Consider the following 72,089-nt stretch of genomic DNA (forward strand, 5'->3'; position numbering starts at 1 on the left):
AAACTTTCTAGGATTTTTCTAAAATTTATTTTACTATAGGAAAGCATTAAATAGAATTGAAGAACATTTATTTATAAAATAAAAACATTATCTAAATTATTAGCAGATTAATTACTATTTTTCCAAAACTATTAGAATTATTTTTACTAATGAAAACATTTAAATAAACTATTTACACTGAATTTCGGAATTAACAGAATCAATCTAATATTGAAAACATTCTTTATTGCATCATCCCAAAACCTGTTATAATTAACGTTGGTTCATGATCAGACGACTGGGGTGCTTTCCTATTCGGTCTCGGCGATGGACACGGCGGCGGCGTCGCAGACGCGGCGGCGCACAGGCGTACGTCATCGCTTTCGTGCTATAGTGGTCTAAAGGCTCCGGTGAGCAGCGGAAGTAAATTCACTAGGGGCGATTTCAAGGCCGGGGAGGCGCTGTAGTGGCATGGCGACGGCGGAGTTTGTCCTCGTCGTGGCGCGCAGCCAGACTTCGTCGATTTTGGCGCTACACGCCACGGACGACAGCGGCAAACGGCGGAGCACGATCAGGTAGCGACGGCGATCCCTTTCTGTCAAGAGCTGGATGTCGTGATGGCTTGTAATGGCATACCGGGAAAAGCCTCGGCCGGCATTGGAGTGCTCCTTGGCGGTGTCTTCCTGGGCGCAAGAGCTCGGAAGTAGAGAGGTAGGGTCCTGGGGAGAGCTATAGGGCCTATTTATACATTGAGGGGATACAATCTAACCGGTTAGGATTGAAGCGAAAACCCGGTGGCGACAAGCTTACCTCCGATTAGACTCCATGGTTCAAATGAACGTAGATGGGAGACTCGAATTCGGTGGAGGAGATCTATTCTGTCCCGTTGAAAGCTTCTAGAAGCCGAGGCGAGTCGCGCGGATGGATTCGTTGTTGGCTCGCACTCGGTGGAGAAGAAAGATTCGTCTAGAGGTTGAAGGAGCTCCTGGTGCGTGGGCCCACTAGCAGAGAGAGAAGAGAGGAGATTGCGGGTTGGCTTCAAGGCGTGGGCTACGGCCGTGCTCGGCTGCCGCAGAAAGAGGTAAAAGGGTTTTCTTTTACTCCTTGTCTATTTCTTGTACTTCTCCATGTATACATATATATATACCTTATAAATATTAGGAAATATATACTATAAATCAAGCAATATATATTCAAGAAATTCAAACAAGTGTAAATCAAACATATGTAAACAAAATTAAAACCTTTTCCATATACATATATAGGTATATATATATACTTATTTAGGTTTTATTTATTCTATTTATTTATTTTCTTTATGAAAATAAATTTTTATTTATTCTGAATTCGGATTGTTACACCTATATAGCTATCTATTTTCCATACACTTTTGTGACCTGTGTTAACCTGATTGGAAACGTAGAAATTTCAAAGAGATTTTGCAGGAATTTCAAAGGTGCCAAGTCATAGGTGTACACCGGGAACAAATTATCCATGTCGCATTTCTCTTCAACCCTGGTGAACCTGAGCTGAGCATGAATCTCCCCTTAACAGGCTGATGGGTTGGTTTCGCTGTCTCAACAACAAACTTCCTCATCTCATATATCTTCTCTTCCTCAAGCCTGTCACAACGCCTTCAAGTCACCGGCTCTAATCTCACCGTACATCCTATTACCCTGCACACCAAGAATAGCAACGTCTGTGACTGACCTGGCACAGACAGGAGTTCATAAACCATGCAAACACGTAGCACAACTGTCTAGCACAGAAACTAAACTCCACGTCCAGAAGGACCATGTCTAAGTAAGCCAGATTTAAGGCAGAGAAACACTGTGTTGTACAGTGAAACGTCTTTGTGCTACAGTATTCTATATTAATTAATCATTTTTACTCTACATTTCTACCGTGGTTCAACTTACTGTACAGAGGCTTTCGTATTGTGGCACTTTTACTGCAGCAGTCAATCTGGAGCGTTCGCTACGGGTCGGACGGCTGAGATTTCTCATCATCCTTCACTGCACAGTATCCGGATCGATGTCTATGTGCATGATGGGTGAAGCATTGCTACTAGCTCGGTAGTCCCACAGTCGTTGGACCCATACACAGATGACAAGTGCCTGCTCTTAGGACTAATCCAGGAGAGTGAAGATTATATCATGCCATCCTCGAATGCTATGTACACTCACTACTACAGAAAGGGTCATCTATGCTCTATTACCATTGCCAATTCAATTATAATCGGCAGCGATAAACTATCACTGTTGTTTTATAAATTCAACATGCACATAAAAAACTAAGCTATCAAAAACCGACATTGATAATGATTATCACTGCATATTCTTGTTATAAACTAGCACTGATATATCATTGCCAGTTCTAGCTACAAACCGGCGATGATAAGTTGATTATCAGTGCCGGTTCATTTTTTGAACCAACAGTGATGTATCAGTGTTAGTTCGTAACAAGAACCGACAGTGATAAGAAAGTATCATTGTCAGTTCTTAAGCTCAATCGGCATATAAGAAGATGTACCACCAATAACCGACAGTGATAATAGCTTCACTATCAGTTGGAATTATGAACCGGTAGTGATAACCCACTGCCGCTACAGCTTACACGCTCCGCCGGTTCAACTTCCCCCAAAAGCATTATAAATTAACCTCCCCGGCCTCCAAACGCTCCCAAGCTCTCCCACTCTCTCTCTCTCTCTGTTCCACCCCCTCTTTCTCCATTGCCGTTGTTGCCGCCATGATGACGTCCGCCATGAAAACTCCACCACCATCTTCGGCCACTCCACTCACTCTGCGCCTTCATCCAACAATGAAGCTTCGACGTTGGAGAGTTTGGATGAGGCGCAGACAACCAACTCCTAATCGGCAGGGTCTGAGTCTACCAACAAAGTCTGGGACTTCTTCATTGATGAGCCGGTACCGAAGAGGCGTTGGTGCGAGGTGGAGGAGGAGGAGGACGACGACGATGACGCCGATGATGCAACAAGCACCATTGAAATAGATAACCCAAACACAAATGCCACACTAAAATTAGGAAACATAGAGAGAGCGAAAAGCACCTAGACAAGAGCTGTAGGTGTTGTTTGAGCAATCAAGCAGCCACACCAACCAAGTAGGGCAACAAGAACGGGAATCACTGAAAGCAGGATGCAACAGAGGCGGCCATTAAGAAAATAGAAGATGGAATACATGCAATATCCACGGAGAGCAAACAAAGAGGAGCAAGGTATGACAACTCACAAGAACAATAGTGAACCCAAGAAGAAGAACAAAAGATCACAGGCAGAAATGTGCCACATGGTAGGAGGGCTCTCACCAGAATAGAAACATCGAGAGAGCAAAGAGGGTTGAAGTTACGAACCCGCAGCGATATTCCACTGCCGGTATAGCTTCCACACTCCGTCAGTTCAGCTTCTCCCAAAAGCATTATAAGTAACCTCCCTGGCCTCCGATCGCTCCCAAGCACTCTCTCTCTCTCTCTCTCTCTCTCTCTCTCTCTCTCACCCTCTCTTTCTCCACCGCTGTCAATGCGACCACGTCAGCCATGGAAACTCCACCGCTATCTCTAGCCACTCCACTCACCCCTTCTCCTTCATCACGATGAAGCTCCAACGCCAAAGAGTTCGGATGAGGCGCAGACGACCAACTCCAGATTGACGAGGTTTGAGTCTACTGAAGAAGTTTGGGACTTCTTCATTGATGAGTTGGTACCAAAGAGGTGCCCACATGAAGAGGAGGAGGACAACAACGATAACACGGATGATAATGAAGTCGATGGCAACGCCGATGACTACTTCTTCACCGTGTTGTTTTTGTTGGTTGTATAATGACGATTGCTAGCTAGGGTTTAGTAATTAGTGTGATGAAGAACAGTGATTTTGGTTTAGTAATATAAAGCTTAAGTAATTATGGCATGCCGGTTTCAATTTCAATTTTTTTGTGGGGATTGTGTATCACTATCGGTTTATAGCTAGAACTAGCAGTGATAAGAGATATCAATCAGTAGATTGGGGCTAAGAACCGGTAGTGATACAAACTATAATTGCTGGTTGGATCTACGAATCGGCAGTGATAGTGAGTATCAGTGCCGGTTCTCGAGCTGATAGTGATAATCCATGATTATTACTGTCGTTTAATCACTACCGATTCAAGAACTGATAGTAAAGCAGTTTTTAAACTGACAATGATGAAGGGTTATGTAACCCCTGCAAAACAGAACAACAACAATGAAATTGAACCGAAGTCATCCTACACACAAGCGAAACACACATAACGGCAGACTGGACTACACTAGTTACACCAGAATATCCTCCTCACTACAACCCATGCCCACATAGAGCCACCACAACCCCAGCAAGGATAGTGCCACCATCCGCAACCTTAGACAGATACGACACATCAACCATCTCACAGTGAGACACTACCGCCTCAAGCAAACACATGCACATAAGAAATCACAGCCTCTGGCATTGACCCACAGACATGCACGCACACGAGTAGCCACATTTAGCACAAAACAATGCCAACAAACTCTCTAAAGAAAACACCAATTGGATCCAAAGTAAATGGAGAATACACAGTGTAGAACGTAAGGAAAAGAAGTATACCTAGCACCGTCGGAGGCATGGACAGTGACCGGCAAGCAGACGATGATGGGCAACCTACCAAACAAAGCAGCAACAAACAGATTAGCCCACGACGCCAAGGTGCCTAGCACCAAAAGTACATGTGTACACTTATGTGTGACGGGAAACACAAGCATGCCACAAAAACACCCATTGAAAAAACAGACAACAAACTGATAAGGAATCGAAAACACAACAAGCACCATCGAAATAGACAACCCAAACACAGATGCTGCTCTAAAATAAGGAAACATAGTGTAACACTCCAAGACCCACAAACGTCTGGGATGCCACCAACTACCCTTCTAAACTGAGCTATCATCCCAAAATACACAAACAACACAGGAAACTTTAAGTCTAGATTCCTATTATTACAGCACAACATATAGAGTTAGTGGCAAAAGAGTGCAATGCAGCTACTCCCAACTCTCAAGCCAAACACACCTCTCAAACACCTGAAAGAGAAATACAGAAAGAGGGGTGAGATATAAAATCTCAGCAAGCAAACTGTTTTAGCGAGCTATTCAATCTATAAGTTCTTTAAGCAACGATTTAAGCATGAGAGGTATTAAAATAGTAAATAAAGCAAATTGATAACAGGTTAATAGTCCAATTCCAAAAAAAAAATGCGAGCAATAAAATTTAGAGTAATGGAACCTCATATAAGGAAAGTTCAATCACCACTGCATAAAGCCATAGAAAAGCTTCACTTCTCTTGTTCCAAACCATAGCAGCATTCAACAACTGAGTGCCTCAATTCCAACAATATACATGATTGCTTATGCAATGCAAATGACATGTCCACTGCCTTCATACCCAGCAAAGTATGAAGTTGCATCGTATTACGGCAATATACGATACTGTACCGGTACGGTCACAACCATAGGTTCACGACATCACTTCAAGTGCAAATGCAATGCAATGCACATGCCATTATGCAATAGCAATAAGCACCTCATAGTACATGGTCTTCATATATTATATCACATATGATATTCTTTATGGGAGATAACATAAAGCCACACATAGAGAATACTTCAATCAAAAAAAGAACTTTATTCTAATACTTCAATTAAATTAGAACTTCATTTCAACGGATCATGTAGAGTGGGTTTAGGTACTAAAATTAAAGTGGAGGTAGAATAAATATCAAGTCAAAGCGTATAGCAAAATCACCGCTATGTTTACTTGCTTCCAATGAAGACAACAACCGCTCTAGGCATGATCTGGAGCACTACCACCTGCTTTAACAACACAAGCTCGAAATACAACTCAAACAAACATACACATACAGAAGATTAATCGCTCCTATGGCCCAACCCAACAATCAAGCAAATATGGCGAATGCTGCTCTCGGCTAACTGCAGAGATGCTGCTTCACTTTTTTGTATCTTTTAATCTACATAAAATATGATAGCAAAAATATACATTTCGAAATCTACAGAACAAGACCTACAACTTTCATAGAGAAACCATATTCATATACTGCCATTAAGGTGGCCTAAACTGCAATTGAAAATAGACTTTAGAATCAGTCTAGAATCTCAGGCAGCAAGCTTCACATTTTTATATTTGCCACACCATATGTCCAAAAAACCTCAAATTTCATCAGGACATGGAACTTTGCATCCTCTACATTCTTGGTATAATAAATGTTTGCAGGAAAGGTCATTAAGATCGCATAAAGCATAACTGAACCTCGACTGAATTTTCTATCAGCAAAACACAACAGTCAGCTTAAAAAAAAATCCATAACTCCTAATGCACTTGGGATAAAATCATGAATTTTCACAAGTATATAGATCTTTAAATCCCCTACAACTTTTCTCCATTTCACAAGGAAAAGATTCAGCCTCTAATATACCCTAATCTGCCACTAAACTAGGACTACCAGATCTGTGGTTTCAGCAACATGAGCAGCAACGAAAACGATGGATCGACTGCCTAATCCTTCATTTTCCCGGGCTAAACCTCATCTAAAATCATAAATAAACAAGGGAACTCAAACAAAAGGCATCTCACTTTGATTTTACCCAACCTAAGGATAGGAATCCACCTCCTTTCTTCTCTCTCCCTTCCCTCTCCTTCTCTTCTCCTCTCCTTGATGCACCTTGTCTTCCCCTCCCTCTCCTTCTCCTCTCCTTTGGACTACAGCAGGGGGAAGGGTGACCAGCAGCAACCACAGGCAGCAGCAAAAGGAGGGCCACGTCAACAACAGCAAGGGGATAAGGAGGTAGGGTGTGTGTGGGGTCAGCTGGGCCTTTTGGGCCGGGCCACAGATCCTTTATTTATTTTTTGGTATTACACATAGAGAGAGAGAGAGAGAGAAAGTATCTAGACAAGAGCAACAAATGTTGTTTGAGCAATCGAACAGCCACACCAACCAAGTAGGGCAACAAGAACGGGAATCAACCGAAAGCATGCAACAGAGGAAACCGTCAAGAAAATAGAAGATGGAACGCATGCAATATCCACATAGAGCAAACAAAGAAGGGGGCAAGGTACGACAACTCAGAAGAGCAACAGTGAACCCAAGAAGAACAACAAAAAACCACATACAAAAATGTGCCACATGGTATGAGAGTTCTCACCAAAACAGAAGCATCGAGAGAGCCAAAGAAAGAGTCAGGATTTACGCGAGAAGACGCCCGTAGAAGGGTGATCAACCCAAACCGTCCCTGAATAGATTAGTAGGCCCATATGGGCAGTATTATACGGCCTTGAAATGCACGCTGGCCTCTAACAATCGGCCTGGCAGACAACCTTACTAGGCATGGATAATGAGCCAGCTCGGTTTGGCTCGGCTCGTTAATAAAATAAGCAGAAAAGCTAGTTTCGCTCGGCTCGTTAGCAGCTCAAGTCAGCTTATTTGGCTCGCGAGCCAGATAATAACTTTGAGCAGTACAAGTGTATAATAATATTTGAGCAATTAATATATGTGTATAAGCTACAAGAAACGAACTATAAAAAAAAATCCATTATATCATCTGTGGTCATCTTTTCTTGGAGCGCAACCAAGTGAGAGCGTGATGAAAATAACCAAATCTCACTTAAGCTTTTTGGACTTGCAATTGCAACCAGTTTAAATAAAACTAATAAAATTTTCCTACATAGAGATCAACCTATACCAACAATAAACTTGTGTGATGTGACTATCCAGGTATAGTTGAGCTACTAACGTAATAAACAATCCACATACAAAAGGAATGGGTGATATTATTATGATAAAATCCTCCACCACTTATAATGAATCAACTTCATAAATCATAACAATAATAGCACAAGTTCCATGAAACGGGCTATGTGACATGAAGAATCTGGCAATTTGGAAGAGCAACGATCAGTGGCGACGGCTAGCGACAAAGAAGACGAGTGAGATGAGTAATCAAGTATATGTTGATACTAGATTTGGGCTATCTAAAGGAGTCGAGACGAGTTTATCTCGTCTGGATCTTAGCTTGGGCGGTTAGAACATTAGGGAGATTTGGGCTTCCTTGCCAGTGGCGGATCCAGAATTGTAGATAAAGGTAGTCTAACTTAACATAATTCAATAGGCTAACCATGCTACAATACCAAAGCTACAGTAAAATTCAAGAGCTAGTGCAAATCTTAGAGTGATCTATAGCCTAGGATGATCTATAGCCTACCGTGCCACCCTACTGAATACGCCACTACTCTTTGGCTCACTAACAACTCATGAGCTAACCAGCTTGGCTTGCTAAAAAACTAGAATGAGCCGAACCAAACTGAACCGAGCTAAACACAAACTAAACTAGTTCACGAGTAAACCTTACACAGCGAACTCCATCCAAACGCAGCATAATGCGCAACGACCAGCAGGGCCACTGCCAGTTGGGCCCCCTGCGTGAGCAGCCTAGCACCGTGGCGCCAGAGCAGACGCACGCCGGCTAACCGGCCGCGAACACCAGGTCCACGGATCGGTGGCCAGGAGGCAAGCCGTGTCGTGCCTTGAGCTGCCATCTGCGGGGCCCAGCGCAACAGAGCCATACACGAGCCTGTCTTGCGGCATCCGACGTGATCCGACGGCCCGCGCGGTGTTGTGCAGTAGATTGAGAGTCCGTGTGATGACGTCAGAAACGATAGGAGCAACAACACACAACTGACTGACGAGTGGGGCCGGCACGCCGCCAGCGAAGAAGAATACCGCTGAGATGATGCTGGTGGGCCCTGTTCGCAGTTGTCACGAATCAGCAAATTTATTTCGCGGCAATTTCTGAAAGCGTCTGGCTTTTCTTCCGAAATTTCTACGTGCTTGTGGGGCCCGCATGTCATTGAAAGCAGAGTCAAGGTCACCTAATAAAGTGGTCTTTAGTGTCCCCAACAGCCCAACTGTTTAATCTGCTTGCCCTCCACGGAATTGTTACGTGCACACAACAAACCATCCCAGCATTTCACTGCCATGGCTATGCCAGCATCCTTTTTCTTCCGAGGCCACGTCTTATCATAGAAATTAACTGTAATTATGGTGCATCTTACATAGCTATGAGAAGTTCGGTCGATATAATTAACTTGCATCATTCAGATGCTTTAGAAGAAATGATGCCTTTGGATCCTACTCCATGAGCAAATGCTATAGAATGCTAGATAACCAACTTAGCCACGGATGTTCGGTGAGCCAAATGCAAAGAAAACTAGCTAGTTTGTCTCAAAGTTACGGCGAGGCTCGATGCAAAGGATAGTTTCAACTCAAAAGATTTATTTATTTTATTGGAGGCAATCTATGCCGCGACATACTTTTCAATTTCCACCTTATACTAGGGCTAAAAATATCGTGATGAATTGTAGAGAATAAGATCGACTAAAGGAGTCAAATGCATGCACACGAATCAGGAGTAAATCGGTGCCCTATGAGGCTAGCGAAGTAACACATACAGAGCCAACCCTAGCGGGGGCAAGCGGGGCAACCGTCCCAAGGCCCCTAAACCCAGTGCCCCCTTCCATATAGTGATATATGTATACCATATATATGTAAGTCCTGATCTGCCTCCTACGCCGTTGAGAAGGCTTTTGAAGTTAATTACTTTTGGGTTATGGTTGATATGGTAATTTTTTTTTTTGAAAAATAGATTTGAAGAACTCAAGCATTCAAAAGTATTTGGGTTTTTACTGAGCTCAACATCCTTGAAGTCATTGGATATATTGAACTGAAAGATTATTGCACTAAATTTGCAAATTTCTTTCTCTCTAGATCGTTCATATGACGTTGAGTTAAATGATCTAATGTTTGAGTTAAAAGTTATGTAATTGACTTTGCTAGATAGGCCAATGTTTTCTATGAAGATTTTTGAGTATGTCAGAGAAGCAAATTGATATCCTAATATTTTTATTGCTTATCGAATCTTATTAGGCAACTTGCCAAAATACCACTAGTGAAACCCTAGTTTGCCAAAATGTCATTAAGCTATGCAATGACCAGTGGGGTCTGGCCCCACATATCATTAACACACTCAATGGTATTTTGGAAAAAATGTAATTTCATTAATGGTATGATGGCAATTGCTCCAATCTTATTTACTGTGCTTGTGACTATGGTATCAGTTGAAAGAAGTTTTTTAAAGTTAAAATTATTGAAGAATTGTTTGAGGTCCATAATGTCTCAAGAAAGATTTGTAAGAAACTATCCAAATTGTATCCGAATTAATCAAATCAGGCAATCGTCCTTTAAGATGAGAGCTAGCATACGCCTGCGTCTCGACATGCCACATGCTAACCCACATCTTAAAGCAACAATCGCAGCCATGAACAGATTAAGACAAATCCAATCATGATAATCGGTATGTATTGTATGCCCAAGATTGAAATACAAACATTTACAACAAGCTTCATCATATGAAGACGTAATAAAAAATAAGTAATGTAAATATATTACAAGTCTTTAAGTCAGTGCAAGTTCAACAATTTAAAACACTACTTACTGAAATTACAGGATGAGAGCTATTTAAATATATTACAAGTTTTTAAGTCATTACAAGTTCAACAATTTAAAACACTACTTGCTGAAACTACATGATGAAAGCCATTTAAACAAGTGCGGCTCTCAACATAACATTAACTAACGCTAGAAAACACAAAATAAAACAAATCCATTTCCTAGCATGTTAATGTTATTATACGGAGGAAATAACGTCTATAAACAATAAAAGATGTGGCACCATTTGTCCTAAGGCACCACTGAATCATCACGAGTAGTCAACCACTACTCTTGTCCGTCACGGACATTGACGGGCATGAAATAACCATACACTAATTCACCCTCACCTGCAAAAAAAACTCAACAATAGTAATATAAGTACGAAGGTTCTCACAAGACTTACTTATAGTGAGTACATATAATAACCCGACTTCAAGAATTATGTATTTGGAATAAGTAGTAAGGAGTCAGTCACAAGGTTAAATAAATTTATATGCAAAACAATTTTATTGACTCAAGAGTGTGAGCACTAACATATCTCAAAACCTTTGCTATCCTATTATAAGAATATAGCGTAAATATATCAACATAAGAACCTGCTCAACTCATCATAGACATACTCGAGTAACTTTCCAACATACCACCTTAACCCAACTTCAAAAACTCTATGATTGATACGAATGGACCTAAGCATGCTCATAACCGAGAGTGTGGCAATTCAAATTAATCTTACATCCTGCAGGAGGGTACATCTTTACCAACACAACTTAGGTACATCTACTTGGTCCCCGAGATAACCTTTCTCATACCTAGAACCACCCACTTACACTTGCATCTATAGCACTGGAGTTACCGCGAGCGTGTCCTGGACACCTCTGGACTCCCCGCCACATTACTTCTCCTTAATTCTTTTTCTCTTACGCATCATAGAGTCACAAGTAAAGTTTTAGCATGGTATATGATAATTGGCTCATTCGTACAATTATTAAATATGTCAAAGTATGAAAATTACTTAAGCCAACAGCAAACAATGGTAGGTGCTTAATCGATGTAAGCGGCCTATGGCATCTGGGTCCATCTCCCGACCTGCCCATAACACGACCCACATCTTGTCTCATTCTAATCAACTTTATATCCCAACACCATTTTCATTGTGGATAGTATTAAGCCCTATAGCTCGTGAACAATAGAATGCTCCACTGTCTGACTTCCACCGGTGACATAAGCTTGATAAGCACAACGTGTTTGTTTTAAGTTTGACAATTACATGGTGACACTCTAGGTTACAATGGATCAAGATATACACAATATCAATGCAGGGCAATGCAACAATTAGGATCTACCCTAAAACTCGACATTGACTCGCTAGCTAAAAATGCATGACATACATAAAGTAATAATTTATCAAAAATTAAACACACTTAGATCCAAAGTAGAGGTAAAATATGCATAGATGATTGCCTTGGTTTTTTTGGTGCTTCACTCACATACACTTCTGGTTCGATATCGGCCTCAACCTCTTGAACCGTTGACACGTTACTCTCTAAGCAATGGAATAACACATCGCATAAATAAAAAAATGAGCTATGAGATATGCTTATGATGCATCATCATAAACAAGATGCATTGTGCCATGCAATGAAACATGTTTTTAAAAGAATGCTTGATCGATTGGACTAAAAGAGGATTAAACATCGCATTAGACAATCTAAGCTTATTGGGTCCTAAGTAGCTAGCGATCAGACTAGGATGGGGTGGCGGTCAGACTATGGGGGTCAGACAGAGAAGAAAATGGTAGAGAATAGCCATGGCAGTCAGACTAGCCACAATGACGGTCTGACTCCTAACTATGGAGTATGATTCCAAACTAGCTGACCAAGTCCAACCTGAAGGTCAGACCACTGGGCCTGGCTAGCAGCACCTCGGTAAGGTCGTTGGTGAAGGCTCTGATGATGTCTTCGACCAAGGGTGATACCAAAACACTCTATAAGACTAAGAGAGTTCATATTTGATGGTTTGGGCAGCATGCACAGGGCCAAACTCAAGGATCCCATGGATGATGTCTATGGCTACGAGGAACGGTGCCGTCCTAAGAGGAGGTGAATTAGGACACTTAGAAACTAATAACTCCAAAAACTTTACAAGATAAATCTATCTCAAATTCTATTTAAATGTGCTCTAGGTTTATCTAATGTGTCTACTCTACCGCTCAAGAGAGTTACAACCTATTCTAACAAGGTAAATTGCAAGTATATAAATACGAAAAATGTAAATAAGGTAGATAGACAAACTTGACACGAGGGATTTTTATCCTGTAATATCGGTGGCACACAAGCCACCCCTAATCCACATTAGAGCTCCACAAAGGATATGCTTTTTGTCGCTAAGTCTCTTCCGGTCACTGCTCTTGAGTTACCAAGTTACCAAGATAAGGCCTCAAGCACGATAAGCCACCAAATCACTAAGGTGAGGTCTCACCACTAATCTGTCTTTCGGTCACTTGTACGTCGTCTTCATTTTAGAGCTTTAGTCATTAAGACATAAGCCTCCACGTCTCCACACAATCTTCTTGATATCGCTCCACACCAAGTCGGAGGGTCAACAAGTTACCGACGAGTCACAAAGACTTCAAGGTGCCGACGTACCTCTCGATACATGGTTGGATCACTCCTTGATCCACTCTCAAGGTTGCAGCACCTAGCAACACTTCTCTTTAGGCTTAATAGCATTAATCACTCTCTAATGATGTGCTAATTACCTTGGATGAACACTTTTATCACTTTGATGGCTTGGATGTCTTCTCAAGTGTATATGAGCTTCATTTAGACTCTAGCCCATTCAAATGGCCGAGTAGGTGGATATTTATAGCCTCAAACTCGCCAACTAGCTGTTGCTCCAATGACTCAACTTTACTGTGAACACCGGATGATCAGGTGACAACAGTAGTACAAGCACCGGACCATCCGATATGTACAATCTTAGAAACTAGCCGTTAGAACCCACTCAGAACCACTTATGAACACCGAATTGTCTAGTGTATACTTCATCTCTATTACTAGACTATTCGGTGTGTATACTTGAGTCTGACTGAGCCAACTTCTTCACTGTTTAACTATTTGATGTGTACATCTTTTGATCACTGGACCTTCTGGTGTGTTGATTTCCATCTCTTTGCAACTCTCCGAAAAACACTTTGGTGTGCACTGTCCTCTAGCCATCGAACCTTCTGATGTATTGATCTTCAGCCTTCGACAGTTGCAGAGCCTCTGTTAAATGTACCGGTGTAGAGCACACAGATCACCAGACTATCCGGTGAAATCATTTCTTTCCTCCTCTGAGTGAAAACACTTCGGTGTGTGCAAACTCCTAAGCACTGAACCTTCTGGTGAGAACAAACCAATTTCATATCAATTTTCCACTCTTCGGGAAAAATACTCCGGTGTGTATACCTTTTGTATTACCGGACTATCCGGTGTAGTCATCTTCGTATGACTTATCTAATTCAATCAAATTTAATATCGGCTTCGGTGGCTTCTTCATTTATTGCATTAATAAGACCTACTAATATATATTTTTGATAAACATGTTAGTCCCATTAACTATGTTGTCATTAATCACCAAAATTACAATCATGGACTAATAGTCATTTTCACTACAATGGCTAAGGGTGGAACTATGATCTAAGCTAATGGGGATTGATTTGAGCTTGGGGATTTCAGAGAAGTCTTACCTTGGTGTGGGAAGCTTCCTAGGGGTTTTGCCAGCTACAGGGAGGTTTCGGTTTGGAGATCAAGCTCTGGGGTGGTGCTTGGCCTTGAGGTGAAAGAAGACGTGTGGGAAGTTTCTCCAACGGAGATGACGGCGGGGAGGAGCTCGAGGAGGCTTGGTGAATCTTGGGGAAGGTTTTCTCTGTTGATCTTCGGCCAACGTGGTGGTCGAGGTGGAGAGTGAGTGTGTGAGAGAGTGAGTGAGGTGGTCGAGGGGTCTTTAAGTGGCGTTCTGAGCCCTAGCGGTCACACCGTGGGTAGGCCCGATCAGACAACGGGTTGAGCCCACATGCAAAAAGTTCTCCCTCATTTTCCCCTTTTCTACCAATTATTTTTCCTTCCTTTCTAAATAATTCTGGGCTATCTAAACTATCTAAGAGTGATTTATACTCATAAGTATATAGTGGAAATGCGAGTCGCTTATTGACGTATCATTTCAAAATGTTTTGAACACATAAAACAAAATCTGATATATTAAATATGATGCCATGATGCATATATGTGTTTTATGAATAAGTTAGGATTTTGGGGGTATGACAAGATTAAATGGTTTGTCAACTTTATGTAATGAGAAGAAATTGCTGGATGAGAATGATGTTGATAACATCATCAATAACTTTGTATCTATAAATATTAGAATAGATTGTTTAAGATAATCTTTAGAAAGTGTTTGAGGTGTGCATTGTTTTTTTTATATACTTGAAGTGTTTATCGGAAATAATTTTTTAATACATCAAATATTATATTTCTAATTTATATATTAATTATTTTTTGATATTTCAATTATTAGAGTCTATTTTTAGTTTTGCCTCAGGTCACTAAAATCTCAAAACCAATCCTAACACATCTGTACATGTCACATAAATTACATACAGTATAAATAAGGAGACAATACAAATGGATTGACTTTGTGGTCAAACCAGAGTGGCTCTAGCAATATACTCCTGGACGAGTAGGAGGCCCCGTCCGGTTAATGACCATCACGACTGGACACGACACGACTGAGGCCTGGGCGGCTCCGATCCCGTCTCCTCTCCTCTCCTCCGCTCCGCTCTTCATCCACTGCCGGCGCGGCGCGGCACGGCACGAGGCAGGGTTCCGCAGCTCAGTCCCTCACCTCGATGGACGCGCTCGCCGCCGCCTGCTTGTGCTCCCGCCGCCGCCGCGCCCGGCGCCTCCTCCTAGCTGCCGCGGCCGCCACCGCCGGATACGGCCTCTACCGTCTCTACCGCCACCATCGCCGCCGCCTCATCGCCGCCCTCACCCTCGCCGACGCCGTCTCCCTGGTCGGTTCCGACCTCGCCGACTTCCTCCGCTCCGACTCCGACCAAGTGCCCCGGAGCCTCCTCCAGCTCTCCAAGCTCGCCGCCTCCGAACCCATCTCCTCCGCCGCCTCGTCCCTCTCCGAGTCCGTCGCATCCGGGGTTCTCCGCGCCATCTCCACTCACCGCCAATTACAGCAACAGCAGCTGCAAAACCCCCAAACCCCGCTCCAAGATCGGATCTTGGACCGACTCCTCTCCCCCGCCGGGGCAGGATTCGCCTCCGCCGTTGTCGGAAGCTTCGCCAGGAACCTCGTCTTGTCCTCCTGCCACGCCCGCACCGCCGAGGCCGGAGCCCGCGAGGAGCCCGAGTGGCTGGCCGCGCTCTGCAGCGCCAGGGGCAAGGAGGCAGCGGCGGAGCTCGTCCGGGTCTTCGTTAGCACCGCCGTCGCAGCCTACCTCGACCGGACTGTCGCCGTGCGCAGCAGCGACCAGGTGTCCGCCGGCCTCTCCGACCCCAAGCACGAGGCCAAGGTCAAGGACCTCGCCGTCTCCGTCTGTAACGGCGCTGTCGAGACATTCCTCAGGACGTCGCGGCAGTTGGCCAAGGAGGCCTCCGTTGCTCGGACTGAGGCGGCGACCATGGAGCCTAAGGCGCCCAATTCAGACACCAACTACGTGATGCAGAGGGTGTCGAGCACACTGGCCATGCCGAGCAACAGGAGGTTCGTGCTGGATGTCACAGGCAGGGTGACTGCGGAGACGGTCCGGTCGTTCCTCGACTTCCTGGCGCAGAGGGTGTCTGATGGAGCCAGGAAGAGCATTGTCATCGCCCGTGATGAGGTCGCCGAGAGGGGACTCGTCGCCGTCAAGTACCTCGGCGCCAAATCCATGGCCGTGTTAACCATCTCCCTGGCATTGTGCATGCACATTTTGATGGGAACCAGGTTCCTATTGCCGGCCTAGCTTCTACCTAGCTGGGTGGGAGCTGGAATTCCATTTCCAGGTGATTGATTACTACTTGTCCTGGTTGTGGTTGCAGAGTAAATTATGTAGATTGCAAAATTGATCTTGTACTACTAAGTTGTTGTTTTTTTTTTGTGTGTTGGTGAAGAGTACGAAAGTGCAGCTAGAAATCAGTGGGATTTGTAGGTGGTGGTTTGTTGTTTGCGATTGTTTGGTTGGTTCAAGGAGGTATATATATGCAGCTAAAATGACCCTGGCCACTTTGGCAATGTCATTGTGAGGTTTGATACTGGTAGTGTTGTTGTTTGATAGCAGTTGTCACTAGCTTGTCGCAGCAGGTTATTTATGTTCCTAAACTGTCTTCTGGGTAAACCAACCAGCCTGAGCAGCAGGAGCAGGAAACTTGTTTGCTTGTGCTTGACGTTATCTCTCTGCTACGATTTGTTACAAAGTGGAGATGAAGTGAATAGAGTAATTGTGCGTGGATTTTGAATTTCCTGGCTTTTTAATATGCCCTTTGTCTTTTTCTTTTTTCCATTTCTTTTGTGAATGTAGTAGTGGTTCTTGATACGGTGGGAACTAATTGAAATCAATTGAATGATGAACCAATATTGCAGTTAGTAGATATGATCTTTGTTGATTAAGCAGCTCTTGGTTGGCCGTTAACCTTTGGTTCCTACTTAACGCTAATGGCTTTTGCGGTTATGTCACTGAGGCTATACATGCCATTTGCCTTTCATTTTCAGTTTGTAAAATTCACACAGGACACGTGTTTTTGTCTTAGATCCACTATTTAAGAATTTGCTTACTAGTTAGTACTATACCTATTCCATTATCTAAAAAAATGTTAGTAGTATACCATCTGTGATTGCTATCTTGCAAAAAGCAGGCAATGGAGATTCCAATGCTGATTTGGAGTATGCCCTTGACTACCATATTTATCCCTTTCATCCACGATGTGGAGAACATTTCGCACACCTGCAACTCAGCTCAATGCATGTGGTACAATGAGTTAAACAATTTAAATTCCTACCTTAGGAGTGCCTGTTGGGGTTGAATTGATTGCTGCAATAAGAGACAACAGTGTAAGGTTAGCGGGTCTGTAACTCTATATATTACCAGAGTACCAGACTTGTGCCATCCTGTCCTATCTAGTGCCAGCAGCATGAGCCATCTAGTATCCAAAGCAACTTGGGTTCGGAATGGGTGGTACTGGGAATGGTTGTGACTCTTGGTGCAGACAAGCCTCCACCTAGTGTATTCCTGAACTGTAGTATCACCATCCTTCCTCAGGGAACTGCAGAATCAGAAGCACCCATTGATCATGGGAAGAATAAAAAAAATATTTTCCTATAAGTTATGTCCTGAACACTGGATTATTTAAGATGCTTTTGGAGGGCCTATATATATTTTTTTGGTACGTACAAGTCATGTAATACATCTCCTGGGTAAGATACACTTTGGAGTCAATTTGTAAGGACAGGTGAAGCCAAAAGGGCTGTGTCTATGTTTTGCTTTGGTGACTTTTGTTGGTCTTTTTGATGTTGAGATGCCAAAAAAGTTCAGAGGTTAATTGTGTAATATGTTACGTTGAATCAATGGAGTGATAAATCAATACTCTCATGTCTACTCATTTCTATTGAAGACAAGTTAGTTTTGCAATGGACTGGAATATGGATAATACAAACCCAAATTGATATGAACCCACTATTCTAGCTATCTATTTTGTGCTGAGTTTGGTACAGAAATTGAAACTTCATTTTGATTCGTTTCCCGCATAGGGAGTTATACCATGTATGCATTTCATTTCTTTGGGATTGTCTAGTTCCCTGCATATTCGTAAAAGATCAGTATTTATTAATAAAAGGCGACTTGTCATACACTGTAATTGTATATCAGAAAATAAATGATCAATGTTGGACACCCCCAGTTTGATTCTTCTTGTTTCTGGTGTAAGGTCTGATATGTTATACTGTTTCTGTTTCATAGCAGGTCTGTCTTTGTTAATCATCTAATTTGAATGTTCTTTATCTGCCTGTGTAAGTCCGAGCAAGCTAGTTTGATTGTTCTTGAACTGCCTGCCTGTGCAAATCATCAACTAGCGTGAGCAGGGAGTTCTATTTGCTCCTGCTTGATAGTTATGGTATAGTCTTTGGTACATACAAAGGGAGGATGAAGTTACTATAAGAACTGAGTTTGTGTTTTTGCATCCCCCAACTTTTTGGTCCTTTATTTCTTGTTTTGTTTTGTGAATGTGTTGGAAGTCGGGAAACAATATCTAAACCGTCATGAATCAATTGAATGATGTATATAATCATGCGTTTTGTCGATGTGTGTCTCGTGTGTTGACCTTTGATCACACCTTAACACTACTAATGGCTGGTTTTGTAGCTGCTTGAATTTTTTCGGGAAGCCTTGTGCATTGCATCGCATGCCATCTGTTGTAGAAAGAATTAATGTTTACTCAATAGCTATGAAGTCAGGTGTCATGGTTCATCTACCATCGCTAAATTCATATGCACTCAGCTCCAGTATTTACTATAGGTACCACATGCCGTGCCCAATGACAGTACACTCCATGGTGCAAAGACAGTGATGCACACCAGCAGCAGCTACCCAGCTCCGTATATACAATCCACCCATGTCAGTTTGAAAAGCTTGTAAACATGGGATGGGAAACGCAACATGGATTGGATTGCGAATGGATGGCATCAGGAACAGACGTGAAACTCAGAAGTCCTTGTAGCATAGAGTACTGCTGCGTCGGAAAAAAACTCTAGCAGCGGGTATCTAGGTCAAAGCTTGAGTGCTGGGGATCAAGGTTATTCAGTTTTCGCCATGGGCTATACTTATGCTATGTCTAAGCACAAGCGCAGGGACTCACGGCCTGCATTCTTTAGCCATCAAAGTTTGAGTGAATAGAATGCTTATGATGTTTAACATAAAAGTGATTTTCAGGATTGTACGTATTAACAACACGTGACCTGTCATAGGCTATAATTACAGGAGTAGATACATGATCAGTTTGAGGTATAACTTATTTGTACACGGTTATAAATAGATGCCATATGCACAATTATTCGAGGTGCTTCGCATATTTCCCTAGCTTCATTTCCTTTTGTTTCTGGTGTAATGTTTTGATATGGCACGCTGTTTCTGTTTCCTAGCAGTTCTCGCCTGGTTGCAGCTAGATTGGATGTTCTTCAGCTGTCTGTCTGTGTAAATAATCTAACTAGCGTGAGCAGGAAATTCCTTTTTTTTTTTGTCTTTTGCTTGACAATTATGATATCCTCTTTGGTAAATACAAAGGAAAGTAGATTGTCGATGTAATGTGTCTCGGCTGTTGACCTTTAATTGATCGCATATTAATACTACGAATGGTTTAATTTGTAGCTTTTTGACCGCGTCTCGTCTGGTTTTATTCATAGAGACATATATAGTGCGTGCTTATTGTTTCATTGAGTTTCGGAAACATTGGGAAATTGAAAACTCCATCTGTATACGTATCGCTTGACCGGCCGCACCACTGTAATTCCGGTGCCAGCCTACATGCTCTTCCTTGAGATGCAATGTTAATTTTGCACCCATGTAGTTAACAAATAGATGCGCAAAGTGTGTAAGTATATATTAATTTGAAGAACAACATCTTGGTCGAAAAAGTGCCAAATACTAGTATAATTAAGCTAGTGAAGTAAGGCTAGTTCTCCCAATGAATTAAGGCTAGTTCTCCCAAATCAATGAATTTGAGCTTAATTATTGTTTAAATTATTTATCACATGCATGACTCCGAATATAAGATGGAGGGATTGGGCATACACTAGCTAGCTAGCTAGCGTATCAATTCCCAAATTCCTCTATCAGAGCTCCAAATTCCTCTATCAGAGCTGGCCTGCAGGGGATGTCCATCGATCCAGCATGGCCAGGCACTCCTTGGGTCTGTACTCCGGAGCAGTGTGTCCTCCCCCCTGTTTATTTTTTTATTTTTTGGGAGAATATATAGATAAATCAGTTACTAATAATTGTATAATATCCCAGTTCCCAACACAAAACATGATGGAGTAAACAAATTGCATCATTAAGTAGCTACCTTGACAGTGGCGAAAGTGAGGTTGTAGGCATAGGTCCTGGTGAAGCCTGCGACCTGTCGGTTGGCGAACCATGGCCGCCAGTCGCTGACGATGGGGTAGCCCAGCGATCGGATCCACGCTTGGGTGCCCACGAAGGTCATGTCCAGGTCATGGTCGCCGCTGCATATTTCGTTCGTTAATTAGTCCATAATTGCTTGATCAATTTGGTGGTAATTAAGTTGAAGCTAGCTTGTTGATGTGATAATTAAGGATGGATCGATCATTACGCACGTACTTGTACACTAGCGCCCTGTACCCTGCCTTGGTGAGGTTGACGTGGTAGGGGATGGCGGTGGCGATGTCGTGCCGGAAGTGCGTCAGCGACGTGCAGCGGCTCCAGGAGCCGATGGATCCGTCGTGGATGCCCAGCGCCTGCCTCACCTCCGGGTCGTCCGCCCAGATGTAGGACAGCCGGTACCCGTTGTCCCTGCACTCCACCGGGAGCTTCAGGTCGTCCAGCATCGACCGCCTGCCGCCATCGCCATCGCCATCGGGGAAGATGCTGTTGGCGCGCACCGCGGCGCCGCAGAAGGGCTCGAGGATGTGCACGGGGTTGACGGCGAAGGTGACCAGGTTGATGGCCAGCATCGCGTTGGCGCAGCGCGCGTTGGTGGGTTCCGGCCTCTTGTAGAAGTCCCCGCCGCAGCCCACCCTGGCGGCCTCGTAGAGCTCGTCGGAGATGAGCCCCATGCCATGCATGAACGGCACCTTGCCCCCCGTGTCGTACCGGTCGTCCGTCGCCGCGTTGCCCACCAGGTAGCCCACCAGGTTCAGCTTCGGCGCCTCCTCCTCCTCATGATCTGTGTCAGTGTTGTGGGTGGCGATGTCCAGCGCGGTGACAGGGACGGTGTAGCCGGAGTAGGAGTCGCCGCCGATGTAGAGCGGGTTGCTGGCGAACTCCGGGTGGTCGGCCAGCCACTTGCGGAGGAAGGTGTGGTGCTGCCGCCCGGACTCGGTGAGGCTGACGTTGAGGCCGGCCTCCTCCCGCGCGTAGGAGAAGCCCGTACCCACCGGCGCGTCCAGGAAGATGACGTTGCTCACCTTGGTCCACGAATCTTGGAAGTAGACCAAGCGTGGAAACCCTTCTGTGTACCCCGCGACATCGAACTTGAGAGGGCCTGGATTATTGGACCTTATCAATCACCATGATTATTAGGGTTTCCAAGAAAAGTTCTAGGAGCACATGCATAGTAATGCATGATAAGTAATTAATACTAAGCAATTAGCTAGTTTACTTAGAGCATAGTAGAATATATGATTTGGGATGTTGCACACACAGCATGCAATGGATATGGACCAAGCTAGAAATGGATGGTCGACATGATCTCAATGGAACTGATGAACAACAGAAGAGAAAAAGACATGGTTCACACGGAGTGTAGTGTAGGCTAGTGTCGTGGTTTGGCTGCTGTGGTGCTCGGGCAACAATCGTGTCTTCGTCATGCATCTTGTCACCACGCGCGTAGCACTGATGTAGTTGCTACAGACTAGAGACTATGACACTCATACTCTGCTCGGTAATACACATTACACAGTACTTTCAACTGTGGACATACATGCACACACGCATATATTCAGATTAAACTTAGTTAGTAACATAATTAGCTTGAATATTATATTAAGGATGATGCTATTTGTCAACCACCTCAAAACGGCCTTTTGTTTCACGTGATAGATTTCAGTCATCCAGTAAGATCTGAGTGTCCAGGCATAATCTTCTTCCTCCACCTACCGCCCGCCTCTCTGCTGCTCTCTACGCGCCCCGGCCTACCGCCCGCCTCCACTGTCTCCGGCTGCTCTTCCGGCGCCGAATATACACCTGCCTCTAAGCCCGGGGGTCGCCGGTGAACCCTGAACCTTAACCCTGGAGTCACCGGCGTTGTTCACACGGTCACGTGTTCAAACTGTCGACTAAACGCACGGCGATTTTCAGGCACATGATCGATCATTAGGAAGACTGTTATATTAAACAGAGACAGCAATACATTACCAAGGACCGACGACTGGATCGGATCATGTGCTGACCGCCGGCGAGCCAAATTAACTCAAAACATATATAATACTACTAGCAGAGCAGCAGCAGCAGCAGCAGCACGTACGTGTGTGCAGGCCGGCTGGCCATGACGACCATGAAGAAATTGACATGGCAGCCATATATGCATCCAACGATAATAGATACGTGGGCAGGCAAATAGTTATAAGGTACCGACCGATCTCGAAGAGGAGGCCGGAGAGGGCGGAGCATCCTGGGCCGCCGGTGATCCAGAGGATGAGGGGGTCCTCCGCCGGGTTCCTCTCCGACTCGATGAAGTAGTAGAAGAGACGCGCGCCGTGCTCCTCGTCCACCTCCACGTACCTAGCTTGTTGCCATACAAATAAATCCATGTATTATATTGGTTCCATCCATCACATCGCAGAACGGGGTAGTAATACTCCAGTATAGGGTTGAGCTCGATATCATACTGTACTTACCCTGTCTCGAGGTGGAAGGGCAGCGGGCCTTCGAACCCCTTGATGTGCGTGATCACATTCCGACGACGCGCCTCCGCCGCCGCACACCAGCAGCTGCTGCTTGCGATGAGCAGCAGCACCGCCACCACCAAGGGGAGGAGCAGCAGCGGCGAGCGGCGAGGGCCACCCAAGCCAATGGAAGACGAGGACGGTCCATTCTCCCTCGGCCGGCCCATTGTTTCTTTGTTTCTCGATGATCTGTCTGTCACTCTCTTTCCTAGCTAGCTATGCAATACTCCTACTTAATTTATATATAGACAAGGGACTTGGCATGGCCACAAACAAGCTAGCTTAGCAGCTTTACAGGACTTGTTCCTCCGGCCACACAAATCACAAATGCACAATTTTCTCGTTGGATCGGAGCTTCTAGCTAGTTTCCATAGAGTCAGTCAGTCACTCAGTTTGGTACCTACCTGTGCATGCAATGAGACCTTTTCAACTTAAACTGTGTATATATGGAGAGATCAGCTGCATCAATGCTGGAATAGTTTAATATGTGAAAAATTAATTATTGTATACATACTTAATTATTCCGAAAAAATATATTTGCATACTATTATAATTTTGCTATTTAATTGTTCCGTGGGGGAATGAACCTTTTGCTTCATTGTCCATGCAGCTCTAGAATTTTTGGGTTTTCCCTAGGAATTTTTGGGACCATGCAGCTCTAGAATCCAAACAGCTCGAGTACATAAGAAAAGTTGAACTGAAATTCCTATCGGGCAGGCAAATTGAGTTGTAGCTTCTAGAACGAGATTAAGCGGTCCGAAATGAAATCCCACATTTTCCTTTATGTCTTAGTAGAGAGGGGCAAATTATAGTAACTAGGCTATCTAGGTTGAATCGACGGGTGTTTAGTTGACGAGCGTGTATCGGTGACGAGGTGAGGTTGAATGGAGTATATCTCCATCTGTACAAAGTAAGTAATATATGCGACAAATTATATATCGATGAAGTACAAGCATGGAATGGCATGCAACTGATCGGTATATGATTTATATCGATCTGCGGTCACTGATTGCGTAAGCCAGTTGTTGGTTAGTTTTCGGAGAAACCGGCCAGAAGCTATCTAAGCGATTGATGATGGGTGTCGACGTCAACGAGAGCTACATGTACATGTCGTCTAGCTAGCTATATCGTCGCATCCAAGCTATATATTGGACAAGACCATCATTCATACATACATACATACATATATATATATAGTCCTTCTCTTGTCCCTTTAATTTGTTTTCCTCTTCTTGCATGGTTTCTCTTTGTTGTTGTTATTAGTTTAATTTATTACTGCTGTGCCTTTTGCATGATATATTATATACTGTATATTTGGTGTGAAGGAATTATATTACAGACAGATATATGGAGGAAATAATATAATCGGAACTGTCATGTAGAAGAAATTAAAACCAAAGATGGATCGAATAGGCAAAATTACAATTGAAATTGGGGGATGATGGCGACGTGCATGGACCAAGGATGCTCTGGATAGGATCTGTATGACTCTGCCTAGCTAATACAAGTCCTCAGCGAAGCTAGCTTTGCTTGGTCGCGCAAGCTAGCAGCAGCAGGAGAGAAAATTCTGAATGAATTCGTGTCCCAGACGGCAACAACTCTAGCTCCCAGCTCCGAAGAATCTATCCATTGTCCGCATCTGATATAGGGCTGTCAGCTGAGCCCATCGCCTAGAGATTGAGTTTGATGGAAACTCGAACTGAGCTAGATCCAGGCTAAAAATCTAACCGAGCCTACAATCATGTTTGAGCTTAGTTTGATTGGATCTCGAGTTTGATAACTACGGAGTAGTGGTGTAGTGGTTGCGAGGGTTCTTGATCTGTTCTGATCGGAGCCTTTGGATTATCAACGTTGAAACTCCATTTATCGTCTTATTATATTACCTTCGGAAGATCAGGCAAATGCGCATCAATGGCTCTCTATCACAGGCATTTGACCGCTCTGGATTGTCCTTACAGGCATTGCGACGGGTTCTCATCATGTTCGTGGCAAAAAGAGGAAAGGAGTGGAAGGTCAAATTCCAGCATAGCCAAATAGCATTAGCTGGATATCAATTGTTTGGATCCCATAATATCGTATATTTGGAAAAATGCATGCTATATGAGCAATAGGGAAAAAGATGGCATGCTCAATCCCTATCTATGCGTTTCTTTCTCGAACGCGACTCTCCGCAACAAACATCAAGATCACAGGCATTCATATACGCGATGGTTACCAATCGTCACCCTTCACGCAAAGAAAACAATAGGTAGCACGAATGGAGCTTGTGCATCTCACCGCACAAGCGACATTTCATACGTTGCTACCAATGTATTCACTTATCGTACCATCGCCTTACGGAATACCCCATGTAATCGTCACATGGGTAGACGACCATATCTACCATCGTATGGTGGATGTTCATACGTTATTGCTAATGTATTAACTTCCTGTACCATTGTCGTATGAGACACACCAAGCCTCTACCTCGCACTGGTTGAGCCATGGATATTCACTGCCATCGGGATGTGTTCCTTACCTTTTTCATCGATGCAACTGCCAAACATGCGGAACCCAAATGACCTAAGCGTTGCAAACAACAACGCATTACACTTAGGAACATAATATAGCAAGTTCACACATATTAATCAGAGGAGGTACAAAATAATTTTAGTGAGTTATTTCAGTGAAGTTGACACACTTACTAAACAATGCCCTAATTATGTTTAGGCTACTTCATTAAACCAAGCGAGTAGCTCGTGAGTCTCAAGTTTTTTTGATAGCTCTATCTATGAGCTACATATGTATATAGTCACGTAGCCTTGAGATTAGACGATTAAGCTTTGAGTTGAATGGTTTGGTTAAAAAAATGAACTTTTGATGAGCGCTTCTTCGACAGACAACAGTCGGGGTTAGTCGAGCTTTTGACGAGCTATTCGAGCTCGAGCTCGACAGACTCGCGAGCTTATGGCTAGGCTTGAGCTTGGCTTGTTAAAGTCTCGAGCCGAGCTCGAATCGAGGATATAGCGAGTTGAGTTTGAGTAGCTCGTGAGTCTCAAGCTTTTTTGACCGTCCTAAACTGATCATCCCCATATAATTCTCCTTCAATTCTCCACATCTCGTCCTGGAACTACAACTGGAACTAGGGATTGTATTGTTTTGTTTCGTTTCAAGGGATTAATATGGATGATCCTATTCTTCAGACGTCTAATTTTTTTAAAAAAAATTAGACGACAGCTGTGAGCCGTTGGATGGGCTCACAGCCGTCTTCAATCTCACGCCTCACATCCACGCCCGTCCCACCCTACCTCACAGCGTCCTCGCCTCCCGCCCTCCCACAGCTGTCTCCGGCGGCGTTTCCACCACCAGATCCGCGCCTGTCACCCCCGCCACGCTAACCGCTCCATTTTCACATTCCCGCACCACCTACCCCGCCCACTGCCATCCGCGGCACCGGCACCGCCATCATCGCCTCGCCGCATCGCCAAGCCGCCACCCATCGCCAGTCCAACTGCCGCCCCAACCTCCCTCTAAATCTAGCATGAAGAACCACCCACCTCGAAAACCCTCCTCCACTAATCCAGCAGCAACGTGTTTACATGGGTACCTGACATGCAGGAAGTGTGGATTAATATTATATCGATTCTCCTCTCAGGCAAGATTACAAGCCCATCCCTCGCTCCTAATTCTCATCCAGGCCCCAGGTCAGGGAGGGGTCCATGTGCAGCGTGGATGCTTGGAACACGGCCCAGCTTACCGCAACAAGTGGTCCGGCCCAATCAATGTCCATGCTTTTTTCTTTAACAAGGAATATCTTAACTCCAGCCTCTACATAAAACATACATCAAACTATCCATAGCCATTACATAGATAAAAAAGAAGAAAAAAAACTAAAACACAGTATTCCCAAAGCAATAATGTATTTCACACTATCTTTGTCTCCTAACGACAAAAAACAATAAAACTACAAAATGCTTTCTCACTCTAGTTCAAAATAAGTGTTATTTTGGGTTACGTGCAGTCAATCGTTTCAAACTTTAGTTACAAATTACTTTTTATATATTATGTTTAGTTATTTGAAAATGATACGGATATATTTAACTCCAAAAATACTTCATAATAGTGTATGTTTGCTATATTTTATCAATATATTAAAAAAACTAGTAGTTAAAGGTTATATTTTAGAAACTATATCGATATTCAAAACGACACTTATTTCGAACATAAAAGGAGTATTTCCTATCGGTACCACTTTGGAGCGGTGAAAGGAGTATTTCCTATCAGTACCACCGCTCCAAGGGAGTCCAAGTGGTACTTAGTTCGAAATAAGTATCATTTTGAATATCGGTACCACCTTGGAGCGGTGAAACAATAATAACTTGTAGCGGCGAGCTTCATCGATTAGATAGTTAGTTCAGTGACAATATTTTGGAATGAAGAAAACAATAATCCATGCTGTTAGAATAAATGGGGGCTTGGTCCATTATATTTATGTAATTCTAAATAAATTTCAAAAGCCTAACATGTGAAAGGAGGTTGTAGTTCTTTAGTCCCACTTTGCTAGTGAAGGTGGAAGGAGACCAACATAAAAGGAGTTGTCTCTTCTGCCCACTTAGCATGTATGGATAAGAGGACTAGCAGAACACGCGTGTGCTCATCTCATCGGGGCGAAGGGCGTGGGTGCATGACACCTGCGTGAATGGTCCATTGAAATCAGGTCCAATTGCTTGAGCAGATGTGGCTTTCTTTTGCAGTTTTAATCTTTTGTTGCATGGAAAAATGATCAACATGGTTATATATATATAAACCAATCGTGGTATGTCTATGCTGATCATTTCTATCTATATATACTTGTCAGCTGGCACCATCGCAATAGAATACAACATATTAGGGTTTTGTCTCTCTATCTGCCGTGCTTGCAGGTAGACTATCCCATCCTGCTACGTCGACGTGCACTAGTGATTAGGAGTGCATGTCTTCAGAACCCGTCGTCCTTGAGATCCTGCACCAGGAGAGGGTGAATAAAGTTTTTAGGACGCGCTCCACATGACTATTCATGATCTGCTTCACCATTGCCATCAACTACTCATGATCTGCTTCATGTTCGTCATCGCCTTCTACATCATCATCATGAGGGCTTCAGCGTCGCTCCCTATCAATCGGTATGTTCGCTATGATTAATATTTTCTTAATCATGTTGAGTAGTACTCTACCGTTCATGTTATGGAGTACATTATACATGTGTAGTTATGTTACATGCATGTCTAGGTTATACTCTTGTTGCATAATAATCATGGTATATCAGTTCTTGTTTATGATTTTTCTAGGAATTAAATTAAATCTAAAAATGCATTTATATCCAACAATCCAAAAACCTTATAGTAGGCACTTTGATTTAACAACAACCGGTTTTGCCGGGGCACCAAGACTGGATAAGTTTTCCAGTGTGCACTCTAAGAGATGACAGGTCAACGTCACTGTGACTTACAACTATGAAAGTCTATTATGTTGCGTTTGGCAAATCTGAAGGAACCCTTACTCCTGAAAAGGGAGAGACGTGAGAATGCCAACACATTCTTTATAGGATGGATTTGTAGTGTTCTTAATGATTGTCTTTGTGATGTGTACATGCACATAAAAGAAGCAAATGAGCTGCGGGATGCACTCAATACTAAATTTGATGCATCAGATATATGTACTGAACTATATATCATGGAGCAGTATCATGACTACAAGATGGATGATAATCGTTCTATAGTCAGTAGTCTCATGAGATGTAGTACATTGTAAAGAAACTCAATCCCCTTAAATGTACATTACCCGACCGATTTGTGGTTGGGGGAATCATTGCCAAATTACCTCTTTATGGAGGAATTTTTCCACTGCTCTAAAACACAAGATAAGAAATTTTTGTTGAGAGTCTGATCGCGTCTCTTGATATTGAGGAGAAAGCTTAGTCTAAGGATGTGCATGCAAAAGGGGGCTAGGACAATCTAGCGCCAATGTGGTGCAACAGCTCTCTCATGGCAAGTTCAAAGGGAAAATAGCACAAATTTCAAGAAGAAGATGAACACATATGATAAACCTTGCTTTGTGTATGGTAAGTTTGGACATTGGGCCAACAAATGTACAAACCGCAAAGGAAGAAAGGTTCATCAAGGACAAACTTCAAAGGCTGTCAACATGACCATCGGTAACATTGAAGATGGAACTACATAGTATGATAATTTATTGTTCTTTCAGTGAGCCAATCTACTGGTTGGTGGATTGATATTAGAGCCAATGTACACGTGTGCGTTGATTATCTCAATATTCTCTTCTTATCAGATCGCTAGGGATTTTTTCATCCTAATGGGGCATGAGTCACATACTTCTGTTCATGATGTTGGCAAGATAGATCTGAAGTTTATTTCAAGAAAGATCATGAAACTTAGAAACCATCACAGAGTGAAGGTGTACAGTCAGGATGAAAGGTCACTACCTGCATCTAGTTTGGTGCATCAGATGCAAGTAGTGAACTATATGTCGTTAGACGAAGGTGAGGGGTGGGTGGAGTGTCCACAGTCGGTGGTGGCGAGGGGGACCATGGAGTGGCTGGAGATGGTGGTGGCGAAGGAGTTTCCATAGCTGACCGACATGGGAGATGGGGTGTAGGGGCGGGCGAGCTCGGGAGTAAGGAGGGAGGGCTCTGGAGAGTGAAGGTGTATGGTCGGGAGAGTTGGAGAGTGAAGACTGAAGAATACAAAGCTTATAAAGGAAGAGAATGCCAAGGGTCGCGCGAGAACCGAATGGTCACGTATTTGTACAGACGACTTCAATGATGCGCTGGCGTCTATAATATTGGAACGCGAAGGGTCGGATCGACGCGCTAGTATTACAGACAGCTTGAACTATAAGCCATCTGTAATAATGTCGATAGTACAAATATTTTCTATTTGGATATGTCTGCAATATTGGTTTTAATACAGATAACTCTAATTGCAAGCTGTCTATATTAATTTTACAGATGGTTACTATTTAGAGTTGTCTATATTAAAGCGTCCCACCACCTCATGGTTGCTCCTCGTCTTTTTCTCAGACGGTCTGGTTTAGAGGCATCTGTGATAATCTTTTCACAGACGGTTCCAAGAAATCATATGTATATGGGTATCTCACTAAATTATTTACGTAGTAGTATATTGTCATGCTATTTCGTGGCAACTTAAAAAAAATATGATGAAATGAAAAATATGGCAAAAGCTTTACATCACGTTACTACATGCCACTCCTGGCAACGATTTTGAAATTGTTTTGATATTCACGCATTTCCACGATATTGACCCTAACGCAATGATTTTTGGCCTGGGAAAAAGCTCAATTTTCTTGTAAGGACACCTTCAACACCTCAACTTTTGTTTATACCCATGATTATAGTTTGTTTAAGTTAAAGCTATTGTTATTTTTCTGTAATTTCAAGTTGTGTTAGTGTAATATAAATACGGGTGTTGGTGTTCTCAAGAACACCTACGTTTTGACTACTACTGAGTCAGATCAAATCTAAGCCATTAATCTGTAGGGTAGAAAATTCGAGTGATTCTTTCAATTAAAAAAGAATATTAGGGTGTTTGCTTCCCCTGGAACAATCGAGTGTCCTGTGGGCACCTGTAATTTATCTATAAAAAATGGACCCGAAATTATATTATATGATGCATTTGATAGTGAATTTTCACTACTCAGAACTAGCCATCAGTGATGGTTCAAAATCGCTATCAGTGACGGGTATTCAACCGCCACTTCTTACTCTAATCGGCAGTGAAAAGGTTCCCGGGAGCCAAAAAAATCAACAAGCCAGTTCGGAAGAGCCGGCTCGGCTGCCACTCTTGTCGCCGCTCGACGCGGTGCTCCCGCCGCCGTATGCTTAAATCGACTATCTCATGTATACGAACACATCTCACAATCAAATCAACTCATCTCATCCATACAGATACATTTCACAATCAAATCGACTCATCTCATCTATACGAACACATCTCACAATCAAATCGACTCATCTTATGCTCAAATCGACTCATGTCATTCATACGAACAAATCAACTTAAGAACACAACACAAGAACAAATCAATTTCATGTTATTTTGAACATTTCAGTACTCATCTCATGCATCACGTGGTGAGTGCGTGAATTGGACGATGCTACCGGATGACACGGTGCTGTTGCTGTTCATGCGGCTCAATTACCGTGACCGCACGAGCATGGGGGCAGCATGTAGGACTTAGAGGGCAATGGGGTCGTCGTTGTGCCTGTGGAGCTCGTTGGACCTCCACGCACACTGGTGCGACCCTGAGGACCCTAAGGTCGCATCATCATTCTTCTCGCGGTGCGGGAGCCTGCGGCGTCTGCGTCTATATGGCCATGAGGCAGCCACGGCCACCTTCGGCCTTCGCGCGTGGGACCTCCTGGCAGACGGCTGGCGCGCACTCACAAACGCAACCCTCGCCATCCTCACAGAGCTGCACGAGGCCCTCGAGAGCCTCTAGATTGGGCCCGACCACCTCGAACGCGTCTCCAGTGTCGCCCTCCGCCACGTCGCGCTCTGTTGCTCGCGCCTCCGCTGCTTGTGCATGTGGAGAGAGATAAGGGAGAGAGCGAGGCACTTGCGGAGGAAAGAGATAAGGAAGAGAGAGCGCACCTAGAAGAGATAAGCCGAGCCGGACATGAGAACCAAAAGTTGTATTGGAAATAAAATTCAGATCTAGTATTATAGCAACTATCAGTACCGGTTCGTATTACAAACCAATATTGGTACATTAGTACCGGTTTGTAACACAAACCGACACTGATAGTCGATATCTATACCGATTTTTAGTTGCTCTATCATTATTCGGACGCGAGAGATTAATAACCGATACTAATACATTTGCACTGTCGGTTCTTACATAACCGGTTGTGATGAGTCGTTATGTATAATTAGTTCTGTAGTACTGTTTGCCCTCAAATTAAAAACAGAAACGACAACACGGGCCATTAATCTTGCCTACATTTCATCCATCATATTTTGGACTCACCTATCCCGCGTTGGAGGTTTTTGTCCGGGCATGCAGTATAATATATAGCCTGATTATTATTTATTGTGAACAATCCTCGCTCCAACGAGTATCGATCGTCAACAAACACGAACGAATTGGAGTAGCCAACATCATCTGCGGAAGGGAGGACGACATAGCGGCACTACTGGCCTGAGACGATCGACGCTAGGGAGCTTCGTTTAATATTATTCATTCATATATTCACGTTGACCAATGGCTATATAAAAAGCTCAATAAGCATGACCACCGGTAATTGATCGATAATATATAATCAATCTGGCCCTTGCGCGTGTACCAAATACGTAGCCGATGACATCATAATATTATCCATAGCGGGCACGCCCGTTGTGGCCGCTCCCGTCCGGGCTCGAACCCGAGCATCCCACCTGTGGAAGATGGCGAGCCTTGGCTCCTCATGCCTGCTCCCAGGCTACACCGCCCTCTGGAGGCCCCCTCTCCGGTCCCTGACCACGCTCCTCAACTTCTCCACTGCACCGTCGACGTATCTCCTGGCCGCTTGCCCCCGACGCGCCTCCAGTGCTCCGATATGATGGACGCCCGCACGCCCGATGCTCCTCCACTCCAAAGCCAGGACACTCCCTATCGCCATTCTGATTTACCACCACCAGGCATTCATCTCTCTAGCATCGATGTCGAAATCGGCAGAAATTGGATGCCACTAGGATTTGATTCACGAGCAATGGCGTCGATCTGCCCGCCTGCAACCTCCACCTCCTACCTTAATCGCCACAGTCCCGACCATCTCCTCTGCCGTCGTTGACACCAACATGGCGAAGAAGCCCAATTGGTTGGTAACCGATTTACTACTAAATCCAAAAAAGAGAGCGAGCTACTGCATCACTAGAAGCAGCTTACTGAATCTTGAAAATGAAAAATTACTCGCACGTATTTGCTATGGCTTGGAAGCCTAAGAATTCTGAATGACCAAATTGCAAATGGAACTAACGAAATACTGACACATGGTTTACTTAGAAAGGATGAATTACTGAACCACGAGGAAGCGTATTATAAGTCTAGAAATTTGCTATGACATGAAACTACTGGAAATTACTAAATTATGGAAGAAAGGTAACTACTAACACAATTTTACCATGACTAGGAAGTGTTGAAATTTGCTATAGCATAGAACTACTGAATCATTTTGCTACATCTTGGAACTACTAAAGCAAGAAGGAGGTTATTGAAGGATGAAATAATTTTGCTATGACTTGGAACAAATTACTGAAGAATGAAAGGATGAATCACTGACGTAATTTGCTATGGCTTGGATAAACTACTGAAGCACAAAAGGATGGAAGCATGATGGATCAACTACCAAACCATGAAGAACCAAGTAATGAAACATAAGACGACTACTGAATCCAAGTCATACCAATGTAAGAACGAACTACTGACATGTGCCGGTACAAAATTACTATGATTTGGAAGAAGACACTGACCAATAATAACGAAAACATGACTACTGAATCGTCAAAAGAAGAACTACCGAATTTGCAAATTTTCTATGATGACATTGTGTGTGCACGTTCATCGCTCATGATGCTGAAGCTAAAATGACGCTGAAGCCTCTGTTCATTGACCATCATACAGAATCTTAAATATTCTAGTAATGTATGACACATAAGCAGGTTACTAGAAAGCTCACATCAAACAGAACACATACAAAAGAATCTCACTAGCCAGGGGAACTGTACACCTGATCATGTGTCAGCATTGTCGATTCAAGATTCAACACCGCCGCAGGGGATGGCAGATAAACTGTACACCTGATCAATTACATTGCTACGCATCAGCCCATTTAACACGAAAAATTCTAACAAAAAAAAACCCACCAAATGAGGTCGGGGTTGGATTGAGAGCACGATGTTTTTGGGCAGCGCCTCATTGCCTTGTGCTGGGAGTTGCACAGCATTGGGCCCTCACTCCTCAAGTCCTTCGACGAATGGTCTTTCTACATCCTGTACAACCGCCGGGGAGGAGATCCATATCGCAGGTGCAGCACAGCGATTCCCCGCGTGGCTCCTCGATAGGCAGCATCATCTGCCGCGATGGAGCCGGAACGCGCAGGACGTGGGAGGCAGTACGGAGGGGGGCGTGGGAGCTGTCGCCAGCGCCGGGATCTCCTGCCGCCCATTGATGGAACTCGCAGCCGCATCTTGGCTCGCTCGGGGCGTGCCACTGGTCTCGTGGGGAAGGGAACGGGGTCGTTGGGGAGGGGAGCGTGGTCGGCCGCTGCTGCTCCGAATCGACCACCAGCCGCGCAATCGAGAGCTCACCGGCCGCAAGTGACCACATCAACCCGCCGCCCCGACCACCTCAACAAATCAGGCGAAATGGAGCCGGGGAGGTCTATCGCTGCCGCACCGCAGACCTGATCTCACCATCGCCGCGTTTGATGTAGAATATTATTTTACATCACAGGTGTTGAATAGCGTATATATATACACGCGCGTTATATTTCTTTTTAAGTTGGGTTCACTTTTTCCCTTTATAAATTCTTTCGAATAAAAACTATTAAAAATAAATAAAAATAAAAATAATAGAAATAGAGAGCGGAACCTGTTAAGATCATTTCTAAACGATTTCTTTCACGAGTCATATTCTTTTTGTGAGGATTTTTGTTTCTTTAGCGTTCCAATAATTCCTCTTCACAGTTTTTTTTTTCACAAAATGATTCTCTTTTCACTTTACGAATTACTTCAAAGGAAAGCTATTAAATATGAGAAAAAAATAAAAAGAATAGAAATAGAAATAAAAAAGCAATGAAATGAAAAGAATATAATAAAAAATAGTATAACAACATTAAAAACTATCATGGATAGCAACAATAGCAACAAAGCAGAGGATGGCCATGGCCAGAACCTCTTGCTGCTGCAAAGCCCAAATTTTAAGGTGTCGTTGCTGAGGCTGTACAGTAGGAGAATGTAGTAGGAATAAATTTTATAGGATTTTATTTAGAAAAATCCTTATAAAATCTATTTACATCATCTATTTTCTAATCTAACGGTTAAACTGAGGAAAAAAATATATATATCATCATAAACAAGAATGTTTTATAGAACAAGTCAAATAAAATTTGCTTTGGAATAAAACCGCTGCCGTCAAGGTCCACCCCGCCCGCTTCCGCCGCTTCGGCTAGAGGCGCACCTGCTTGCTGAACCACGTCCACATGCCGCCTCGACCACCTCGGCGACAGAGCTACTACTGCAACCACCAGCCGATGCATGCAGCAGCGCCGCGAGTGCTGCTGCTGCTGCTGCTGCTAATGGCGGCGATCATCTACCCACTGCATTACATGGCGTGGTGCTCCTCCAACGACATCCCGCTAAGCCCCGGAACCATGGCAGAATTATTATCCCCGATGCAACCCGATTGTACTACTACTACTACTACCTCTGCTCATCCTGTTGATCTCAATCTCATCAGGGGACCAGGAGATTATGGATATTAGCTTTCTCTCCGTCGAGGCAGCTAGATACCTATACTAGGTCGATCCCGATCGATGCTGTTGTAATAATGCACTCCCAAAAGTACTTCTTGTTTCTTAGGCTGTATTCGAAACATAAGACATATTCAACACTGATAATCAGTAACTATATATATATATAGTATTTCTTGTTTCTAGCCACAGACTGATACTGATAATCAGTATATATATAGTACTTTTTGTTTCTAGCCACAAACTGGCACTGATAATCAGTATCAGTGCTAGTTCTAGCTACGAACCAACACTGATAATCAGTATCGTTACCGGTTCTATTTAAGAACCACCACTCATGATTGCTACTTTCATAGCTCATCTTAAAAAAGTTATAATTTTTCACACGAAGTTGAATAGGGAAAAAAATTATATAAAAATTATAGCTCTCGATGAAATCTACAACTTTATAGTTGATTTGTTTTTAATTTGAAGTCATTTAAATGCTCAAATAATCATAATAAAATTGTAGGTGGCCGATAATAGCTTACATTAAAAAATTTATAACTTTTTTACATTAAGTCGAATGGGAAAAACTTTATATAAAAATTGTAGTTTTCGATAAGATCTATAACTTTGTAGTTGATCATTTTTTTATTTGAAATCATTTAGATATCCAAATAGCCATTCAAACGTTCGATCAGAAGATGTCAAAATGATTTATTTTGTTACTATACTCACAAACAAGGATGATAGCTGAGATGATTAGAACGGTAATACGTGCATACAGGCTATGAGGTCCCGAGTTCGAGTCTTGTTTGCCGTATGCGACCGAATATCATGTGACTTTACGAATATTAGGCACGGTTGGGTGGGCAGCCTCTGGTGCCTTTGGTCGCGAGAAAAAAAATTTAAACTTTTTTCAGCTCAAAAAACGTTGAATCAAGACCAACTATAAGTGTCGGTTGGTAATTCTAACCGGTACTAATAGTCAGTGACTATCAGTATTAAGTAATCAGTATCGGTTCAAAATCCGTCACTGACGACTATTTTGAACCGACACTGATAAGGTGTTTTGGTATAGTGATAAGTGTGAATATGTGATGATATAAATATATATGTGTATCTACGAGTTTGTATTAGTGTTTCTAAAAACACACCGGATGCATTGATCATGATGGGATACTTATACAAGTATACATACACTATTGAGCTGCTAACTAGCTCGGTCTAGTGGCATGGAAATAGCCAGGGACGTGGGAGATGTGCGAGTACGTGTTGTGCGTTACAAACATGTACACCATTTGCTAAACATGTCTCTAACTGTGTTTTCTTTCGTATATGCCTCTAATGTGATTCTCGTACTCGGCAATGCCACAAACGACATGTGTCGTGTAATGTTTTATTGTGCCAAACTTTTTTATGTATTCTAGAACGGACTCGCTAAATCTCACTCGAGTGTTTCATTGCCTGTCCTGACCCGATTTTTGGCACCTCGGATATATTTGTGTTAAGATTTATGCTTTAGGGATGATAAGCATATGAGACAAAAAAAAAAAAAAAAAAAATTCATGTGTCTTTAGGCCTCTCACCACCTGAGCTTTAGTTTATATATTTCAGTTATAGTTATTTTATATGTGAGTTATAATTAATTTATATTGGAGATACAGTCATTGGTTTTTTTAATTTTCTAGTAACATGGTGTAATTAAAAAATTAGGTGTTGGAGTCCTTGACAACACCCAAAACACCCGAGTGTGCCCTTCTAGAAATAAAGAAAAACTATTTTGTTATATTTTCAAGCGCTTCAAATCAATTTATGTTTCAATCATCATCCTAGGCCCTTGATCAAATACGAGAGAAGTGCCTGCCTGCCAGTGGGATGAGGGGCTTGGCCTGCGTGGATAGCCAAGAGTGCAAAACCGCCTGCTTCAGGGGTTATTTTGATGGCGTTACAAAGTTTGAAGACTTGTCCAGATGTTTCTAAAGTTAGGAGGGTTGAATATACCGCCCACAAAATTTTAAATGGATTTAACTTTTTCCAATATAAAGTAGGATTCAATTCTTGTTAATGAATATTAGAGAAATTCTCAATCTGTCATTGAAAAAGTGATTGCCTCTCCTACCAGACTAGATATTTCATTCCTTGTGATGGCAGTGGCATATAAGTGACAAAAATTTTCCTATTACAATAACTATTTTTTACACCTAGAGTACCTTTTTCATAAGTGATTCATATGACAAATCGCCTAAGCAGTTAACAGGACCCTCCTGCAATTTCGGCTGCATGTAGAAACAAATTTCCACAAGCAGCTGCTTACAACAACCGTCTGTCACATATGTGAAAAATACCACAAGTGGCAGATGGTAACCGTCATTAGTGACGATTCCCACACCTGTCATCCCGAACGTGTCACTGATGAGTCGCCATTGGTGACGGATTAAGACCCGTCACCAATAAGACCATAGGTAATGGGTGACAATTTGATCTGTCACTAATGAAGGTTATAGATGACGGGTCATAATAGTGATCCTATCACTAATGATTGAACATAAGTGACGGGTTGTAACAGTGATCTGTCACTTATGACTGATGAATTTTTTTCATGTTTTTTATAGAAAAAAATAAAAAAATTTCACCAAAGCCACAGAATAAATTTTTTTTTAATAGTCCGATTCAAAGTTTTGGAATAATATAGTGGAATTAAAGTTCAATTAAGCAATTCATTTTGACCCAAAGTAGCTGCAAAATTGAAATAAGTAATATAACGAATGTTTCAAATAGATGACTTAGAGGGCCTTTAGTAAAACGGGTATAAATTTTACATACGAACTACAATTTCATCCTTTTTTTTTATTCTACGAACATCAGCAGAAAAAGTTACATTGTTTCTCCCCCCACTTCATTAGGTTCGGCAAATTTTTTGACTCAAAAAAATGACTTGAAAGATTGAGTTCTCGCCCCTGAAGTTTCTGTACCATTTTTGAAACATGCGTTTGTGTCGACAGCCACCACTCCTTACACCAAATTTGAGCAGAAATGTACAATGGTTCCTATTCTAGTGCTACTAAGATGAGAAAAAATAAAAAAATAAAAAATAAAAAATATAGCATCATGCTTATTGTTCCTATTCATATATTGGCTCCACTTTTGAGTACTGTTGCACCAAAGTGAGGAGGCCGGACAAAAAGATGATAGGTTATGTCATGCTCTTAAGACTACAATCATGCATAATTTTGTCAAGCATGGGTGGTGTTTAGTAATAGCTAGGATATATGCCTCCTAAGTTTGTTCATTCAAAACTATGCTGACGTTTCATTTGGTTATTCCCCTTATGAGTTTATATGATGTTAACTGTAACTCTGTAATAGGTGACGGGTTGGTACTTCTATAGAGGCAGAGGCCGAGATAGCTTTTATTTCATTATAAAAAAACAAAGCTATCATTAGTGATAGGTCATAACTTGACCAGTCACCCATCATTAATGACTGGCTAGGATGACTTGTCACTGATGAGTCATTATAAGTGACGGATTATAACCGTAACCCGTCACCTATGACTGACATAGAATGACCTATCACTGATAGGTCGTTATTAGTGATGGGTCACAACTATGATCTGCCACTATTATTATATGTGACGGGTCATGTTACGACCCATCACTAACTTTATGTCTCCTATGTGTTTTTTCACGTAGTGTGTGGTAATGGTTGATTTCCAAAGGCAGGCAACATAAGAAGCCGCTTGTGTAAAAGGTCATGTCTAGAGGCGGCTACTTATGACAGCCATATGTGGTAATGGTATGATTTTCAAATATGGATGACATAAGAAGCCGCCTGTGTAAAAGGTCATTTCTAGAGACGGTTCCTTATGTGAACCGCATCAAGTAATAAGATAATTACCATAGGCGGGCCACATAATTCATAACATTTTCATATAAAATCGGGTGTGAATAAACTTTATATGAAAATTATAGCCCTCGATAAGATATACAACTTTGTAGTTAAAAACTTTTTTATTTGAAGTCCTTAAATATCCAAATAATTATTTTAAGTTTCAGACAGAAGATATCAAAAGATTACATATGCTATCAGTATCATTAGTACTTATTTGGTGGGATGGTAATGACATATCGCGTGAGCTGAATGATTCTGAGTTTGAGTGCCAAGAACCGCATGCGTGCGTATTTCGCATAAAAAATCACGTGACTTGTGACTTACGACAACGGGGTGCCTGGTCAGGCCAAATTTTTTTTTGGTTTTATCGGATCAAAAAACGTTGATCCAGGGATGACTACCAGAGGCGCTATGCTTAAAGCACCACATGTGAAAATACGAATTACCACATGCGATTCCTTAAGAGAACTGGCTCTAGTAATCGATTTTTACATGCGGTCTCTTTTGTGTTTGTGAAAATTTTTCATTTTATATGCCTTTAACCAGATGTGGGTGGCTAAATATCTTTGTAAATAAATTATCATCTACATCTAAAAACTGTTTTTTATAGTTTTTGACGACAATGAAAAATTCAGTCTGGTGGCCAGTGACAAACAAATTTTTTTTTTCAAATCAATAATATATTTCTCTAACTTGGACAGCGCAAAGGGAATTATCGCATAGAGTAAAGCGCAAAATAGTTTTTCTTTTTTACATATGCTCGGGTTTGAGTTGAGTTGGTGGCACATGTGAAATTGAAAGCATGGACACGCGAGCAGCGCCACATTATAGCCTGGCGTCTCAAGTTGCTCATCAGCTGACGTCCAACAATCGTCCATGCGTTACTCATTCGTCATTCCACTCTATCACGTACCACCTGGACCTACGAGGAGCAGCAGGAGAAGGAGCAGGTTTATTTATTTGACCACCCACACTCTATATGACTCCCTGTTGATGATGGCTACCGGGTGAGGAAGCTAATCAATCGCCACGATGGTACTGACGCCCATGCTGATGTCACCACCGAGGGCATGGCATGGGTCGCCGTCGCCATTTCTTACCTATAAATGGCCGCGCGCGCGCCGAATAACCCACCCGCCACTAGCTTCATCTCTTCTCTTCTCTCTCGGATCGGATAGCCAGCTAGCTGAGCTCCAGCTACAGCTCCAATCGAGTAGTAATTAAGATCCTCCAAGTCAACTAGCAACAGCAATTGTTGATGGAGAGCAGCAGCACCAAGCATGCCGCCGATGCAGCTTCCGGCGGCGGCAAGCCCGCGAGGACGCACTGGAGACGCCGGGACCCCGCGGCCACGGTGGTGTACGTCGTCCACCCCACCCAGTTCCGCACCGTGGTGCAGCAACTCACAGGCGCTCCATCTCCGCCGGCGACCCATGGCAATCACCAAGGCGGCAATGGCACCGGCACCGGCACCGCAACAACTGTTGCTGCTGCTGGTTCCAATGCTGCGGCGGCGGCGCAGCCTCGTCAGCATCATGCCGGTGGCGCCAGCTGGGGCGAGGAGAGCAGCAGCAGGCAGCGGACGCTGGGGCAGATGCACCAGGAGTGCATGGCCTGGGCCAATGCCGACGACTACTGATCGGACCGATCAGCCGGAGGCGTGGCGTCGCTGTTGGCGATGGAGCGCGGGAAGAATTTATAATGCATGGGTCTTATATGTAGATATCTTCGAAGCTTGCTAGTATACCAAATTTCCTATTTATGTTGTTTATGTCAGATTGGATTTCCATCAGGCTTTAACGTTCAAGTGTAGTTGTCGAGCTAGCTAGCTTACTGGAGCCGGGCTCAAGCCCATATCTAAGCTAGCAGGCCGACACAGGCTCAACCCGAGCTTGCAGCGAGGTCAAGCTTCGGCAGCCAAACCTCGGCTTTTGTTCATGACGACACTATTATAGAATATATTTTATATGTCCATTCATTACTATCAGTTCGTAAGAAAAATAACACCACTACCAGTTGTTAATAAGAACCGACAGTGATCCTTAAATATTACTGTTGGTTGTTATTTTGAACCGGCAGTGATACTTAGTGCTGGACCCGAAATTTTTATCCATTCAGCTTTTACTCTCACTATCACGTCCTTGCCAAAAAAATCACGAAGTGCTGCCGGCCTTCCTTATCCACACCCTCCCTCTCTCTCACGCGCACTACTATCCACTCATCTCTCTCTCTCTCTCTCTGCCCCCTGATCTTGGTGACCTCCTCCGTGCCTACCCCTCCTCCCGACTCACGCCGGCCCCCTCCGCACTAGCCCCTCCTCCCGTGCTGCGTCGCCGCACTCCACCTCCTTCAGGCCGACCCCCTCCTCTAGCACCGTCGCCGCTCCATGACATGATGGTGGCCTCCTCCGCGCCGGCCCCTCCTCCCGACAATGGCGTCCTCCTCCGCACTGGCCCCTCCTCCCGCGCCGCCGCACTCCACCTCCTCCAGGGTAGCCCCCTCCTCCTGTGCCACGCCATTGGGGCCTTCCTCTTTGAGCTCTCCCCCTCTGGTACGTAGCTCCCCTCTCTCTCTCAATGCGGAAGTGGAGGCGTGCGTTGTGGCCTTCGTGCTCGAATCATTGCCCCTTCAGCTGAATTCGTGGTTGGCTTACTATCTGATTTGTTTGTGATGCAGGTAAGTGACAAGGTGTGTCTGAATCCAGTGCTGCTCAAGTCTGAATACAAGTGTTGCACGAAACTGTGTCGTGCTGTTTTTTTTTCCTATCTTTCATTTGATTGTGAGATGCTATCATCCTAAAGTGTTGATTTGCACAGTTGTGCTATAATTATTCCTTGGATTGAATTCGCAATTGGGAATCAGATTGTCCTATCTTACATGTTCTTTGTTTTTGTAATTTTGGCTCTAGTGAATCGATTCTTCATGGCTCCCAGGAATCAGTTTGATGTTGAAGTTGAATTCGTTCATTGCTTTAGTGTCGAATCAGTTTGATGTTGAAGTTAGTTTGCATTAGTTCATAGCTCCAGTTGAATCAGTTCTGCATTTTGAGAGGAAGCCGAATCAGCTCCCGTGACGACACCAGTGATGGTAGCGTGTTATGTGGCAGCGGCCTTCGTGCCGCCGTGTTCCTTGTGCAGGGCAGAGCAAGGCCGAGCTGGTGCGGTAGCGGCGGTGAAGCATGTTGGTGCACGGTGGTAGCAGCTGGCTCATTTATTTATTTATTTTTGTTTCCTAAAAATACTACTACTACATAAATGCCCCTTACAGACAGTTTTAAACCTCTGTTACAGATGGGTTTTTGAGCCATCTATAAAAAAGTGTCTGTGGGTATCCATATACCACAGATGGGGAAAAATCCGTCTGTAACATGACGGGCCACAGATGGTTTTTAAGCAAAAACCGTTTGCAGGTATGCTTCAGGGTGTGTCTTCTATGCGCTAGGCACAGACGGTTTTGCAAGAACACCGTCTGTGGGCCTCAACTCCACAAACGGTTTTGTTTCAAAACCGTCTGTGGGCTTAAATACCACAGACGGTTTTGAAACAAAACTGTCTGTGTGTCTCAGACGGTTTTAGAGGCAGCCGTCTATGGGCCTCAACGCCATAGACGATTTTAAATTAAAACCGTATGTGACGTCCATCACAGACCACCATCCTGTGTAAATGCTGCAGACAGTTTCCATTAAAAACCGTTTGTGACTAGAGACCTTAGACAGTTCTTCACTAAAAACCGTCTGTGGATTTCATCCCCCCTAGGTCCAATTTTCTTGTTGGGGGTCGCCCTTAGGCAGAAACATCAAGTATATATCCGTATCATATACAACAGATATCACATATGTCTCAAATCCACATCACATACAATAGATATCACATACAGTAAGAAATCCATCATGTAAATATAAATGCACATGTAAACATCACAAACATCAAGTATATATCCATCACACACATGAAGTATCCATAGCACTTAGAATGTATAAACAACAAAATCATGTGTCTAGACCAACAACATTATGGAACTCCCCTTTCTTGTCTATTGCTTGAGTCGTCAAGAAAAGGGCGAGCCGTCCTCGAACTTCGCATAGCTGCTGTTTCCAAATGTCGGTATTAGGAAGGTTGAAGGTCTGGTAGTAAGGAAAAAAATGTGAGCAAATTGTATTGTGGTTGGAAATTGAAATGTGAGCAATAGATTTTCATTTTATCAACATATCATGGTATCTTTGAGGCATTGCTCTTGGAGGAGCAGCATGTGGTAGGCAACATAGACGCCGCATGTGTTGCTTGGGGGCTGCTGGTGGCACTGAGGGGTGTAGTAATACGAATTAAGTTGCACAAGTTGATTACAAATGTGAGATTATGTGATGAAAAATTGGTTTGAATAATGAAATTGGCAGAGCAAAGTGATTTAGCATAATGACATTAGGACGCGCTATTAGAAGTTGGGTATGCTTGTGTTAGCATGATGGTTTTGCTTGGAGTTTGCGTGGTGTTGCGTGATCTGATCTTGAGTCAAGTCAGGAAGGACTTGTGCTCGTACTGGTTTGATTCATGTGCAGGTGTTTCTCGAAGGCGAACTTGGTTGATAACGGATCGGCGAACTAAGTTCAGGGAGGAACTAAGGTTTGGCGACTAGGTTCAGGAGAAATTGAGGTCGTATTGATCGAGGATGTCATACTGGACGTTCGAGCTAGAGAACAATGTACGTGAAGACAAGGTTGCAGGTGTGCAACTAGGTGCGTTGCGGGAAGTGCAGACATACGCGAGGTCGTGGGAAACCAGATGATGTGTTTGAATGATGGAGTCATTGGAGTACATGGCTAGGCAAGGTTGCAGTCTGACAGGTTGGAAAGTCTAGTCTCATAAAGAATCGAGTGAGAGTCAGAGTCGGACTTGAGCACGAGTTGGATTCGGTTATGGGTGGACGTGTTTTGTTATGGTTTATGTCCAGGTAGGATACGATCAGATTGTTTCCAATCCAAGGACAGTTTGGAGGGCTATATATTGAGAGGGTCTCAGTCAGGTCAAGGAGGACCAAGAAAAGAACATACTCAGAGAACTTAGACTTTGATCTAGGGAGTAGGTCTGTCTAGGGTTTGGGATTTCGTGGAAATCCTTGTTGGATGCTTTGGAGAGTGATGAGGACATCACTCCCTCGGATACATACAATGATCCTCCATTAAACTTTCAAGGTCCAATCACAAGAGCTCGCGCACGACAATTAAATTTAGAGGTGAGCTCGTTCCTAAGCAACTCTTTATATAATTTTGAGAATAGATTACTACCTAATGATTATGTGTTGCTTAGGAATCATGGAGAGGACAAGGAGACACATAGAGGAAGGCTTGGAGGCGTGTAGGAGCAGCTAGGACGTCCAACAACAGCAGGAGGTCTAGTCCAACTCGAGTCCGAATCAGTCTCGACCTCCAGGACCAGCGAGCAGTAAAACGGACGCCCAGGACGCATCCGGACTCCGTTTTCGACGATTCACATATGGTTGGAAAGATAATTTCATAAGGAAACCAATGGAGTTGGTTTGAGGTCCAAATTCCTTCTGAGTCAACAGGAAACGTCGAAACAAGTCAGCATCCAGAATCTGTCCCGGTGCTGCGTCACCGTTTTTGGTCCGTTGGGCCGTGTATCGTCGTTGAGCCCATTAGGGGGGCGTGACCAGGGGGTGTGACGACCCTTAGACCCTTATTATCAGCCGCCGCCGCTCTCGTTAGGGCGGGTTTTGCTTAGATTATTCTGTCAAGAACAGTTTCGCTGTTTCGTCGGTTTGTGAGACCCCAACTCGTGAGATTAATCATTCATCTGCAATTTGGTTGCATTCTTCCTTGTTCTTGCTTGTGTTCTTCGATTCGCAGGCAAGGACTTTAGCCTTCTTGGCGAGGTCAACCGTGCAATGCCGGTTGATAACCAGAGGAGACGTGGTGCTGCGATTGCGGGGTTTCGGATCGTGTTGTTCGGAAGCCGGATCGACTTGTGTCTCGTTTCCACCAAATCGAGAGTTACCAGAACCTTTCGGAAGATCGGGAACCCTTGTTCATATTAGAGAGGCATTTTGTAAACTCATCTATGCAATGGAAATTAAGTTTCGTAAGTTGATGAGTTGCTGATTCGGTATTTCCTCTTTGTTTTATATTATGCGTGCTTGGTTTTCGTTTTCGATTAATTTCAAGTTTTTATCGAGTTTCATCTTGGTTCAATCCATCCAGAACCTTGCTAGAATATGTAGTGTTTGATCTGAGAAAATTTCGAGTGGTTTTGATTTGATTTCGAGTAGCTTTTGTTCTTTATCGACTAGGTTTCGATCTACTCGATTCTGTGTGATTTAGTCAGCTTCGACTAGGCATAATTTTTGATCCACATATCCGATTGACTCAATTCTAGTGTGGTTAGTTTCGTATTTAAATCTAGTTTCAGCTATCCAAATTTGAGGGCAATCAGATTAACAGATCTTTCTCTACATCATTTTTACTAGAGTATATATAGTCTGTTTTGAGTGGAATACCGTGTTTAAATAGATTTTCGATTTGGATGAATTAATCTTCAAATTTTGTTTCCACAATCATTCACCCCCCCTCTGATTGGGTATTTTGCGCATATTCAATCATACAATTGGTATCGGAGCCTTAATTCTTTTCTAATTGATCTTAATCGGTAATTAGAAATATGACTTCAAATAGGTATTCCACAAAACCTTGTTGTTTTCGATGGAGTTGATTTTCTGTTCTGGAAGGCGAAGATGGCAGCCTACACTCAAGCACAGGGCTTTGTAATTTAGGAAAAGGTCTAGAAGCCATACGTGGTTTCAAAGAATAATGAGGTGACATCGTAGAATATGCCGGCCGTCGAGGCGAACAAGGCAAGGAATTTGATCATCCAAGGCTTGGAAAGGAGTGACTTCGACCGCGTGATACATCTCAAATCGGCGTACGAGGTATGAAAAGCACTCTGTGATTGCTATGAATGTTCATCTACCATTAAAGAGGTACGTCAAGATTTATATAAGAAAGAATACATGAACTTTGAGATGAAGCCCGGTGAGTCTCTTGATGACTTCTTTGCTCGCTTTAATAAGATCCTTAGCAATCTACGTGCTGTTAATGTTGCATATACTGATGCTGAAAATGCACGACAACTACTAGGAGTTTTAATCATGTCGGTATGGGAGATGAAGGTGACATATATTAGAGAATCTAGTGTCAGGAGTACACTTACATTAGATGTTCTTTATTCTAAATTTAAAACTCATGAGCTAGATGTCTTTGCTAGGAACAACGCTAAAAAATCAATTGCTTTGGTCTCTCAACCTAGCATGTCTCAAGTTGAATCTTCTTCATCAAGCTTTTCTTTATCTTCTATATGTTCACTAACCGATGATCAGCTTGAGTTGATTCCTGAAGAAGATTTAGCACTAGTCTCAACTCGTTTCTCTAAAGCATTGTAAAATGTGCGTACGAGGAAGATAGGAAGTGGAGGTCCTCAAAGATGCTATGAATGTGGTGATCTCAACCATATTTGTTCCAATTATCCTAACCTTGCAGATAAAACATCAAAGGAGGAGAAGGAGAAAAAGAAGTGCTCATTCAATGACAAGAAGAAGAAGAAGAAGAAGAAGAAGAAGAAGAAGAAGAGTTTTCTCAACTGTAAGGTTGTGCATCGAGTTCTTTCGGCACTCGAACAAGTCAACTCGAGTGACGTTGATTCAGAGAGCAGCGAGGATGACACAACATCCAAGAGCAAGACATTGCGTGATTTGACTGGGTTGTGTCTCATGGCAAGCAACAAAGAAAGCTCAACCGAGGATGAACTTGACAGCGACCGTAACGAGTTATTACCTACTTATGATGACCTATCTAATGCTGTTATTCGTCTTAGTACACTCTTAGAGAAATGTAAGAAGAAAATTAAGAAACATGATATTTTAATTGAATCACTGAATTCTGAAATTGCAATACTTAAAACTTTAATTCCTGATGATGATGCTTGCAAGTTATATGACTTAATTTATTCCGAGCTTACTTCTCTTAGACATGTTCATGCTTCTACTCTTGAGAAACTCATAGAAGAAATTGAGAAGAATGAGAAACTTGTTGTGTTAAATTGCTGACAAGTTAAAAATACTAGTTGTTCAATGTCTGATTTGCTTGATTCAACTTACTGTTCTAATTGCTCGATTCTAGAATTGAAGTTGTATGATGCTAATGCTAGAGTTTCTTAAATAGCTAATGATATGATTACTCATGAGGTTCTTTCATGATATAATTGTTGTAAACAAAAGAAACCCATGAATATTGCTTGTAATAAGTGCCTAGTTCTATCTAAACAAGTTGATTACTTGAAAGAAACTTTAGAACTTTTTTCTAAAGGAAAGAAAAATCTGAACCTAATTTTAGATTCATCTAAGTCAAGAACATGTAAACAATGTTTAGGTTTTGATCCCTATGCTCTTTCTAAGGCAAATGCACGCACTGTTGTTAGGGCTTTTGGTAGTGGTAAATTTGAAACACTTCCTGAATCTAAACCTAAGAAGGTTGTTTCTAAGTCTGCTGGATTTTTATCTTCTACAATGAATGCAAATGTAGCTTCTTCTTCCAAATGCACACATCAGGTTAAGTATACTTGCACTCATTATGGTAGAGATGGATATTTAGTAGAGTTTTGCTTTAGACTAGCTAAACAATAAAAGAAATAAAAGTTTAAGGCTAGGTCTAATTTCTGAAAGGCACGTGTTATCCCTCGTGAGGCACCTCATTTTGTGCCTCGGGTGAAACAGTCATCACCTTTTGCTTCTCGAGTTGAGTCTACTCGGGCTGCTCGTGTTTCTCGAGTTGAACCTACTCGTGCTTCTCGAGTTGAGTCTACTCGGGTTACTCATGTTTTGCCTACTCGCATTTCTAGTCGGGTGACTCAGTACTGGATCCTTAAATGCTTTATTACTAACTCCAGTACTGAGGCCTCGACATCTTCTGTTGGTTTGTAGGCTTCTCGAGCAAGGAAGGAGAACATATGGATAGTCAATTTCGGATGCTCATGCCACATGTCCGGTGATAAGAATTGATTCTCTTCTCTTGTACGTGCATCTCGTGCTGAAAGTGTTACTTTTAGAGATGCTTCTTCTACATCAGTTGTTGCAAAAGGTACAGTGTAGGTAAATAACAAGTTTATGTTCAAGGATGTTGCTCTAGTCGAGAACTTGAAATTTAACTTGCTTTCTATCTCACAAATGATTGATGAAGACCTTGAGGTGTGTTTTAAGAAAAATGAATGCAAAGTATTAGATGCTTCAAGTGATCTTGTTTTTAGTATCTCACGTTTTGGAAGAGTTTTAAAGGTTGATTTTGATGCATCACCTTTTTCTAAATTTAGATGTCTCGTTGCACATGATTCTAAAGATTTATTGTTTTGACATCGTAGACTTGGTCATATTGGTATCATCTTACTCGAGTTAGTGGTTTAGATCTTATTCATAGCTTGCCTAAGTTTAAGGGTGATAGCGAGTTAGTTTGCTCTTCTTGTGGATTTGGCAAAATGCATTCAGGTTCACATCCACCTATTACCATGGTTATGACAAATGCACCCGGTCAACTTTGGTACCTTGATACTGTTGGTCCCTCAAGAGTACAATCTTTTGGAGGTAAATGGTATGTACTTGTTTATTGTTGATTATTTCTCTAGATACTCTTGGGTTTTCTTTATAGCATTTAAGGATGAAGCTTTTGATCATTAGGAATCTATTTCTAAGATTGTTTGTTGATCTTCCAGGTTCACTTAAAGCTATTAGAAGTGATAATGGAACTGAATTTAAAATTTTTTCTTTTGATCACTTTTGTGCTGAAAAAGGTATCGAACATCAATTTTCATCACCTAGAGTACCTCAACAAAATGGTGTAGTTGAAAGGAAGAATAGAACTTTGGTTGAGATGGCTAGAATCATGTTAGATGAATTTTCTACTCCTAGAAAATTTTGAGCTGAAGCTATATCTACTGTGTGTTATGTTTCAAACCATGTTTTCTTGAGATCTAAATTGGGTAAAATTTCATATGAGCTACGGTTTAGACATAGGCCTAGTGTATCTCATTTTAGAGTTTTTGGCTGTAAGTGCTTTGTACTGAAATTTTAAAATTTAGATAAGTTTGAGTCCATATCAGCTGATGGTATTTTTCTTGGATATCCCACTCATACTCGTGGCTATCGTGTGCTTGTTTTCGAGACTAACAAAATTATTGAAATCTCTGAGGTTACTTTCGATGAGACTAGTCCTGGAACTAGACCAAATGATACAGGTATAGGTACACATAATGAGGGAGAGTCCAAGAGCATATTTGTGGATGATGATGAGGAGGAGGATGAGATGTTAATTCCTATGACGCAATCCGCTATAGATCCCTTGACACCTTCGACTACTTTGGCTATAGTTGAATATCATTATGCTACGACATCATCTATGCATGTTGAAGGAGAATAAGAGATTGCTTCTGGAGTCAATGCTCCTTTGCACATTCAGCAGAGTCATCCACTTGATCAGATGATTGGAGATTTGCATGAGCGAGTCACATGGTCCAGATTTATTGATTCTAATTCTCATGCTCATTCAGCTTTTGTTGATTCTTTTGAACCCAAAGATGTTTTACATGTATTAACTGACAAATCTTGGATCAATGCCATGCATGAGGAACTTAAAATTTTTGAATGCAACAAAGTCTGGAAGCTTGTCACACCTCCTCCGGGTCATACACTTATCGGTACTAGATGGGTTTTCAAAAATAAACAAAGTGAGGATGATGTTGTTGTTAGAAACAAAGCTATACTTATAGCTCAGGGTTTTACACAGGTAGAAGGGCTAGATTTTGAGGAAACTTTTTCTCCGATTGCTAAACTAGAAGCCATTAGAATTCTTTTAGCTTTTGTTGCATCTAAAGGCTTTAGATTATATCAAATGGATTTCAAAAGCATTTTTCTGAATGGCTACATTAATGAGGAAATTTATGTTAAGCAACCACCTGGTTTTGAAAATCCTATATATCCAGATCATGTGTACAAGTTGTCTAAAGCTTTGTATGGTTTAAAATAAGCCCCTAGAGTATGGTATGATAGGCTTAAAACTTTCTTACTTAAAAAGAGTTTTGTAATAGGAAAAGTGGACAAGACGTTGTTTGTGCTCAAGCATGGTAATGATCAACTATTTGTTCAGATTTATGTAGATGATATCATCTTCGGTTGTTATTCTCATGCTTTGGTGTCCTAGTTTTCAGAAATGATGAGCAGGGAATTTGAGATGAGTATGATGGGTGAAGTAACATAGTGTTTGGATCTTCAAGTCAAACAAACCAAAGAAGATACTTTTGTTCATCAAAGTAAGTATACATAAGACATGCTACGACGTTTTGAGATGGAAAACAGCAAGCCGATCATGACACCTATTGGAGCAACAACGACGCTTGATCCTGACGAGGATGGTGAGCCAGTTGATCAAAAAGAATATAGAAGTATGATTAGATCACTTTTGTATCTCACCGCTTAGGTCAGACATACAATTTGTTGTATGCTTGTGTGCACGATTTCAAGCTTCTCCATGTTCTCCACATCGACAAGTTGTCAACCAGATTCTTAGGTATCTTCATGGCACTCAAGATTTTGGTATTTGACTTTCTATTTCTTCATCTATTAGCTTAAGAGTTTTTTTTGATGCTGATTTTGGAGGTTGTAGAATTGATAGAAAAATTACATCTGGTACATGTGATTTCTTGAGTAATTCTCTTGTTGCATGGTCATCTAGGAAACAATCATCTGTTGCACAATCTACTGTTGAATCTGAATATGTAGCTGTAGCTAGTTTTTGTTCACAAACTCTTTGGATAGTTGCTACACTTAAAGATTATGGGGTTAATTTAGAGAGTGTTTCACTTTTCTGTGATAACATTAGTGCTATAAGTATTGCTAAAAATCCCGTGCAACATTCTTGGACTAAACACATTGACATCAGATTTCATTTTCTTAGAGACAATGTAGAAAAGGGGAACATTGAACTTCTCCGTGTGGATACTGAATACCAATTGGCAGATATTTTCACAAAACCTTTGGATTCTTCTCGTTTTGCTTTTCTTTGGGGAGAACTTGGTGTTATTCATCCTATGTGATTATTTTGAGGAGGAGTTTTTATATCTTGGAGTTTGTCGGAGTTGAAAAATAAGAAAACAATGAAATATGATGAGCATTATATCTGATACATATGTGACTTTTGAAGCCAATGCTTATACTACAAGGTTTTTGCACTTTCATATCTATACGTGTAACTGTGCAGTTTTTGTCATGACTTTTTAATCGGAACGAAAACTCAAATTAAATCTTGTCATGATTAAACTTTCTTGACTACTTTGATCTCTTCAAAAAGTTATAAATGTGAAAGTATCAAAGTTATGTGCTAAAGTGCTGTGTAATAGTTGATAGGCAAAAGATTAAGGAAATATGCATTGTTGCACTTCTTCTTTTCGAAACTGCTTATCATTGCACTTTGATATGAACTTGGAAGAAGTTGTGTATGACCGTAACCATTGTCTTAAGCTTCTGATTGTCTTTGACATAGGTTTGTCATGGTTGGATAGAATAAGGATGATAGTGCATATAATTTCTCGCAAAATAAATTTTATCTTATATGCCGTCAAGCAATCAATCAATTTTTCAAGCACAAAAAGTGTTAAAGTTTCAATGTTTTATGAGATTGAAGTAGTTGAGATTGAGAGATCATGCCTTGCAAATAAATTATTAATTATACTTGATAAGTTATACTCACACTATATTTTTCCATGTGTTGACGGGTTGGTGCAGATATTCTTGATAGTATGGATCAAGTATATGTTATATATGTGGTTGATCTACGATGCTCATTATGACGAAAACAACAAAATGATTTGATTCTCTCTTTTGAATTTTTGATGAAATCATTGTCAAAGGGGGAGAGAGTTGCTCATTCCGGGAGAAATTTTTCTTTTTGTTTTTTCTCAAAATGGGAGAGATTTTTCGTGTCGGAAATTTTTGGTTTTTTTGTTGATCTTTAGATTTCACTTTGCGTTTGATTTTAAATTCAAATCATATTTGTTAAGAGGTTGCCAATATTCACATGAGGGTTGCAAAGTTTTCATCAAGGGGGAGATTGTGAGATCATGTGATGAAAATTGGTTTGAATAATGAAATTGGTAGAGCAAAGTGATTTAGCATAATGACATTAGGATGCGCTTTCAGAAGTTGGGTATGCTTATGTTAGTGTGATGGTTTTGCTTGGAGTTTGCGTGGTGTTGCGTGAACTGATCTTGAGTCAAGTCGGGAAGGACTTGTGCTCATACTTGTTTGATTCATGTGCAAGTGTTGCTCGAAGGCGAACGTGGTCGATGACGGATCGACGAACTAAGTTCAGGGAGGAACTGATGTTCGGTGACTAGGTTCAGGAGGAACTGAGGTCGTATTGATCGAGGATGTCATGCGGGACATTTGAGCTAGAGAACAGTGTACGTGAAGACAAAGTTGCAGGTGTGCGACTAGGTACGTTGCGGGAAGTGCAGACGTACGTGAGGTCGTGGGCAACCAGATGATGTGTTCGAATGATGGAGTCGTTCGAGTACATGGCTAGGTCAGGCTGCGGTCTGACAGGTTGGAAAGTCCAGTCCCACAAAGAATCGAGTGAGAGTCAGAGTCGGACTCGTGCACAACTTGGATTCAGTTATGGTGGACGTGTTTTGTTATGGTTTGTATCTAGGCAGGATACGATCAGATTGTTTCCAAACCAAGAATGGTTTGGAGGGCTATAAATTGAGAGGTCTCGGTCAGGTCAAGGAGGACCAAGAACGAGAACATACTCAGAGAACTTAGACTTTGATCTAAGGAGTAGGTCTGTCTAGGGGCTGGGATTCCATGGATTCTCTTATTGGATGCTTTGGAGAGGCATCTTGTAAACTAATCTATGCAATGGAAATCAAGTTTCGTAAGTTGATGAGTTGCTGATTCGGTATTTTCTCTCTGTTTTATATTCTGCGTGCAAGAATATCTAGTGTTTGATCTGAGAAAATTTCGAGTGGCTTTGATTTGATTTCGAGTAGCTTTTGTTCTTTATCGACTAGGTTTTGATCTACTCGATTCTGTGTAATTCAGTCAACTTCGATTAATTATAATTCTTGATCAGCATATTTGATTGACTCAATTCTTGTGTGGTTAGTTTCGTATTTGAATTTAGTTTCAGCTGTCAAAATTTGAGGGCAATCGGACCAACGGATCTTTCTCTACATCATTTTTATTAGAGCATGTACAATCTGTTTTGAGTGGAATACCGAGTTTAAATCGATTTTCGATTTGGGTGAATTAATCTTCAAATTTTGTTTCCGCAATCATTCACCCCCCTCTGATTGGTTATTTTGCGCATATTCGATCTTGCAACAAATGCGTAATGGAGAGTGTATTTGAATATTGCTTAATGTGGATGTCAAAAGCCCTACATGCATCATGCACCAATAATATCAATTAAAAGTGTGGAACTTAGGAACCGGTAAAAATTGAAGTAAGCATGGTTTAAAAGGACACTCACCTGTCGATAGTTGACTGCAACCTAGAATAGTCTCATGTGGTACTATTTATAGAATCCAATTACCACACCTGCTTGACCTTTGGAACCAGGACCACTAGAATCCTGTGATCACTCGGGTTGTAGGCAAACATAACATAGCTCTTGTTATAAGTGGTCCTTGCAATATAGTCCACCCCAAATTGCTTGTCAGAATTAATGCTATGTAGAGATAGAGGCCCAGGGTCCAGATATGCAATACACTTCTTCGCAGCCCGATTGTCTTGTATCATGTGTCTACATATAAGAAAAAAAGTTAGATGCAATATACATGGTCCTATGACAGTATAACTGTCGGGTTTTATCGAAACTTACAATGTGAAGCATCTTAGGAGAGACATGTCCAAACTATCAAGGTTGAAGAGGTCGTATAGATCATTGAACCCCACAAAGAAGTAGCCGACGTCAATGTGGAAATGCTTCGCCACAAATTTGACAAAAATGCTTGTCTGCTTGGCTTTGCATGCCTGTGTGTAGAAGTTATGTAGAGCAACACATGCATGTCCTACTTTGATTATGTCAATAGACGATAGCAAGGGCCGGCCATACTTGTATTTAGGGTTTTGAACTTCCCTGTACACTTTTTTCTTAGCCTCTTCCTTAGGCTGCTCCTGGGTGACCTCTTCATCCAAAATGGGCAACTTCTCCTTGGAGGATGATTTTGCCTTTGACTTCTTGCCTTGATTTGATAATGGCAGAGGGGGCGCATTGGACTGCCTTGATCTCGGCAAGCAGAGTGACGGAGGGTTGAGCTAAATTTCCCTCCTCCTCCACTGGATCCTCTGCACCACTTCATCCCCTAACAATGTGATCTCATCATTGGGGGGGGGGGGGGATTGCCAACTTGTGGGCCAAAAAGTTCGAATAAATGTGATCCACATGTACCACTGCGTAGCCTGGGGTTAGCTCAATAGAATGCAATGTCCTCTGCTGTAGGTGCACGACACCCCAAGCTACCTTAATGGTTAAGCCGCCTGGCCTAATAAGCAGCACGCATTGCGTGGGCTCCTCTGGTCCATCTACGGGATCTGGCTGGCTCGGGTCCACCATATTCTGGGATGCATTGCTACTCTTTCCTAGTGCTACATGGTTCTAAATGAATGGCACAATCCAGAGTCCCTGGGACTCTAAGATGCTAGGCAATGATGTGATGACATCCTGAGTGACCTACGTCCGAATTCTCTGTGGCAGCTGGTCAACATCCATGTGCTCACCCTTCCTCTTCTTATACATCTCTCGGTCCTCAGGCCACCCATGCAACCAACCGTTATAGCTAGAGATGCCTCAAATCTGCCCTAGATGCTCTGGGTTCCCCAAGGCAGTGGTGAGGATGTCATTCTCTCTGACAGGGTTGAATTCCCCTTAGCTGGCTTGTAGCTGCTTCTCTTTTATTCTTTTAGAGACATCCTGAGTCTCCTTGGAGTCGAAGGTGACCTCACCACTTTGGCCCTGCCTCGTAACCAATTGCGACAGCGCCCTTCAGGATACTCAGCAAATGGCACTGGGCAACCTTCCTTCTCTGCTTTCTCATCCTCCTACTACCACTGGAGGATTTTGCCCTCATACCCCGCTGTGTCTAACCTGTGGTTGTGCTTGTTCTTGGACCGAATCTCCCTGTGCTTCTCGCTTTATGCCTCAAATTAAGGAGTACTCTTGCTCCACACAAACGCCTCCCAATCCTCGTCATCAAAGGGCTCACGACCCTTTCCAATGTATTGCCTCACAAGGGCGCTCTTGTGTGTCCTCCATGTCTTCGCAATCAGAGCTAGAGAATTCTTCTTACATGCTTGTTCCATATTCTTTGGAATGTCCAAATAATTCTGCAGGGTCTCCCATAAGGCATCCGCTTTTGACAGGGGTAGGGACTTCCACTTCTCCAGGAGTAGCGACACCCTTTCTCTAGCAATGAGGCCACATACTTTCCTAAAATGGTTCCTTGCTGTACGAGGTACCATAGTCAGCCAACCCAAGTTGATTTGGGTGACGGCGATTTTGTTTGTTGGCCACCAGGTTGGGTTCCTGCACCGTTGGGATGCACTACCTTCTAAGGTGGTGTCTGTATCACCCCTATCCTCAGCTCCTGAGGGGTGAAGGTCCAAGGATGATCCTGAAGAAGATTCATGACTTGATGCCATTTCCTGGAAAAAATAGGGGAAATGAACTAGTTAGAATCAAAACCACGTTACAAAAATCCTCTTTGATATAGAATCAAAGGTATTTAACAGGTTCTTATTTCTTAAGCACATCACCTAATGAACATTGTGCATCAAAACTATAAGTGTAACAGCTACCAATTTTGCACCTAACTCAGTTGAAGAAAAATGAAGCGAAACAATAGTTAAATTCAGTAACTATTGCTTCATAAAGATGAGAAATATTATGACAATCACTGTTTTGCACCTATTAGAATTTTGCACAATTAAATATAAACAATCACCATTTTGCACCAACCATTTGAATGTTGTTTAAATCAAACCATTTGCAAATTTTGTGAAAGGATCTTCAGCAATTAATGATAGCTAGTACCTGCAGCAAAGGAGGGGCGCTGCTAAGGTGAGGGGCGCTGGCTGAGGAGGCACGCTGCCGAGGTGAGAGGCGGTGGAGGAGCGGCGCCGGCTGAGGATGGGCTGGGCCTGCGGTAGAGGAGGGGTGGCGGAAGAGGGGCCCCGGCTGAGGAGGCGCACCACCGAGGCGAGGGGTGGTGAAGGAGGGGTGCCGGCTAAGGAGGCACACCACCGAGGCGATGGGCGGTTGTCGGAGGATGAACACCTATCGCAGGGATCCCGAGAGACCCCTTTTTAAAGATTCGACCGGGGGGATGATCCTGAACGAGCTCGTCGGGGAAATAAATGGAAACGGAAAGAAATGCAACGGCCGGTGGTGGGGGATGATCGTCCTAGTGCAAAAAAGAGATAAATGCACCGGGGTTTAGACAGGTTCGGGCCGCACGGGGGCGTAATACCCTACTCCTGTGTGAGTGCAATATCTTTCCTTGAAGGGAATTCTTCAAGGATGTGTCTGGTTACAAGGGTGTATTGTCTACAGAGAGCTTGAGGCTCCCGTGCTCTAGCTCTGCTCGAGCTTGCTTGTGATGTTCTTCTTCTCTTGTGGTCTCTTCTCTTGATCTCGTCTTGTTTGGCTTAGTTGTTTCTTGGCTTCGCTGCCTTCATGTGTTCTCCATCCTTTCCTTTTATACACACGCCGACCTCGACTTATCCCGAATGGGAAAGAGGGGGCGCGAGTGCCAAGGCGCCACGGAGAAAGGCATCATCATTCCGTCTGGGCGAAGTGACAGGGGCGGTGGAAAAATGCGGCGCGCATCCGACCACCCGCCATTGTGGACGTCCTCCGGCGCCGTTGAGAGGGCCCACCGGGCGGCCACAGAGGCGCCCGATGCACCCACCCTGTCTTGTTCTTCTGTCAGGGCAAGGTGGCAGGCGGAAGAGGCGGCGGGAGGACTCCGGGCCGGCGCCGCCGGATCCGGACATCAGGCTCCCGGCAGCCAAATGGCAGTACCGGTAAGTTTCTTTCCTTGCTCTTTCTTGGGCGCTTCTTGCCCGAACTGAGCTTTGATTTTGATCTTCACCTATCTCCCGCAGGCCGACCGCAGGTGCCACCACGACTGAAGGGGCGCGGGCGCCGAGGCCAGAGCCGAGCCCGCCGGTCGCGTTGACGCAGGCGGACGCAGGGACGGCGGGGGTGCCAACAGTCGTGGCGGCCACTGGGAGAGCGGCGGAGGTGGCGGCCGAGAGGAGGATAGAGCAGCCGTCCGAGTCCTCGGCGCCGGCGGAACCTACCCCGGGCGTGCAGAGCCCGGGGCGGATGACGGTGGAGGCAGCGGCCTTGCCGGGGCCGGCGGACGCGGCGGCCGACTCGGGGATGCGGCCGCCGTCCGAGTCTTCGGCACCGGCGGAACCTACCCCGGGCAGACAGAGCCCAGGGCGGATGGTGGTGTGGTATCCCGTGGAGACCTCGGACCCCCCGGAGGTGATCTACGGGGAGGCCGACGCCCCACCGGCGCCCGGCCTGCCCGCCGACCCCTTCTTGGCTGCGATCGAAGGCGTCCAGGTGGCGGTCGGGCGGCTGGGCGCGGCAGTGGACGCAAAGGAGGAGCAGCTCGAAGCTGAGCTCGCCCGCCTGGCTTCGGAGAGGGCGCAGCTCGCGAGCGCCCAGGAGGAGGTCCGCGCGGCGGCCGCGCGGGAACAGAAGCTCCTGGAAGATACCGGCGCGGATGTCGCGCGGGAACAAGAAATTTTGAAGGCGCGCGGGCGGAAGCCGCGCGGGAGCGAGAAGACGCCGCCCGCCTGGCTGAGGCGTCGAGGCAGCAGGCTGCCGAGGCCCTTGCCAGGATGGGGTAGGCGCAGGAGAAGGAGGCGGTGGTCGCAGTTCGCGAGAAGGCAGCGGAGGAGCTGTGGGCCGAGCTGACCCGCCGGGAGGGTGTGGTCAAGCAGACGCGCGCCGACCTCCAACATTGGGAAGACGACCTCCGGAAGATCAGAGAAGACATCCGCCACTGGGAGGAGGACATCTCCCTTCGGGAGGTGGACAATGAGATCTCAGCGGCGGATCTTAGTGCCCGGGAGGATTCGGTGACCCAACAGGAGGACGCGCTGGCCCGGCGAGAGGGCGAGCTGAGTCGTCGAGAGGGCGAGGCTGCCGCGGTGGCCGCGGTCGCTGCTACCAGGGCGGAGGAGAACACGAAGCACGAGGCGGAATTAACCGCCCATGAGCGCGCCTTGTCTGAGCTGGTGGCGAAGACGAAGCAGGCTGCCAGTTCCGCAACCGTCGGCGGTTCTTCTGGCCCGGCTGGGGACCAGGGACTTGAGGCGCAGCTGCGGGCTGCCAAGGAGAAACTGGAGACAGCATTCGTCTCACGGGTCAACCTGCAGCATATGTTGGAGGATATACTCCGGCGGATGCGGCGGGCCGTGGAGAAGGGCGGCCTCGGACGGCTCGTTGAAGACCAGAAGAGCGACAGCCCCACACGACAAGTGTTAGGGCTTCAGCAGGTCTGCGAGCGCCTCGAGGCCCTGCCCTGGGCTGTCCAAGAACTCGCCGCTCGGGAGGGACGCGGCTTGGCCCACACGGTGGCCGAGCATGTCCTGGCCTGCTACCGAAGCAAAGACCTGAACTTCCCGCTGGAGCCGGCGCGGGAAGGAGTGGTTGAGGCCGAGGGAGAGGCTGCCCGGGAAGCGGTTTGGAGTACCGCTGCCGAAGTGGCGGCCGGCTTTAGGCGGGAAGTGCCGCCGCCGCCAGCCCCCGGGGACGACTCAGAAGACTCAGCTACCGCCTCCGCAGCCGACTAGACCATTTGTAGTCGTTTTTCTTTCTTTTGTTGTTGTCTTGACGGATGTAAATATGGGAGTGATCCCTCAGAAATGCTTGTATGTGCCTTGTGAATATAATGGCAGCTTTTCTTTGGGCTCGCAACTCCAGTGTTCTTGAATGCTTGATGTTCCTTCTGATGTTTTGCCTTGAAGCCCCGGGGAGTACTCAGTCGGACCGTTCCCGACCTTCCCATCCCCGAGAACGAAGTTGTCCCGATTGCTGTTGTTTGCGCATTCAGCCCTCGAGCTCTCGCGAGTCCGCATCGTCTAAGTTGAAAGACAAAGACAAGAACTTCCTTGCTCGGGAGATAGATCGATCCAGCACGGAACACGCCGTGACCGATGAACATTTTTTCACCTCACGACCACTCAGTTAGTAGACGGGAGACGCGTGCGGGCGGAAATGTGACCAAAAGTCCCCGTGGTCCGGTGGTGCCCGGGCTTAAGACGGACCGGACCGAGCACTGACAGCCCGCTCCTGAGGCCTGAGCTCCGGACTACTCGAGCAGCTCGAGTGATAGGATTACCCAGGGCACCCAAGGACTCGGTAGTGCTCGGGGTCCTTAAAAGCGGACCGAACACCACGACCACCACGAAGGGCTTCGGTCAGACATTACCGTACGCGCGGTACTCCTTTCTACGAACCGCTCTGTCGTTCCAGGAAAAAGTAGACACACGGTAGGGTTTTGTGTGCGAGGAGATCATCTCGCCGAGCAGATTAAAATGCGAGAGCCCCCGAGGATGACTCGGGAACATAAAATTATTGAACGCAGACTTGTCTGAATGTAACCACTCACTGGACAGATGTCGGCCTTCCGGCCAACCGATCCAGGAGGGGTGTGTGCTTCCGAGCTCGGGGTGCCCGGGGACTTGGTTCCTTCAGTGGAGTGCCCGAGCGCCCAGAGGCACGCGAGGATCCCGGGGTCGGGTGATCTCGACCACTCATGCCTAAGTGGTAGGACCACCCGAGAACCCTTGGGGCCGACCAGAGACCGGGGCATTGAAGCCCTCGCGGTCGAGCTGCTCTTGATTGTCGGCCTGTGACTTAAGAGAGAATAGGGAATTTCTTTTCCTGGTGCGCTCTGTTAGTGCGGTACTTGTTATAGACTGCTCTCGTTTTTGAGCCGAGACCTCTTGAATACCCAAACCGGCGGACGAGAGCGGACAGAGGCATAACCCAGAGGTCCTATGGTTCGGTGGCGCCCGGGTATGACAGAACAGACCGAGCACCTACAGCCCGCTCCGGGGGCCTGAGCTCTGGACTACTCGAGCAGCTCGAGCGATAGGATTACCCAGAGCGCCCCGGAACTCGGTAGTGCCCGGGAGCCTGCCACGACACCGAACACCACAGCCTACTATGTCGGACATAAGTCAGCGGCAACTGCCCGCATGCAAACCGATTGAGATTCTTTTATCAGCGGGGAAAATGAGAGAGCGAACTTTTTCTCGCACAACTGAGCACCTCACCAGACAGATTAAACATACGGAATCCAGAAAAATGAATTTGACATAGCGACTGCCTATTGAGATATTGAATTTACAATTTTTACAAGGTTGGGCGACGGTGACTTACCCAATGGGTGGAGCCCCTGGTCAGCTTGGGCGGGGGGAAGCCCCCGGCCTGGCTGACTTGAGCCGCGAGCATGGCCATCTACGGGTAGAACCTACGTAGGTGCTCGATGTTCCACGGGTTCGGGAGTGGCTGCCCATCCTCTGTCGCCAACCTGAAAGAACCCTCTCGCGGGACCCCGATCACGGTGAAGGGACATTCCCACATAGGGGACAGCTTATTCATTCCTTCACGCGACTGGACGCGTCGGAGAACTAGGTCCCCCACCTCGAGAGATCGGGCCCGGACATGGCGCAGATGATATCACTGCAGACTCTGCTGGTACCGAGCCGCCCGGACGGCGGCACGCCGCCGGCGCTCTTCCAGGTAGTCAACGTCATCGCGCCTTTGCTGCTCTTGCTCACCCTCAGAATATGCATGCACCCGAGGGGAGCCCAGAGTGAGCTCGGAGGGGAGGACCGCCTCGGCACCGTAGACGAGGAAGAACGGAGTCTCCCCGGTGGCAAGGCTTGGCGTAGTCCGATTAGCCCATAGCACGGCGGGCAGCTCGTCCACCCATCCCTTCCCGTGCTTGGCGAGCACGTTATAGGTCCGGGTTTTGAGGCCCTTCAGTATCTCCGCATTGGCGCGCTCGACTTGCCCGTTACTCCGAGGATGAGCGACGGAGGCGAAGCAGAGCTTGATGCCGAGGTCTTCGCAATAGTCCCCGAACAGGGCACTCGTGAACTGGGTGCCGTTGTCGGTGATGATCCGATTCAGGACGCCAAAGCGACTGGTGATGCCGCGGATAAACTGGAGCGCCGTGTTTTTGGTCACCTTGATGACTGGGACCACCTCCGGCCACTTGGTGAATTTGTCGACGGCGACATATAGGTATGCATAGCCCTCGATTGCTCGGGGGAATGGACCCAGAATGTCCAACCCTCAGACCGCGAAAGGCCATGACAGGGGGATGGTATGAAGAGCCTAAGCTGGCTGGTGAATCTGCTTTGCATGGAACTGGCACGCTCTGCAGCGCCGAACCAACTCGGAAGCATCCTGGAGAGCTGTAGGCCAGTAGAAACCTTGCCGGAAGGCCTTCCCGACCAGCGTGCAGAATGATGAATGGCCACCGCACTCGCCCTCGTGGATCTCGGCGAGAAGATCACCGCCTTCTGCCCGGGAGATGCATTTTAGGAGGACACCTCCTGCGCTACACCGGTAGAGATCCCCATCTACTATGGCATAGCGTCTGGACTGCCGAGCAACTCTTTCGGCAGACGCCTCATCCCCGGGAAGGAACTTTTCCTTCAAGTACCCTCGGATGTCAGACATCCACGAGGCATCTTGAGAACATTCGGCGAGTGCAGCACACTCACCGGACGACGGCGCCCTGACGGGGCTTCCCACTGAGGGCACCGCCGGGGTCCCCTGAATTGAGTTCGAGGTTTTCCCTTCGTCCTGTTCGGCAGGCAGGACGGAAGGCCGTGCGAGTCTTTCTTCAAAGACTCCGGTAGGGACGCGCGCACGGGAGGAGGCCAGGTGGGAGAGCTCGTCGGCCAGAGTGTTGTCGCGGCGAGGGATGTGCCGCAACTCCAGGCCATCAAAACGCCTCTCCAGCTTCCTGACCGAAGCCACGTACGCCGCCATTTGAGGATCCGTGCACTGGTACTCCTTGGATACCTGGTTGACGACCAGTTGGGAGTCCCCTTTGACCAGGAGGCGACGAATCCCGAGCCCCACCGCAGCCTGGAGGCCGGTGATGAGACCTTCATATTCCGCCATGTTGTTGGATGCGCGGAACTGCAACTGCACGACGTACCGGAGCTCTTCACCCGTTGGGGAGGTGAGAACCACTCTGGCCCCTACGCCTTTCAGCGAGAGGGAGCCGTCGAAGTGCATGACCCAGTACCCGGGCGCGTCATGCCCGGGATAAGCAGAGACCTCTTCTGGGACGATGTTGGGGACGGGTGTCCATTCTGCCATGAAGTCGGAGAGCGCCTGGCTTTTGATCGCCTGGCGACTGACGAAGTGCAGGTCAAATTCCGCCAGCTCCACTGCCCACTTGACAACACGCCCGGTGCCTTCCCGGTTTCGGAGAATGGGTCCCAGTGGATACGTGGTAACCACCGAGACCTTGTGCGCCTGGAAGTAGTGGCGCAGCTTCCGGGAAGCGACGAGCACGGCATAGAGCAGCTTCTGAGCCTGGGGATATCTTGCCTTGGCTTCCCGGAGGACTTCACTGACAAAGTACACCGGTCGCTGTACCCGGCGGGCCCGGATGGCGGCTCTACCCGGGGGGCTGCTGCAGCCCCCAGGCTCGGCGGCATGGTCGGGGCTGGCCCGGCACTCGGGCTCGACTCCCTGATTGGGAGGAGCAGTGTGCTCGGGCTTGACCCCTTGCTCAGGGGGAGCCGCGAGGATGGTTGAGTGCTCGGGGGCCTCTGGGAGCTGGGACCCAGCACCTGGCCCCAGACACTCGTCGCGCTCTACCACCAGCACCATGCTCACGACCTGAGGAGTGGCCGAAACGTAGAGCAGCAGGGGCTCACCTTCGGAGGGAGCCACCAGCACGGGTGGCGAGGTGAGGTACTTCTTTAGGTCGCGGAAGGTCTGCTCGGCCTCCGGCGTCCAGTCGAAACGACCGGTCTTCTTCAGAAGCTTGAAGAGGGGGAGCCCTCATTCCCCGAGCTTGGAGATGAAGCGCCCGAGGGCTGCCATGCAGCCGGCGAGACGCTGGACCTCTTTGAGTCGAGCCGGGGGTCGCATCTGCTCGATGGCCCGGATCTTCTCTGGATTGACCTCGATTCCTCAGCCAGAAACCAAGAAACCAAGGAGCTTGCCCGCCGGCACCCCGAAGACACACTTCTCCGGGTTGAGCTTGAGGCGGGTAGTGCGGAGACTATTGAAAGTCTCGGCAAGGTCCTCGAGCAAGGTGGCGCGGTCTCGGGTTTTGACCACGAGATCGTCGATGTAAGCTTCGACGTTGCGGCCAACCTGTGAATCAAGGGTAATACGAATAGCGCGCTGGAAGGAGGATCCAGCGTTGCGCAGGCCAAAAGGCATTGACATATAGCAATAAGTCCCCACCGGAGTGGTAAAAGCAGTTTTTTTCTCGTCCCCTACGGCCATGCGGATCTGGTGATACCCAGAGTTTGCATCTAAAAAGCATAAAAAATCGCATCCCGCAGTTGCATCTACAATTTGATCAATGCGAGGTAAGGGGAAGGGATCTTTAGGGCAAGCCTTATTCAAGTCGGTGTAGTCCACGCACATGCGGAGCTTACCGTTGGCCTTCGGGACGATGACTGGGTTTGCCAGCCAGTCGGGGTGGAGGACTTCTCGGATAAATCCGACGTCAAGGAGCTTGCTGACCTGCTCGCGGATAAACTCCTGGCGCTCAGGCGCCTGCCGCCGGACCTTCTGCTTCACCGGGCGGGCGTCCGGACGCACCGCCAAGTGATGCTCGATCACCTCCCTAGGGATCCCGGGCATATCGGACGGTTGCCAGGCAAACACGTCTGCGTTAGCCCGGAGGAAGGCGACGAGCGCGCTTTCCTATTTGCTGCCCAGGTCACCACTGATCCGGACGACCTGGGTAGCGCCTTCGCCCACCACGACCTCCTTCGTCGGAACAGAGGCGTAGGCGGCGAGTCGGGGTTTGGATGAAGAGGGTCCCGGGCCCCCTGTAGAGCCATCGACCTCGGCCTGCACTGAAACCATAGCCATGTATGACTGCTCAGCGCAGGAGACGGCGCCACCGGAGTCAGCGATCACGGAGATGGGGCCCACGGGGCCCGGCATCTTAACCGTGAGGTATGCGTAGTGCACGGCCATCATGAACTTGGCGAGCGCCGGACGCCCGAGGATGGTGTTGTAGGGGAGAGGGAGCTCCGCGACGTCGAAGAGGACGCACTCCGTGCGGAAGTTGTCCTGGCTCCCGAAGGTCACGGGCAACTCGACCTGCCCGAGGGGCAGGGAGTGCCCGGGGGTCACTCCGCAGAAGGGGAGCGACGGCCTTAGGCGCCTGGAGGACACATGCAGCTTCTCAAAAGCCTCCTTGGAGAGGAGGTTGAGGCCTGCACCACCATCGATCAGCACTCTGCCGACCTTAACATTGCAGACAGTGGGGGACACCAGCAGGGGTAGTCGCCCCACGGCTGCAGTACTTGCGGGGTGATCGGCCATGCTGAATGTGATCGGAGCGTCCGACCACCTCAGGGGCCTAGCGGCCTCCTCGCTCGGGGTTGCCGAGCACACCTCGCGTTGCATGACCTTGATGCCACGGCGCGAGGTAGGCGTGTAGGTGCCTCCGTCGATGAAGGCGACGGTATGCTCGGGCTCCTGGAAACCGAGCTCGGCGTTGTCGGGGGCGACCTCAGCATCGCCTCCCCCGCGGGACTCGTCGCGCTCCCTCTGGCGTTGCTCGACGAGTCCTTTGACCGTATGACACTCCGTGAGGTCGTGCCATCTGGTCTGGTGTATGGGGCACCATTTGCCTGGCTCGGGCCCCGCGGGAGCGGGGACCCTCGCTGGAGCAGGAGTCCGGCCGGGGGCCGGGGCTCTTGCGGGAGCCGGTGCCCTAGCTGGTGCCGGGGCCCTTGTGGGCACGGGGGCCCGAGGAGGGGCCCTAGCAGGGGTCCTTGCGGGTGCGAGCCGTCTGTCGGCGCCCGCCCGGCGCTCTTGCCGGCGGTCGGGCTCTTGAGCCGTCCTATGGGCGGGGCCCTGGGTCAGCTCGACGGGAGCGGCCTCGCGCTTCCTTCTCTTCTTCTTTTCCCGCTTGTCGGAGCGGGAAGAACTTGGCTGGTCGGTGGCGGGGCGGGGAGCATGCCACGCCCTGGCCTCCGCAGCCTTGGCGCACTTATCGGCTAGTGCGAAGAGCTCCGCAGTGGTCTCGATCTCGTGCGTACCTAGCTTTTCGAGCATCCGCTCGTCGCGGACGCCCTGCCGGAAAGCGACGATAACAGCGTGGGGGGCCACCCGCGGGATGGTGTTGCGGACCTGGCTGAAACGCTGTATAAAGCGCCGCAGCGTCTCCCCTTCCTGCTGTTTGACGGCGTGGAGGTCGCACTCCAAGCCGGGGCGCGTGAATGTGCCCTGAAAGTTGGCCACAAACTGGTGGCAGAGGTCATCCCAGGAGCTAATAGACCCTGGGGGTAAGTTCATAAGCCAAGAGCGGGCAGAGCCCCTCAAGGCAACATGAAAATAATTTGCCATCACCTTTTCGCTGCCTCTGGTCGCTTGAACGGCCGTTGTGTAGATCTGGAGGAACTCGACGGGGTCGATGGACCCGTCGTACTTCTCCGGCAGCTCAGGGTGGAACTTGGAGGGCCACCTGACCCGACGGAGCTCAGCGGTGAAGGCACGGCAACCGGTGCCGTACCCCGCAGCGCGAGAGGGGGTCCTCGGTGGTGAGTGCCGGCGAGCCGGGGATTCCTGGTGATCGTGGGCCGGGAAAGAGGAAGCCTGGTCCTCTGCCCCGGCCTCCTGCCGGGTTTCCCGCTGGCGCTCGAGAGTGACCCGGGCGTCCTCGTGGCCCCTCCGCTCGTTAAGACGCAAGCGGAGGTCCCGGGCTTCGGACATGGCCAGGGGGACGGCACTTCGCCTGGAGGCCCCTCGGCCTGTGCGGACGTTGCCCGTTGAGGAGCCAGTTCTGGCGGCGCCACGCTGAGTGGTGGTGCGAGGACTTCCGGCCTGTACCTGGCGGCGAGCAGTGCCAACCAAGGCGACGATATCTTGGATCCACCGGCCTTCCGGAGTGTTCGGCGTGGCCTGAATGGGCGGGTGCCTGAGGAGAGCATGCGCTTCCCCGGGCTGGCCTCGCTGAACTCGAGTCTGCGCCGCAGTGGCACCCGGCGCTGTCCAGAGGCGGACCTAGCGGCCGGGGTCTCGACCTCCTGCTGGGGGTCGGAAAGTGCATCAGCAGCGGCGGCGGCGGCCCTGCTGGGCCCAGCGCCTTGATCCCCTTGGGAGGGAAAAACCGCACACGGGGATCGCGGCTGCTGTTGGAACGCAGCAGCGACTGGGCTTTTTCGGGCGTCGGGCAGCACTCCGTCACTGGAAGTGGAGCCGGAACGCTGGAGACGGTGCCCACCAGCCATCTTTTCCTGTGGAAAAAAGCAAACGAACAAATCCAGGGATATTCCCCCCTACCTGGCGCGCCAGCTGTCGGAGGATGAACTCCTGTCGCAGGGATCCCGAGAGACCCCTTTTTAAAGATTCGGCCGGGGGGATGATCCTGAACGAGCTCGTCGGGGAAATAAATGGAAACGGAAAGAAATGCAATGGCCGGTGGTGGGGGATGATCGTCCTAGTGCAAAAAAGAGATAAATGCACCGGGGTTTAGACAGGTTCGGGCCGCACGGGGGCGTAATACCCTAATCCTGTGTGAGTGCAATATCTTTCCTTGAAGGGAATTCTTCAAGGATGTGTCTGGTTACAAGGGTGTATTGTCTACAGAGAGCTTGAGGCTCCCGTGCTCTAGCTCTGCTCGAGCTTGCTTGTGATGTGCTTCGTCTCTTGTGGTCTCTTCTCTTGATCTCGTCTTGTCTGGCTTAGTTGTTTCTTGGCTTCGCTGCCTTCATGTGTTCTCCATCCTTTCCTTTTATACACACGCCGACCTCGACTTATCCCGAATGGGAAAGAGGGGGCGCGAGTGCCAAGGCGCCACGGAGAAAGGTGTCATCATTCCGTCTGGGCGAAGTGACAGGGGCGGTGGAAAAATGCGACGCGTATCCGACCACCCGCCACTGTGGACGTCCTCCGGCGCAGTTGAGAGGGCCCACCGGGCGGCCACAGAGGCGCCTGATGCGCCCACCCTGTCTTGTTCTTCTGTCAGGGCAGGGTGGCAGGCGGAACGCTTTGATCCTGGCAACGTTATCCCGAGGTACCCCGGATGATACGGGACGGGACCCGTGCAATTAATGGACCCACGCCCCCCTGCCAAAGCATGGCAGGGACTGACACCATGGTATGGGCAGTTGAGAATGTCAGGATGTCAGGACGCGCGTGCCCATTAAATGCGGCATTGGACATTTGACTGGCTGACACCCTGCCGACGGGTTCCTTCGGGTCGTTGGGGCGTCGGGCGATCTTGCGCGAACCTTCGGGGAACCGAGTGCTCGAGGACTGCCACGTGCAGCCCCGAGCACTCTCTCCCGAGCACTCCTGTAGGACCCTTCGGGGAACCGAGTCCTCGGGGGCTGCCACGTGCAGCCCCGAGCACTCTCTCCCGAGCACTTATTTGTTCGGCCCATCGGGGGACTATGGTACTTGGGGGCGAGGGGGAACCCTTCCGAGCACTTTCTTCCCGGTACTTGGACTCTGTGGGTCATCGGGGAACTGGGGTGCTCGGGAACCAGAGGCTGTGGCCCCGAGCACCTTCTCCCGGAACTTAGATTTTCCTCATCCTGCAGGGGGGGGGGGAACCTCGCGGGATGGTGACACGTGGCGGACGGCCGGCCTGGTCTCGGGACTCAGGGACCCCTGGTTCCCGATACACCGACAGCGGTGGAGGAGGGTCGGGCCTGCGGCAGAGGAGAGGCGGCGGAGGAGGGGCGCTGGCTAAGGTAGCGGCGGCGGAGGAGGGTCTGAGGCGAGAGTATTCCAAATTTTTGGGTTCGCGCCCTAGGGTTATACTCAAATTCCAGGCCACAGACAATTTTCTTAAAACACCTGTCTGTGTGGAAGGGACTCACATACGGTTTTCTTAAAACACCCGTCTGTGGTAGAGCGGGACTCATAGACGGTTTTTGTCTTAAAACCGTCTGTGGTACCCCAGATGATCCAATTTATACACATTGGATGGTTCGACGTATACATCTGATGCTTTGCTAGAGTAAAGTCCAGTCCAGCGTATACATCTGATGCTTCGCTGGATGGTCCAACGTATACATTTGATACTTCACCGAAGTAAAGTTCAGAAGTTTTCTATTGAGTGGAAAATGGACTTATACACGCCGGATAGTCCGATGTGTACATCTGATGCTTCATCAAAGTAAAGTCCAGTCCAGCATGTACATCTGATGGTTTGCCGAATGGTCCAACGTATACATCTTATTCTTCGCCAGACTAAAGTCCAGAAGTTTTTTGTTGCATGGAAAATGGACTTATACACGCTGGATGGTTCGGCTTATACATATGATGCTTGACCATAGTAAAGTCCAAAAGGTTTTTGATAAGTGGAAAATGGACGATTCACACTAGATGGTCCGGTGTTTGGAGCCTGTGCACGCCGGATCATCTGGCGTTCACGAAAAATGTGGGTGGTTGGGCAACGGCTAACTTTGGACCTCTAGCCTATATACCTCCTCATTTTGTCTCACGAGACAATCTTGCCATTCAGAAGAGCTGAAACACTTAGGCAACCTCTCGGGCCATTCGATCCTTTCAGCAAGTTATTTTCACAAATGTAACATCACTTACACAAAATGCAATTAAGGCATATTTACATCGAAATCAGCAAAAAGGGGAGCTTCATCAAATTGATTGTACTCTTCCTTGTCAACAACATCTTCGACACCAGTGATCCGCCTTTTGCCGCTAAGAACCACATGTCCATTCTTCCGTGTTGTGTCACGCACGTAGAAGACTTGGGTAACATACTTGGCAAGAATGAATGGTTAATCTTTATGTCCGACATCCCACAAGTCAACGGTAGTGATGCCGCACTTATCCACCGTCACACCCTTTGGTCTCCGGACCCAATGGTAACGAAACAAGGGTACCTTGAAGCCTATATAGTCGAGCTCCCATATTTCCTCTATTTGCCCATAGTAGGCGCTATTCTGCATATTGTTGTCGTAAGCATCTATGTGCATCCCACTGTTTTGATTTGTACTTTTGTCATCTTGTTAAATCGTGTAAAATGTGTAACCATTAATCTCGTAGCCCTGCCACATCATAATAGTATATATCAGCCCCCTTGCATATTTCTTAAGTGTGTCACTATGGCATGAACTCGGGTTGATTCGGTCTTGTAACCAAGTGTTGAACCGTTTGTTATGCTCTCTTACTATCCAAACATCATTTCGCTCTAGATTCTATTGAACGAGAAATGCCTTGTGCTCCTCGATATATGGTTAAATTTCATCCATCAGTTGCAAAACGAGGAAATGAGCCTGAGGATAAGCCTTAGAAATTAGCACACCAATGGCTCCCTTTGAATCAATGTAGTATGTACACCACTCAACAACCTCTTCGGTTGTGTAGCCTTCAATCATGCAGCCATATGGTTGAGATCGACTCCTTACATATGATTTCAAAACCCCCATGAATCTCTCATATGGATACATCTAATGTAGGAAAACTGGACCAATGTACTTGATATCCTTAACAAGGTAAACAATGATGTGGATCATAATATCAAAGAATGATGGTGGGAAATACATCTCAAGCTGGCACAAGGTCTTTACCACATTTCTTTCTAGGGCATCAAGTGATGCGGGATCAATGACCTTATGAGCAATTTGCATTGAAATAAAACATAGGCTCATAATCGACTCTCTGACATAGACTGGCAATATGCTCCTAAGTGCAATAGGAAGCATCTGTGTCATCATCTCGTGACAATCATGAGACTTCATGCCAATAAGTTTCAAATCTTTCAAGGACACAAGTTTTTTATGTTGGCCGAGTAACTGGAAGGAACTTTGATACCGTAAAAGAACTCAAAGAATTCTTGTTTCTCCTTCTTTGACATGTGCGAATATCCCATGGCTGGGGGGATGGTCACTTTGCCTTTGGCATCTGTTATAGGATGAAGCTCGGGCTATATGTTCAAATCGACCAGGACTTTCTGTGCCTTAATACCATCCTTCATCTTGTTAGTGATATCGCACAAGGTACCAACAAGACTATCACAGACATTCTTTTCGATGTGCATGGGATCAAGACAATGCCGAACATCTAGGTGTTCCCAGTAACGTAGCTCCCAAAGATTCGATTTCTTTTTCCACATGACCTTTTCATCAAAACTAGATCGCTTTCTCTTCCCAAGGACCACATCGATATTTCTGACCTGTTCATAGACCTCCATACCGCTGACATGCCTAGGAGCTAATGCATTCTCTCTAGTGCCATCGAATTCTCTCTTCATGTTCCTATATGCATGAGACTTGGGTAGAAATCGTCGATGCCGCATGTACACTATTTTTCTTGAGTTGTTGAGCCACATACTCTCGATAGCATCTAAGCATTTGGGGCAGGCTTTGCTTCCTTTTATAGTTTGCCCTGACAAATTGCCAAGAGCCTGCAAATCATTGATTGTGCAAAACAACATAGCATATATTCTGGAGTACTCTTGCATATACGCATCCCATACGTGAACACCTTCTGATCATAGCACTTTAAGGTCTTCCACCAACAGTGTAAGGTACACATCGATGTCATTGCCAGGTTGTCTAGGACCTTGGATTAAAATCATCATGGTACTTCTTCATGCGTATCCCTTAGCATTACGGATCAACTCCTCCAAATTCTCAAGAATAGCATCACCTCGGTCTATGAAATCATCAGCAATATCCTCGACATCCCCATCAGGAATAACTGCATCCACATCATAGTCAGGGGCACCTTCTTCATGCGTATCACCATCGGGGTCATTCATGCCTTCTTCACCATGACTGGTCCAACAAGTATATTTCTCTTTGGATCCACGCATAATGAAGTGTGCATGTATATTCTGTGCCTTTTGGAACTTTATCTCATTTATGCAGTCAATGCATGGACAACACATAAATTTCTGATTCCTGTTCAAGAAATACGCCTCAGCAGCACGCATGAATCTAGACACTCCATTAAGGTACTCGTCACAAGTACGATTCTCCAGATACATCCAACTACGGACAACCATATGCGATTTCCAAAATTACAAAACTTAATTGAAAAATTTCTAACAAATCGATCTGTCTCGCAAATCAACATTCAAGACATTTTTTAACTAATTAATCTCACTAGTTGCAGTACGTTTGCATTGATTTCCTCTACTTTAGTGGGAACCAATTGACAAGAGCTAGCTAGCAGGCAGCTGT

At 45.7% G+C, this 72,089-nt stretch overlaps 2 protein-coding genes and 1 long non-coding RNA gene across 4 annotated transcripts; 1 reads left to right on the plus strand and 2 right to left on the minus strand.

Moving 5' to 3' along the window:
• Positions 1-1,291: 1,291 nt before the first annotated feature.
• Positions 1,292-6,796, minus strand: LOC133903753 (uncharacterized). The gene is made up of 3 exons (XR_009907336.1): positions 6,638-6,796; positions 4,598-4,651; positions 1,292-1,655 (listed from the first exon to the last, which is right to left on the minus strand). It is a non-coding gene; the product is annotated as an uncharacterized LOC133903753 (long non-coding RNA).
• An 8,504-nt stretch (positions 6,797-15,300) lies between these two features.
• LOC133903919 (protein PHLOEM PROTEIN 2-LIKE A10-like) lies at positions 15,301-19,802 on the plus strand. 2 transcript variants are annotated; one of them, XM_062345405.1, is made up of 2 exons: positions 15,301-16,582; positions 19,087-19,802. In XM_062345405.1, the coding sequence occupies exon 1, from the start codon at positions 15,436-15,438 to the stop codon at positions 16,540-16,542; it is 1,107 nt and encodes a 368-aa protein (XP_062201389.1). In that variant the 5' UTR covers positions 15,301-15,435; the 3' UTR covers positions 16,543-16,582; positions 19,087-19,802. The 2 variants fall into 2 exon arrangements, with proteins under 2 accessions (XP_062201389.1, XP_062201390.1); XM_062345406.1 differs by lacking the exon at positions 19,087-19,802 and adding an exon at positions 17,432-18,789.
• A 344-nt stretch (positions 19,803-20,146) lies between these two features.
• On the minus strand, positions 20,147-23,485 carry LOC133903918 (serine carboxypeptidase-like 2). The gene is made up of 5 exons (XM_062345404.1): positions 23,142-23,485; positions 22,880-23,025; positions 20,905-21,787; positions 20,630-20,789; positions 20,147-20,507 (listed from the first exon to the last, which is right to left on the minus strand). The coding sequence occupies exons 1-5, from the start codon at positions 23,354-23,356 to the stop codon at positions 20,421-20,423; spliced, it is 1,491 nt and encodes a 496-aa protein (XP_062201388.1). The 5' UTR covers positions 23,357-23,485; the 3' UTR covers positions 20,147-20,420.
• Between the last annotated feature and the right edge of the window lie 48,604 nt (positions 23,486-72,089).

This window comes from Phragmites australis, chromosome 21 (genome assembly GCF_958298935.1).
Source record: "Phragmites australis chromosome 21, lpPhrAust1.1, whole genome shotgun sequence".
Classification (NCBI taxonomy): Eukaryota; Viridiplantae; Streptophyta; class Magnoliopsida; order Poales; family Poaceae; genus Phragmites; species Phragmites australis.

What these genes read in the sequence shown, in the direction of transcription:
- LOC133903919 (XM_062345405.1), top strand. Translation starts at nt 15,436, where the DNA reads ATGGACGCGCTCGCCGCCGCCTGCTTGTGCTCCCGCCGCCGCCGCGCC.
- LOC133903918 (XM_062345404.1), bottom strand. Translation starts at nt 23,356, where the DNA reads ATGGGCCGGCCGAGGGAGAATGGACCGTCCTCGTCTTCCATTGGCTTG. An exon ending in CGGCCTCCTCTTCGAGATCG is followed by an intron (nt 21,788 to 22,879) that starts GTCGGTACCTTA and finishes CCAATAATCCAG; the next exon opens with GCCCTCTCAAGTTCGATGTC. An exon ending in TACAGGGCGCTAGTGTACAA is followed by an intron (nt 20,790 to 20,904) that starts GTACGTGCGTAA and finishes CGAAATATGCAG; the next exon opens with CGGCGACCATGACCTGGACA.